At 32.9% G+C, this 72,089-nt stretch overlaps 2 protein-coding genes across 2 annotated transcripts; both read left to right on the top strand.

The window, feature by feature from the left end:
- Positions 1-15,709: 15,709 nt before the first annotated feature.
- On the top strand, positions 15,710-46,979 carry LOC124366270 (dnaJ homolog subfamily C member 16). Its single transcript, XM_046822676.1, has 14 exons — positions 15,710-15,970; positions 22,969-23,035; positions 25,483-25,664; positions 27,428-27,563; positions 29,390-29,534; positions 30,292-30,472; positions 32,328-32,529; positions 33,390-33,594; positions 34,246-34,406; positions 35,585-35,784; positions 38,754-39,035; positions 40,553-40,718; positions 42,519-42,644; positions 46,573-46,979. Exons 1-14 carry the CDS (start codon positions 15,813-15,815, stop codon positions 46,705-46,707), a joined length of 2,346 nt encoding a protein of 781 aa, XP_046678632.1. The 5' UTR covers positions 15,710-15,812; the 3' UTR covers positions 46,708-46,979.
- A 17,328-nt stretch (positions 46,980-64,307) lies between these two features.
- LOC124366271 lies at positions 64,308-71,828 on the top strand. The gene is made up of 4 exons (XM_046822677.1): positions 64,308-64,516; positions 65,988-66,154; positions 69,384-69,494; positions 70,801-71,828. The coding sequence occupies exons 1-4, from the start codon at positions 64,417-64,419 to the stop codon at positions 70,939-70,941; spliced, it is 519 nt and encodes a 172-aa protein (XP_046678633.1). The 5' UTR covers positions 64,308-64,416; the 3' UTR covers positions 70,942-71,828.
- The last annotated feature ends 261 nt before the right edge of the window (positions 71,829-72,089 follow it).

A 72,089-nucleotide genomic window follows, 5' to 3' on the forward strand; every position in this document is an offset into this window, starting at 1 on the left:
TTATAGAATATGTAAAAACCCTGCAGGGTAGTTAATGATCAAAGATTGGTATTTATTAGGTATTATGTAGGGTGTTTTAATTCAATATTGTGCGTTGAATTCTTTGTTTATTTTTTATCTTTAGTTTTATATTTATTTATTACTATTATTGATAGTTAATTCATTATTATTTATCAGATTTGTTATTTGTTATTTTTATATTATTGTTTATCAGATTTGTTATTTATTATTTACTATAGTTTATTGTCTGTTATATCGTTTAAAAAGTTTATTGCCTGTTACATAAAGCGTTATTTTTGACAAAAAATCTAGAGTAAAGTTAAGGTTATAGAATATGTAAAAACCCTGCAGGGTAGTTAATGATCAAAGATTGGTATTTATTAGGTATTATGTAGGGTGTTTTTATTCAATATTGTGCGTTGAATTCTTTGTTTATTTTTTATCTTTAGTTTTATATTTATTTATTACTATTATTGATAGTTAATTCATTATTATTTATCAGTTTTGTTATTTGTTATTTTTATATTATTGTTTATAAGATTTGTTATTTATTATTATTATGTTATTGTTAATGAAACTTGTTATTTAAATACTATATATATTATTACGTACTATAGTTTATTGACTGTTATATAATTTAAACAGTTCATTGCCTGGTACATAAACATCCTACCACATTGTAATTATTGGTGTTTCGGTAAGTTTAAGTTTTGTATGTTGAAAATGTTGTTATATAGTATTGTTGTATAGTTGTGTTGTATTATCTGTTATCTTATTTAGAGAGTTTACTGACTGTTGAACTGTATTTTTGATGAATTTGTTAAATTATTTGGTACTCTTTAAGTGTAGATAACTTTGAACTCATTTAGAGCCGACTGCTAGAATAGAGTTTAATATATAACTGCTTGACACCTTGTTATAATTATTTAGTTTAAATATATTCAGTATTAATATATTTGACAGCATGAAATAATTTAAAGCGAGCAGTCTGTAGTGATTTGTGTACATTACCAACTGCCCTCCCGCACGCTCTGTTAGGTGCATTGGGAGGATTATATCTGTAAAAAGATTGTATTGTTTTCTGAATAAAGTATTTTTGAACTTGAACTTGAACACACACACACACACACACACACACACACACACACACACACACACACACACACACACACACACACACACACACACACACACACACACACACACACACACACACACACACACACACACACACACACACACACACACACACACACACACACACACACACACACACACACACACACACACACACACACACACACACACACACACACACACACACAGGTCATGTAAAAAGGAACAAATACTCTTCAGATATTAGTATTATTTTAAATTTAATTATTGTTTTACGTCTTTTAACATTAGTAACAATGTATTCTCCAAAATAAAACACAAGTATTAGCTTAATACAATATGTTGTGACTGTCTTGAAATCATTTGGAATTTTTGGGAAACTCATTTTTTTTAAATGTAATTGTATAGTAAAGAGCAAAATAAGACAAATCGTGAAAATATGAGATCGTTAATTAATTTCTAACCGAAATTGCAGCTGGTCAAAGTTTAAATTAAGCCATTAAGCAACTAGTACCAACATTCCTATTTTGTCGACAGTTTATGTTCTTGATTTGTAGTTATAAAATGTTACATAAATTATTTTATTAATAAAATAATGGAGGAATTTAAAAAGTCATTATAAGTAATACAAATTTTTAAACTATTAAGATAAGCAATAGGAATAGTTATTCTAGAGCAAAATATTGGTAGCTGCTTTTAGACGGAACGCTAAATACAACACGCTGTATCTGGCTTAGCAAATAGATACAAAGTTTTGTTTGAGCAACGCTTCGGGTTAGTCTGGTTGAGGGATAGTTGAACCGTAGTATAACACTTCGTACAGAGAAAACTATGGTTGTTGGTAAAATTGTTTCGTCACTTTGATCTACGAAAGTCGCAGTTCCCCTCGTACCTAAGTCAGTTGATATTCCCTCTCCCAAACATTACTTTTCCTATGTAAACATCTCTTTCCTTGTGTAAAAATTGAAATTCCATTGAGATTTCGTTATTTGTTTTGACATTAATATGTAAAAACCTGTTGATTTTAAAGCTTAAATTAATTATAAAGTGTTATGTTTCCTTATGGCAGAGTAATTACTAGTCTATGAAATGTCTAACAATTATTTTAAAGGTGTTACTTACTTTTTGCACCATGATGAAAATTATCGTTCAATACTCGAGTCGAAAGTTCTATTTCGAGGCTCAATTACATTTTCCCCACTCGGCTTCGCCTTGCGCGTAAATGCAATCTCTCTCTTGCAATTAGTAACTTCCGAGATTATTAATGAAATGTTCTATTTATAAACCTTTTTGCGTTAGATTTTAAAGTACCCTTCTTCGCTGAATCACATGAAGTATTCACCGACTACGTTTACTTCGTTTCCGAATATATTCTGTATACTGTATATAAAACAGTGTAGATGAGCCTTTGAGGCTGAACAGATAATCAGCCTTTTCTTTAAAAATATTCAAGAAGCTCTTCTTATATGCTTTAAAAAACAACCGGTTTTGCTTATGTATGTTATTACTAATCCTGTCAAACACATAATTTTGTACCTAATAAAACAAATTCATAGAAATGTACAGATAGGTTGTCTTGGTTTTAATGTAAAAAAATTATTGTTTTCTCTGAGTATAGTACTTCAATATGACAAAATTTACACTGTTATTGCTTCCGCGATTATTAACCATACGACTATGACTTGCCCTATGTATCAAATCAGTTTTTTATTTATTTCGTCAATAATACAAACACATTTTCTTACACTACCCATCAGTATAGTACACAAAACGAAACTAGTAGTTCCTAACCATAGATCAAATAGATCTCAAAAAGTATTACCATATAAACCAGAAATATTCAGTTCCTTATCCTAGTTTGTTGAGAACTGCCATGATTCCCATTCCTTTAAATCCATTTTACAACCCTTTCTTGAGAATGGTAAATTCCATAATTCACACTTTTTTAGCTGCTGTTTTACTTAAATTTATCTATGTTACTCTTATTTAGGAATAACAATCTTTCCAAGTTTGTTTCAACACTATTACTAGTTTAGAAATTATCTATCAAACATTAAAAAACCCATTATAAAAGTAACGGGACATTCCATAACGCTAATAATTATAATATATATTTTTGTTCTTTACATATTCTTGTACTTTTTACACAAAATCCAAAGAAACCCTGTAAGAATAACTGGTTTATTTACAAACTATACCAGATTTTTGTTTTAAATTAGTCTTTATGAGACAGGCCAATCTAACATTTAATCTTCTTTTTTCTAATGTCTTTGGGTTGAGAAGTAGGTGTATGGGTCCGGAATCAGATCCTGAATGGTTTAAACGAGCTACAGTTAATTCTTGACAGTTCGTCCGTAATTTTTGATAACGTATAACGGATATTCTATAATATTAAAACAAACACTTATGGCTTACTCTATGTAATAAATGAGTTTTTCATTACGAATCCTCTGTGTACCAAGATTCTTCTTACACTACAGAGAAGTCACGTGTACAATCAAAAAATTGTGCAAGACGCAATATTCTCGTCCCCTACCGGGCGAAATATGCCGTATACAGTATCTGACGCATCACACTGAGGCAGAATATTGACAATGCATACGTATATGTACCTTGAAAACTGTGGAAGAGGTATATTTAAATTGACAGTTACAGTTTTCGAGATAGCCACAATATTCTCGTTATCTTCGAATATTCTGTCTATATTTCTGTATTATATATTTCGGTGAATTTGTTTTATTTAAAAGAGTAACTAACTATAATAACAGTTTTTAATATTTTGCAGCGGGAACAATAATGTTTTGAGTAGAAAAACCTATGCGTAAACATACATAGCCTATTCCATTAGGCTACACCACAGCCTATCACGAGTCTAAACTTTTAGCCTCGACCAACAATAACCTAATGGCCTACAATCATAACCTAACCATATCCCGGCCAACGCTCCGTGACGCCCAGTATTAGATTAGTCCGACATCATTCAATCTGCTGTCGGTGAAGTTCATAGAGGATATGTACACATCACACATTTTTTGCACCTTAGTTAAAAATATTATTGAAGTTTTATTTAAGGGGATTCATTACTATACTATGTTTTTTTTTATTTATGGCCAAACAGTAATTTTTATATTTCGTGTTATATTTTTTTAATGTTTCTCTTCCGTCGGTTTTCATGTTGTTTTAAAATGTTTCAAAGGCCGCCATTTTTAAAACTATTGGCAATAGATTTCTCAGCAGAATTAATATCCTAATTAGACAGGCAACTATGAAAAATTATAATGCCGTAACTTAAACCGTTTCCGATATATGATTGTTTTTATTAAAAACAGACAAACATACAGTCAGGCGCTAAACGAAGGGGAATAGACCATAATGTTAGATGTTTATTTCCACCTATTGAATCATATACTGAAACATATCCTCCCATTTTTAAACACCCTATACATGAAACTTAACGTTCCTTGATTTGAAAAATAGCTTTGACATTGAGAAAATAGGTGCACCCATGTCCTTTCCCAACTTTAAACCTCTTTACAAGATACATATGTTTTTGATAACCATCTTTGGATTGGATTAAAACAACACAGAGATACTTTTCCTTCTTGAAAATAAAAAGAGAAGTACAAGAGCAAGCACAATCATTCTCGGTAATAAAACAAACATTTTAGGTATACAAAGCAGTCTTGATACTTGTAAAACTTCGATTTGTTGAAGTTTTTAAAACAATATTATTAACACTGTTTACGATCACAGCTCAATCCATACAGGTATTTCATCGAACATAATATATATCCTACCTAAAATCTTTTCCTTAGAACAATCATTTCTCTGGAACACAAGTGTCGTACAGCAGTAAAAGTATAACGCCTAATATAATATCTCTTTTTATGTAATAGAAATTATATTTTATATAAGGTATTTGAACTTTCCTTTTCGAAAAATAAATTTAATTTTGGTAATAATTTTAAAATTTAAAAACTTAAATATTTTGTGTAGTTAGCGTACTTGCTCGATTTAACCAAAATCACTTGTTTCGTGGTTTTGTCACGTTTTACTTCATATTAAATGTTGTTTTTTCATTACATATGAGGAAGACTTTTTTACAATGAGGATACGGAGATACGGAGGTTGCAGTAATTACAGTGGAATAAAAGTATAATAAAACGAGTTCTATATAGTTTGCATCCAAGGCTTTGTTTATGATAAGTTATAGTAAAGCTAATTAACCTTTTTATAAAACACGTTTCTTGAAAAAACATAATGATGTTACAAAGTAATCACTTTAAATTTTGAATAAATATATCATAAGAAAGATGGCCTATATGTAAAAAAATTAATTGTTACGGTTATATAATCGTATACGATTATTCAAAAAGTCAGTGTATTATAAGTCAGTAATAACATCTCTTTCCCAATGTTATTTTTATGGTTGGGACGAGACTTTCCGAAACCGAAGGTTTCTTCTCTCCTGATAAAAACATTGGTTTCGAATGGCTTCGTCCCAAATATAAAAATAATATTGGAAAAGTGTTGTTATTACTGACTGCTTGTTTTAAATTATTTCCTATTGCTCCTAGAATCTTCAAATTTTTTTTACTCTGTATAAGAAAAAAACATTTTTCAGATCTAACATTTAAATATGACTGCTAACACAACAAGACTTTGTATTGCCTCATTTGTAAAACTTGTTCCACTATTTTGTTACGTAACTTGGCCCCGCGGTGTTGTGAAGAAACTGAGATGCCAATCTTAGCCAATTTCTAAATGCCAATTTTCAAGTAAAGCAAACAATATGCCTACAAGTAATTGAGTAACTTTCTTAGGCGTGTAATGATTGGAATTGCGTAGTTGCTTGGCACTTAGAAGCAACATTTCTTATTGTGTTACTAGTTGTATATGCAAATGAACCTTTTTTATGTAGGTCTATTATTTTTATACGTTTATAGATTCTCATCCTTTGTTGTGGTAATAGTTTCCTGAAATAATATTTTGACAGTCTTGTTTTAGTTGGTTAGTTTTGCTTGTTCTTCAAGTTTAAGTTATGTCTTTGCCTATCCAGGGATAGATCTTGCATTGGGACTGTGTGGCAGAAATGTATTCTGTGAAGGAAGATAGTGTTACTATCTTTTATTCCAAGTGTTAACCCATTTTATCAGATCCAACTTCATTTTTATGAATTAAATTTAAAATATTTAGTATTTTTTGTTATTATCAGAGTTTACTCAATGGAACGTATGTTTAAGGGTTGTCTATAATATACTTATAAACGCTGTTTCCTTCGTTAGCCACTAGATAGCGCACAACTACAGCATTTCAAATGGCACAGATTTTAGCATTTGGTGCAATATCTGTCATACACTGATAAATAATCAATGGTCATGTTGAAAAAAAAAACAAAATAAAACATTATAGATATTACATTGTTGGCTAAAAAATATTATTGTAGCCATTAAAGTCCTCAACTTGAAGTTAGCTGGAGAATAAATATTTTATTATTCTCTGGAATTGCACAGTCTGAGACAAAGGTGCGCGTGGGTGTCGGTGTCATGGTGTGACCTGGGGCGACAAGCCTGTCTGCAGCTAACAAAGAGCAGGGGACAAAAACTGGAGCATTGCGTCACTCCAAATCTTGCTCAACAACGTTAATCTTTAGCTTAGTTGTAGATTTGCATCTAGAGGGGAACTCCATTCATAAAGCTCATTATCATGTCAGAATAGTTATATGGTCATCCTTTCCATATTTTGACGACGGTCAATAGAATTTAATATATTAATTATTGTGATCGATATAAATTACTTTCTCTGTGGATTTTTTATTAGCTTGTTGCCTTATTATTCAGAGAACAATAAATTCAATGTGTATTCTATGTTTGACTTCGCGAACAGTATGTGATAATGTATAAAAAATAATCGTAATCGATTATAATCGGATAATCGTAATGTAGACTCATGCAATTAATTATTCGGCTCAAATTCTCATTAGTTTTGCTATACATACTTACAAATATAGAAGACAGAAGTTTAAGTCTGGTATAACCCATAATCTACTTGGTTAGGCTGTACTTTTCACAGTAAACTCTGGTTAGTCATCAGAGTAAGGATGTGTGCATCACTTCCGGCACGGCTGACTACTCACACTTTTCGTTCAGTCATAATTAACCTCTTTGGGCGGAGAGTCTTGCTTCCGACGTGACAGAGCCCAATTAGATAACTACTTCCACGTAGACAAATCGAGTTGATACTGGATATGATTTCAGGCTCTATCCCACGTTACAGTGACGTAGTCTTGAGCTGTCATACATAGTTGCAGGCTTTCCAACTGTTTAGAAATAAAAGCTTTACAACCAATCGTTAGGAACTTTCCTATTCACAGATATCAGGAACAAGGAGCTGTACCTAATACCACATTGCTGATGACACAAACTTGACCTGATGATCTTACTTACTGAAGGAGGTACATTTTCAAAACCTAAATAAGTAAATCTAAACACTATTTCTAACTCAGTACAAAATTAATTCGATCCTTTTAGATTAATTTAAGGTTATTTATAAAGCATGCGCTGCCGGATTTACAACGAATGATGCCTTTGGAAGGGAGGCACGTAACAATAACTTTCCAAAGATTTTACACTTTAAGCTATTTGCAAAAGGTTAATAATTATTATCAATATTGAGAGTTTATTTACTCTTTTATTGGCTAATTTATCGGCTATTCGTTTAGGAAGTTAATGAGATTTATTTATTACTCACATGGCACAAATTAGGCCTGCATTATATTACGGTTTCTAGTATAAATAATAAAAACTGAGATAATGTGGACATTCTCCACCTGTCTTAATTGGTTGACAATTTCCCGGGGTATATGTCTCCGCGTAGGGTGGCGAACCATTCGAATCCTATTAATTTTTACATGTAAAAATACAGGATGACAAATAATTCTCATTATTTCAGTAATTTGTATAAGCAACCCAGCAGGGATCACTTCTGGCTGGTTTATACATTCCAGTTGAATCCACCACTGGGCACAGCAAAAACCGATGTGTCACTTCAATCTGGACAACCTTATGGATGTCCAGGAGCGCCACATCCCTAACCGCAAGATTCTGGGGTTCATGGGCAATTCGATAGGTCTAGTCTACTGTGGGAGATGACTATTGGAGTTGGTGGGGTTTGTTCTTTAACCTCAGAGTTTCTTGCTAGCCTCAACAACCCTGCTTACTTTGACTGGAGGGGCTGGTTCAGAGCTGGCCTCCCTTTCTTCCGGGGAGACATGACTTTGAGATGTAGTGCCCTAGTTCTTCCTCATGGATTTCGATAGGAGGCGGCTCCTACTCCCTAACCTTACCCATCCTGAATATCCTGTCATTACGGAAGCAGCGCAAAGTTTCTTACATGACTAAGTGCAATTTATAAGCTTCTTGTCCTAAGAGAAAAAACATTTTGTAGAGGGGTTAGGGTTAATAAACCAGAGACCGATAATACGGCTTTTAGTTAAATATAACTTACACTGACTTCTTGGAAAATTAATTTAGATTTAAATGATCAAATAATTAGGTATGTTAATAATATTTCTTTACCACAAATATTTGTAGTCGGTATACAAACTGTCAGGCTAACGAATGACTAAACGTCATATTGTTATTAAATGCAGTTATTATCGGAATGAGATCATAATTAGATGATTAAATAAAACACCAACTCGAGTAATTAAGTTAATATTTACTGATTGAGAACAATTAAAGCAATGGTTTTATTAATTAAAATGTGACTTTAAATAATAATTTAGACACAAGTATTTAGGCTAAATTTAACTCTATCCTAACGTAGCTTACACATAGATGGCTTTGATTCTTTATTTTAATAAGGACCGGACCTTGTAAGTATTAACTATAGGCTATTTGAGGTTGTTAATTTCATAAAATTGTAATTTAACCACAATATAAGCAGACAGAACTAGTGTCACACTGCTTCGCCTAATTAGGCTACTAAACACCTCAGCGTACAACGCAGTATGATATCTAAATCTAGGAGCAAGTACTTTTTGCGATTCAATGTTTATTGAAATAAATTAAATTCGGCTATTGCCATTCATACAATTTTTTTTTTTTTTTACTTTAATTTATTTACAATCTGTTTATATACAACAAACAATAAGTAAATTTGATGATAAATCTTAAGGACATGGTTAATCAAAGCTCATTAACCTTAATTAACATAAACATTTAAGAGATTAATCATCTTTAAAATCGATCAGCTAAGTTTAAGAAATCATGTCTTTTTAGCCGAAATTGATGGTCACTGTTGTCCAGCAGATTAATAGCCAAGTAGTTAGGATGAGAGTTTAATTTGTTTTGATACTTGATGCAGAACTTTGGAATTTCTTCAGTAACAAAAGGGATATTCGTGTCTCTGTGAATGACTTCATTACGAACATACTATGGGGCCTGTAATATCTTTCGGAGAACTTTAGATTGGAAACGCTGTATAATTTCAATATTTGATGTAGAAGCAACTCCCCACAGTTGAATTCCGTACGTCCAGATGGGCTTTAGAACAGTCTCATACAAATTTAATGAATGTAAATAGAAGTCATTTGACAGGTATTTGGTCTTCCGATCATATGTTAGTTTGGTTATTTAAACACATATGTGAAAGAAACGGCCAAATACAAAATAATTGAATCGTAAAAAGTGAGGGCTCTGTGGTGTAATGGTAGCACATTCACCCGGCAAGTGAGAGATCCGGGTTCGAGTCCCGGTGGAGTAAGTACTTTTTGCGATTCAATGTTTATTGAAATAAATTAGATTCGGCTATTGCCATTTATACAAATTTAATGAATGTAAATCTAGGTTAGTTATACTTTTTACAAATATATGTAGCTCTATTAAAAAAGTATTTTGAAAAGTTATATAAATCCCCCAATTGTGCAATATAGAAATTAAGGTGTATGACTATGATTATATTTAGAAAACTAATCAACGATTACATTTTCTTACAGTCAAAGTTTAAATTGTATGCCGTACACAATTAGTCACAAGGTATACGTTGGTTTAAACTGTTTCCAACTCGTTATGAGAACGTTACATATAAATTTAGTTTTTGTCCATTTCGTTTTCAAAATAAGAATAAATCGACTTTTTAATTGGTTAATTAATATTATACCATTTATTAATGTTAGTTCATTACTATGATTGATATTTTCTTTTAAACTCTATTTTCCACAACCTTAATATTATTTACTGGAAAATATACTGATTCGAAAAACTTTATATTTATATTAATTATATCAGTGGATTTTAAAATAGAAAATGTTATCCCAATGTTATGATACAACGTCTTCTTGTCCGGTAGTCTATTATTACTTTATTACGCAATTCAAAGAAATGTAGGCTACTAATTTCGTCTTCCACTTGAATCAAATTATAAGACACTATTAAAATTACCGATATAACTAAAACTAAATTTTGAAATTGAGGAATTGAAATATCTGACGTGCAATGTGCAGTTTAGCACAACAACTCTCTCTAAACCACAAAAGATAGAAGAGAGAGTTGTGTATTTTCTCTCTGTTACTTGAAACTCTAAATGTGCCTGTATAAGAAATACTCTAGCGTGTGAAATTTCCTTCGTCATGTGCTGATTATTTTCTTGTTACTGTTATTATGATGTTTCTTTCCGTTACTAGCACTATTGTAGGTGAATTTTAAGTTAAAGTAGTAATTTTATTATAACGTAAACATAAAATTCGCGAGAAAATCTATACGTTTATCCTGAATACGAATAGGCGCTCATGAGTATAGACATGTCACAACAAGGTCTCTCTAGTAAGGATTCCTTATCTCAAGGGGACTATAGTATGGTTCAAATAACTCTTAATAATTTGTATTTCTATTTCGATTTTATTTTTTTCAAAGTGTTAACAATCATTTTAATGCAATACATGAATGGACAATTAAGTACAACATCAATATAAAACTTTCAGTGCTGGCAAAAAGACACAATATGCAACAATGAGTATAAAGATTGTGATCAACAGTTCTTCCTTGCTCCTACAACATAAAGCAACATAGTTATTTAAAGATAACATTAGCCTAATTATATCATCAATATAATAACAATAGCGACAGTATTTAATACATAGTTCAACGATAAAATATACTATGAATGATAACGGGGTGAAAACAAAACATAGGACTAGCATTGACTATATTATAGAATAAATATACGAGATAACACGCATATGCTGTATGTATTTCAAATTGCATCTTGTGAGGAATAAAAATATAAAAAGCCGCCCCACTACCTCTCATCAGACGCAATTGATAAATATTTATTTAATTTTCAAATATTGAAGATTGTTGTGAATTTAAAATTAATCAATTAAAATGTATACAACAGTGTAACAAGTTGTACCAGTATATTATTGTCAATTTGGTTACAATCCGTTTTAAAGTTACATTACTCACGTTTAGGAACATGAGCAATGTACTTTTTTGTGAGGAAGCTCTTCTCTGAAATCCCAGGATCTGGTTGGAATTATCTAGTCCTAGTCTTAACCTCTCTGTGCCCACTTTTGTGTCTTTCAAAGGGTCTACGTCAACTTACAATAATCTGCTGCCAACCTTTCGTTGATTTTTTCTAAAGATATTTTGCCAAAATGGTATTGACACGAACAGCCTTCTATTGTTTTATTAGCATTATCAACCCTCCCTATCTTAATTTAATTGTTTTTCTCAGTAAATATAACGGACGTTTGTCACATTTTCATTAATCAGGGAGATTTCAAAAGTATAGGCTATGTTCTGGCTCCATTCCAATGTCAGCCATAAAGTGTTGCAGTCATCTTCCGAACCACTCGTTAACCCTTTCAGGGCCAGGACCAAATATGAGATGTTGCAAAATTTTTTCACATATCATATCCGCTTGTGACAAGTCAAAAGTGCCAGGCTAAAATTGGCGATTTTGGAGTCTCTTAGATTAAAATTTATAACTTTTCATAAAAATTAAAGAATGACCTAAAAGTTGCACCAAATTACTCGTATAGATATGTACTATCAACAAAAAAAAATATATAGATGTAGTTTTAAGTAATTTAAAATTTGAAAAAAATAATGTTTTAATAGATTACATTAAAAAAAAAAATTTATTTTTTATTTTTTTTGTAAATAACTAAAAAAGGAAAAATTATTTTACCGTGGAGAGCTATTTTATTATATTGTACATTTATAAAGGAACAACCATACAAAATTTTGTGTTATTTCTCTCATAAATAAATTTTGTATGATACATTTTGTATAAATACGCATAATTGTACTTCACAACAACAAGCAACTGACTCTTACACTGCAAGAAACTTACAATAAATATTCACATTATGGATGTACCGGTAAACAGATGATTGTAGGATCCATAAACAGTTTCAATACAGTTAAAAACACTATTTTACCAAGAAATATTTACACAATTTTATTTGAAATTTATTTACACTTTTTCTATGTAAAAATATGCTACTTACAATTTCACTCCCGTGAGATCGCAAATTGTCAGTCATTGTAACTACTACACACAATAGCTAAGCACGTAAATACTAACACTACTAATATTTACAACCACAAAATAAAATTAATAATGAAGACGAATCCAGCATACAATAGTACGATTACACTAAAGCATAAAGAATTAACAACAATAGATCGAGTCAGCTGATAATGTCACGTGACAATTATTACGAAATAAAAATGCATAGACCTCCAAAATAAAAATGATATTCATATTAATTATCTACAAATATACCAGGGAATAAAAAAACAAAACTTTAATAATTTTACGTCGTATTTATTTAAGAAAAACGACGAATATCAAGGCGACTATATATTGCCGCCTGGCGCTTTTCGCGTATGTCACCGATGGCAATATATTGCCGCCTGGCACTTATCTGACGCGATCTATGGCGGCAATATATTGCCGCCTGGCCCGGAAAGGGTTAACCAAAATAAGTGTTTATCTATTGATATTTTCCGTGTGCTCCAGAACAGAATTCTTATACCAATGCCCAAAAAAGATCATTAAAGGTCATGGAGAATTACTAGCCTATAGCTATTCTATCAGCCTTGGTGAAGTTTACAGTTAGCAGATGAAATTTACTGTCTCCCAGCACATTACTTCTCGCTGAATGCTGAATTCGTGTGTAGACACTCTTCTGCTAATAACTTGATGGGTTTTCAATACCGTATTTTCGATGCTTTTGGTGAGAAACCCCAATTTATACAATTATACTTATATTCTTCAAGACCTGCAAACGAATAAGCCACATATAAATAAATTCCAGGCGTGTTAGCCTGCAGGCAGTATATTGTTTTAGCTCGACAGTTTTTTGAATGACAGAAGACTTCAAGTTTACTATAAAGTAACTGTTACGCGGGAGTACACTGCTGTATAAATGTATCAAGGATTCCTCGTTAGGCTTACTCTTTTAAACATTTTTATGAAGGATGATTCTGGAAACTGGGCTCTGCAACTATTTATCACTGGCTGCTTGACGACCTTAAACTATTTGGAACCATTAGTTCTGATAGTGATATAACCTTCTAAACGAAATTAGCCAGAACCCCATAGCAAAGTGGTTTTTGGGAATGAAGAGGAACTTAACATCAACATATTTGCTGCGTGACCTGATTCCGTAACATAAATTTTTTCGAAGTGAATGTCTTTAATAAAATTGTGCTTATGCGTGGCATACTACACACATCAGACTTTGGGTTAACGTGGGAGGCTTCACATCCTGCCCACTGTCGACAAAATCCTGGCCATGAGAATGGCTCCCAGAAAAACGATGTTTACCATTTTTAATTTTGATATAGAGATAATAAAGGTGAATTTTTATAACAAACTTATACCCTTTAAGGTAGCTTATTCTGATGTTATCGTACAGTTCGACGCATACAAAAGCAGAAATTAGTGCATCTTCTGTACACAAGTAGTCACAACCTCGAGTTACTTACGTCTGCAAACCCTGCAAACATCCGTATGAGCATACACATATTATCAGAAGAAGTAAATTTGCATATTATAACATTGTTTTCCAGTTATAGGATATGTTCCATATTTAAAACTTTTAGGTCCTAGTAAAATTAGTTTAAAATTAACATAACACTTAACTGAAAAAACTACAAAGTGAAACTTTGGTACTTAGGTATTAACGTTACCGCAGGAAAAATGTAATACCGAGAAACTATTAAAAAGATAATGGCCTCCGGATAATACCAACGTACATATTAGTTTTCTAGATATTAAAAATAGTTGAAATATAACTACTATAACTGACAACGTTATTCGGTTTGACATTTTGCGTACAGACAGGGAGAAATCTGATGTCGTTAATCTGCAGAATCAGAATCAGAAACATCTTTATTCATATTAATACACATGGTGTACATAAGAATGGTGTCAATCCAATATAATAATACCATTATTAACATTAACATCATTGTTAACAATAGTAACAGGTCACAATTCATTATATAATACAATAGTTTCATACTAAAATTATTAAAATTACAAATGAAAATCCTGCAACTGGCGGGAGACCTATAAGTAAAAAAATATAGGAGTTTATTTCGTCCAAGCCCTAAATTATGACAGTCAAATGTAATTAGCCTGCATCAAACCTTTTCGTAGTCTTAAGCTTATTCATCGTTTTATGATTACTTCCATTTCTAACTACCGTTTACTAAGAACCCTTTTCTGCAATTCGGTAAGCCACACTTGGATGATTTCATTGTAGTTTGGTTATCACAGCCAGTTTACTAAGGGGATGTAGTGACGTAGTTGTCCAGTGTATTTCACCTTATAGGTTTCTGATTAAACGTAAGATATGCTGATATCCCTCTTATGTAACTGTCATATCGTCCTACATCTACCTCCACTTAAGACTAGGCCCGTGATGCAGGTAATTTCCTCTGCAAAATGGAACACTTTTCACTTCATAATAAAACGGCTGGTTGTTTCAGAGCTCACCCAACATATCTCCTTTAGAGGGTCGACATTATCTTTAAAGCAACGACTAGCAAAAGAACAATAGACTGCTTTTTCTTGACTCCACAAACTACTACATAAACACTTCCGGGTTCTGGGATAGGCCTACGTCAACGCCATTCCCGAGGACTTGGACTTCTAAATTACATCAGTGTCTTCTTCAAGTGTTGTTCTTTGTATTCAAGAACTCTAACACCAGTTTCGACCTATCTTTCTTTTATTTAAGGACATAACAGAACTCTACATAACAAACAAAAGCACTCTTCAGTCCATATAGTTTTATTTAGTTCTTTGTGTGCCTTTTCCTTACCAGTTTCTTGTTCAGTGTTTTATTATTTTTCCATATAACTTATTTCTCAAACGCATAACTTTGCTGTTTGGTCAATTATAATTTGGCTACTACAGTTGGACATTCAGACAACTCAGTTATAAATTGGTTTTATATACAATATCTAGATTTTACATGCAAACTTGCGATTGTGTATTGGTGATCAAAACGGCCACGATGCAGCATTCGTTGTTTGCCAGCTGACTAGCAGAAGACAATTGGTTCGTCTGAAAAATCAATATGGAGGCTGTGTGCATGATCGTTTTTTAATAAAATTAAATATCCAGTTGTAATAGTTTAGTTTCCTGAGGTGCTAGCGAAGAAAGTCCAAGACATGAAATGGACCGTATTTTATTGGTTATTAGTAGTAATAGTTAACTGTGTTGATTTTAGTAGTAGTAGTTTGGAAGATCCATACAAAACCTTAGGCATTCCAAGATCTTCTACAGTCACTGAAATAAGGAAAGCTTATAAACAACTCGCTAAAGAATGGTAAGTTGTGTGTACAGTTTTTCCCTAGAGCCTAAATAAAATTAAACCATAGTTTATGTTTGTATACTCTAAATTATATTTTTAAAATGTCTAAAGTTTTCTAATTGATATTTTAAAAGTTTTAAATAAATTAGTTGAGCTTCTAAATCAAAATACTGAAGTTATTTAGTTTATTTAACTTCCTGCCTTGCTTTGTAGACAATGTAAGATGTAAGATCGAGTATAATCTGCGGATGTGGTTTTTATATTGATATTGACAAACAATATTTGTAAATATACACCGGGGAGTCTTTAATAAGTTGCCTACACTCGCTATTTGATTATTGTTATCGAACGATGCGATATATTATCCTACTTCGATATTATATAATAATCGTACAGAAAAAGAATTATAATACGATAACAACAAGAATACTTTTGTGAAATGGAGGAAACAAATATCCCCAGTCAGGCGCACTTGCCTTTGGTACAAAAATCTGTACTTTCTGAGGGTAGGGTACGATAAGCGGACCCAGTTTTTTATATCGAAGAATGTAATCATCAATACCTAATATTCGCATCTCAAATCCTAGACTATCAATCGATATAAAGTATCTATAGTTCTCAATAACAATCATATGTGTTAAATTAAAATATGGATCTAATATTTACAGTGATCAAACAAATTATTATAACCAAAATTAGGAAAACTGAAGACGGCCATATTTGCTCCTCTCACAGTTACAGTTGTTTCTTTCCTACAACTTTCACATAATGTATTTTTCCTCACGAGTCCAACATGTTGAAGTCATGAAAAACATGTCTTATCATCTTCCAAACCAATGTCGTGTAGTTTTCTAAAATTTACTGTCATTTTTAATAATCAAATTATGTTACTTATATAAAATTGAAATATTACCTTACTTGTATTATTTTAAAGTTTTTACAGCTGCTGATATAGATTATTTCAGTTAATTGTTCAAAATAATTAATCAGTATCAATTGATTGTGTCGATGATTATGATTAAGTAATATCGTTTGCCAATTTCGATATAAAAAACTGGGTCCGCTTATCGTACCCTACCCCTTTCTGATTAAACGGAGGCCACCTATTCAAAGTACGCTGCAGCTGATGTGGTTATGCTATTTAGGTTTACTAACCTAGGTAATTCTAAGCAATATATGGGTCAACCTCGATTTTTCTCATATTACAATATAATGTTCCAATAGTCAATTAGAAAAGGAAATGACTAGAATTTCTTGCCGGAAAGCAGTTATAGGGAGCAGGCAACTCATATTACAATATAATGTTCCAATAGTCAATTAGAAATGGAAATGACTAGAATTTCTTGCTGGAAAGCAGTTATAGGGACCAGGCAACCACGAGAATTACCTATTAGTGATCAGGGGCATTGACGTGATCTGGGCTTCAAATTTGGAACTACTCGAGTTAATTTTTTTTTCTAAAAGAGCAAGCAGCGCGAAGCGCTGCGCAGCGGGCAAGCATCGTGCGTGATCTTCGTCTATACTGAATTGATTTAGGCCAAAGGAATGACACAGATTCCTTTACCAGATTTTTACGGAGATTTTGTATTGGGCGGATTATATTGGTTTACTTTGCTTTCCAGCATGTAATTATGTGTTTAAAATTGTTTTACATACATTACCTACATTATATTGTAATATGTAATAACAATTTATCAGAAATTTTTAATAAAAAAAGGATCACGCACGATGCCTGCCCGCTGCGCAGCGCTTCGCGCTGCTTGCTCTTTCAGAAAAAAAAATTAACTCGATTAGTTCCAAATTTGAAGTCCAGATCACGTCAGTGCCCCTGATCACTAATAGGTAACTCTAAGCAATATATGACCGTCTGGCGGTTGCCTGCTCCCTATAACTGCTTTCCGGCAAGAAATTCTAGTCATTTCCTTTTCTAATCGACTATTGGAACATTATATTGTAATATGAGAAAAATCGAGGTTGACCCATATATTGCTTAGAATTACCCTAACCTAATCTAACCATAGTATTTATTGTGTAACTGCCCACCCAAAGTTGCTAAATCCTGTTTATTATCGGTGGCCTCCGTTTAATCAGAAAGTACCCAAAAATCATAAAGGTGGTATTCTAGAGAGATAATATAGTCTGTCGGTATTCCACCTGCTCAACTTCTCTGGTCACTCAAGATTGGAACTTTCAATCACATAGGCTATTCATCGCCATTGTCAAATTCTCCAAATAATCGTTACTTCTTGCTGTTTATTATTTACATTAAACATTAATACAATTTGAAATCATGTCAATACCAAATACGAAAATTAAATAAATTCCTATTAAATAAATTGTAATATTGAATTATTTTATTGATAAAAACATTCGAAATCTTCAATAAAAAGAACCGAATAACAAGTGTAGACCGCTCATTAAAGTCAGGCCTATAAGCCATCAATATTATCAACCTTGTTTGTTGATTTATTTTTACAAATAACTGAGATTGAATTATATGTAAATATACAATTCAAACAAATTTTAAACATATTTCTTCTAAAACTTATTTTTATCAAAAGAAAACAAGTACACTTTACTTTAGCTACATAACTAACACAATTTTTTAAGTACTGTAAAAATAGAATCTTCAGAGTAGCATAAAAGCCAACCTCTTGTAGATAATGAGCTGTGAATATTTGAATAAATGAGATGTATGGTTCTTTGGGGCAAAAACATATCCTATTCTCTGGTTTGATTGTTTGTTAAAATTTTATATTTTCATTATAGGTACTAATTTTTTAAATTTTAATTCCATTGAATTTTCACTTTGCATTTTATGTATGCTATTATCAGTTGGTAAATAAAATATTAATAGCCTAGTTCTATTATTCAGTAGTACATTAAATAATAATGATTATACTAAGCAAAATATTAAAACTTGATCAGTAGGCTGTATTGTACCTATATACATTTAATAGGTCCACTGTGGATGAATGAACAAGATTGAAATAGTTAAAATTAATATATTTGTTCTATGATCAAACAACAATTATTTTAGGCTATCAAGATCATACCCAATTGATGCATGGTATAAATAAAAAAGGTTAGATACATTTTCGGTACTTTCGTATTATCTGGAGGTCACTATTTTTGGAAGAGTTTTTCTTACCAGAGACCTAAAAAACTACATTATTACAAATAACAGACTTTATTTGACTTACTGTGAAAATTACATGTCATTTTGATAATGGTTCTTGTTTTCTGTCTCCGAAAAAAGAGGTGATATCAGCGAGAAGGTCACTCTGTCCCTCTGGGTTCAAAGAGATCGTAATAGGTAGGTTATTCTTAAGAGCAAATAGTCCATCAAGCAAATCTGAGAAGGCACCCTGATGTTCAGCCTATGTTTATTCACAGACAACAAAGATTATGTACTGGTTATTTTTCCATTATTACAGTACGATTATATTGTTTGGAAAAAAATATCATCATAAGAGGAACAACATGGTTACAAACACTTCTGTGAAGGAAAAATCCCAAGGAAAGGATAAATCACAGCTATTTTTGTGATGAAGTACACATTTAACAATGAGTCATACTCACCAAGCTGACCCACTTCTGGTTTAAAAATAATTAAATTTTCTGCATATGTTTTAGGAGAGATCTTAAAAAAAATGGTAGAACCTGAGTAAGAGGGGGAATTCTAAATTTTTATTTTCCCTAAATAACATAAATGTTACAGTAGGCTTTATCACTTAAATAATCTAGATATAAGTGTATTAATACATAGTGTGGTCATAAGTCTATAAAAACATCAAAGTTGTATGTAATAATTTCATTATAATATTAAAACTAATAATACCTAGATTTTAATAAGTAAAATAATGATACAATGAAAAACAATTAATTACTGTAATAATTAACAAGAATGAAAAATAAAAACAATTCAGCAATCAATATACAATAATGTTATAAAATTAACAAACAAAGCTTTATATCTAAGATAAATAATTTACCCGATATCACAGGCTAGAAATTCATCTACAGAATAAAACACTATTTCCTTTAGCCATTTTTTATTACAACTTCAAACTTTTTCCAAGTTACATACCATGCATTTTCTGGTCATTTATTGAATAATTTAAGTTTCATAAAAACTTGACTACTCTATGTCTTTTCTAGTTTTACTGAAAGTAAATCAAGATGATGATTTTTTTCGGTAGCAAGGATGTAGCCAGCGAGGGGATCCAAGGGATCCGGACCCTCCCCAAATTTTCAAATTTTGTCAATAACTTTTTAGCAAACAATTATTAATTTCATAATTCAGTATACTGACATGTACTTCTGAAAGATTGTTATGAACATTGAAACAGGTCAAGAACTTTTTAAGGAACAAAATGGGAAATAAGCGGTTGACTGCACTTGCTTTACTTTCTGTCCACTATGGGAAAATATCAGTGGTCTTGAGCTCCCCCCCAATTTTTTTTCCTGGCTACGTTCTTGCCAGGTGGAGTAGTGATGAGTGTCTTTTCTGGAAGGAAATTTATTCAAAGAGTGTTTAACAGTACATTTACAGATTTGGTAGAGTCATAGTTTTCAATTATTTAAAAATTGGTAAATTAAAAATTACTGTAGTTAAATCATACACTATTTTGAATTAAGTCTATATCAATCATGAATTTTTATGGTATATTTCAATGATTTACATGAAAATGAGTATACAATAGTCTCGAATGAAATATGTAATCTTTAAATGACAGCGTCTGATCACTGGAATTTTAAATTTCAAATGTCAGTCTCTTGAATGACAGTTTATTTCATAAATGACAACCAAGTTTATTATTTGTGTATCCATAAGGCTTCACAGAATTGTATAGTCCCAGTTAACTCTGTTCAGTTAAAAAAAAGTGTTTAATTCTGTTTTATAAGTATGTTTGAATGTTTTTCAAATATGAAAAGGATTTAAATGACAATTAGGGGTTACAAAATTGAGGGTATAAAAGAATGGCTAAAGTTAGATGTAGACAGTGTTAGCTTGTACTGGTGATCAGCAAATATTGGATGGACAAATGCTAATAATGGCATGTACATAACATTCAAAGTCCAGTGATAGACAGTTTGTGTTCAAATAATTAGTTAGAGTGATAACGATCATTTCAAAATTCAAATTATACTTTTAAAAAATAGGGTAAAAAATTATTGAGCTGATATTGGTGAAGGGGGACAAGGCATTTAACCCTTTCAGTATCACGTAAAAGTATTCCTTGTCTCGAACGTTTGTCATTTCAAATATATTCGTATGCACGTACTTTAATACGCAACATAATACGTTTAGTATCGAAATGTTAGTTTCTTTTTGGACCTATCACCTTTGTTGTTGAAAATAATAAAATGTAAACTTAAAACCATAAACGTTTTGTAAAAGTTGTGTAAATAATATTATTTATATACTGTATAATTATGAAACGGAGAGAAAGAATTTGGAATTAATAACAGAAATTAAATATAGATTTAATTAATGTTCCAGTGCCTAAGTAATTTCCAGTACTAGTGAAGTAAGATGTAAGACAAGTGATTAGAATAATAACAAATTAAAATTTATGTTGTTGAATGTTTTGAATAAACTACTACAAAATATTTTGTAAATAAATATTTTAAATTGTATGTTATTGGATGATCTTAAACATGTAAAAGGAGATATCTCTATGCAAAAGGTATTCTTTTACCATTTTAATTCACATTTTATACAAAATAGTTATAAAAATGTATTAACTTAAGTTTTCCTCTTCTTCCTATTTCTTACGATTTTACTTCTCAGACTTCCTCTTTATTTCTCTCATTTCTTTTCTTTTCAGATTTATATACAGTAGAACCCCTCATATCTGGCCACCACGGGACCGAGCCCCTGGCCGGATAACGATTCGGCCGGATAAACCGACCTACAGTACACAGCACTTGACGAAACAAAACAATTGTACTGTACGTACTAACCGCACTGGAAATAATCAACGAACTGTTTACAGGTTAAATCTATTAGCTCAACTGAGGACAACACAGGAAAATGTAAACAAATAGATACACCAAAATAACGCAAGAGTCGTGGGAGACTAGTGCGTGCAACTGAGCGTCTGCAAGCCGTGGTAAATAAATTTAGATATTGGCTTCCGGAAAGTGGCCGGATAAACCGAGGTGCGGTAAAACCGAGGCCGGATATGAGGGGTTCTACTGTAAGTAGGGTGGCAAATCAAGAAACAATTTAGAAACTTTAGTGTTCTACAACATGGTCAAGGTTATTTGAATTTCCACCCTTCTCCACTGAATCTGTGTACTTTTCAGTTTTACGAATTCCTTCAATGATAACGTAACAACATTGTTCAATGCATCCGTCTGACTAGTCGGAAGACACCCTATATGTTTGTAAAATACCTGTAATCGAAGACATTTTTCCAATTTTGTATCTTTTGAGAAAAAACTAAGATATCCGTATTTTCTTATCACATGTGGATATAATCTTGGATTAATGATAACAGATGTCACATATTTCCTAGATATCATTTAAACACTTAGATAATGGTGACACAATACCAAAAGCAACTAGCACCACTATGCTGCTTCCTGTGTAGAGCACAAGCATTCTCGAGCAAGGAATTGCCAATTTTTAATCGCTGTGGCCATGATAAACTACTGATAGAGGTAACTATGGCTTTAAAGATCGGAAATCAAGGAGGAAAAATTGAACAGTTTCTCCTTTTTTTATATATATATTCGAATATTTCAAGGAGATTTGTTTACAACAGAAACAGTTGCACTGATATTACATGAAACAAGATAAGATATATGGTTAGAAGAATACTGTTTTGTTATTAAATTTATCACAGTTTTTCCTACATTTTTCAAACATTCTGTAAAGTACCAGTAAGGTATTTAGTTCAGGGTTGGAAATGAAGAGCAGTTTTAATTTTGTTGTATTCAGTATTACTTAATTTTCACATTTTGAAAAACTATTTAAAGTTTATAATAAGTGGTTGTTTCAGGCACCCAGACAAGAATGACGATCCTGCCGCAGAAGACAAGTTTGTTGAGATAACACAAGCCTACGAGGTTAGTTTAATTACATTACAGTAGAGTCCCGTTAATCCGACCTAATTGGGACCGAGCCCTATTCGGATTATGTGATTGTTCGGATTAGCCAGAATTACAGAAAAATACGGTTTTAAACTTGAGAATGGGTCTATTTTGTTATAGAATTATCAACATTGTTTATTAAAAACATGTTTTCTGACTGTTGCATTGTATTTCTTGACAAATAAACGTGTTTGCGAATACTAAACACATTTACCGTATGTAGTGTGAGAGTTCTATTGTTAAGCAATGTGAGCGTACTGGATATTGTACGGGTCCACGCGTTCAATAGTTGTACGAAACTACGCGTCATCCAATAGACTCTCTTTAATGCGACAGAAGACATTAACTGAATTTATGTCTTTTAACAATTAATATTGTACTCAATAATAATATCAGTACTGTACGTCCAATTTTTGTTTGATTTCACTTCTTAATACAGTAATTTAACTCATACTTAACCTATAAGTTTCAATTTGGTACTGTATTTAACTTCATTATTTATGTACTGTACCGTACACAATTTGTCTTAATAAAATACTGTATGTCTATTTAATTAAAGGTTTCTTTGTTTATGTACGAAATGATGCAGCCATTTTCATTTTTTATGTAATTAGTTCCTATAACTGTTCATTATCGTTATAAATAATTCCTCCTGGACCTGTTCGGATTAACCGACGTTCGGATTACACGTGTTCGGATTAGCGGGACTCCACTGTATTTGGATCAAAAGCTCTTTGATCATTCTGATTTGAACTCTGATGATGGATATTGGTAGTTCTGGGAAATCTACCAGCACAGCAGATTTTTTTAAATTTTTATTTTTTATTATGTCACCATGGCAGGTAAAAGCTAGACAGGACAGAATACCTCTGAGTATTATTGATGTAGATTAGTTTTGTATCTGTTAATGTATTTTTACAAAGACAATTTTAATTTTCTATGCTGTAAATCAAGCAAAAATTAAATATCTGGGAAATGGTATATCATTTAGTATTAATAGGTATTATGGTTTCAAAGCTAGTGCTATTCAACTAAAGAACAATTTCCATAACAATTCAGTTTGGTTTCCATTATAATCTTAAACATTTCTCCTATATATTCTCTCATTATATGTTACAGAAACTAATAGGCTACAGACAATTTTTAAAAGTGGAATTTTTTTTTGATAAAAACAAAAAATATGCAGAATTTAAATGTTAGAATAGAAAAATTGTATGTCGAACACTGAAATCAAGTACCAAGACAAGAGAAATGAAACAAAATTCATTGAATCTATTGTTGCTAAAAAAAAGTGATTCAAGCTGTAGAGAAAATATCAGGCTTTTTACTACGGTATTGATTATAAGTAGGCTAGACATATATGACACATCAGGTGGGACGATGATTTGATCTAATAACACCAGGAATAGACACTCAGTTGTCTATTCCTGTCATCCTTGTCTTATTTTGTGGCTTGATTTTCAGAGTTCTGTCATATTCATTTTTTAAACTAATTCTTTGTAACCAAATTGGTTATATGCCATCATGATCTGTTTTCTTGTTTAGCATATATATATATATATATATATATATATATAATTTGTTATACAGGGTGTAACTAAAAGACTAGGCTGGCTGTGCATTTTCAGATTTTATGTGTGATTCTAAACTAAAAATGAAGAATAACTGTTTTCCAATTTCCACTTTGTTTAGCCTCTAGCCGCCATTTTTTTATTTTTTATTAATAACTTGTTATCTCTATAATTCGTAAAGCTAAAGAAACCAAATTTAGCACATAGGTTTGAATGGGTAAGAGGAAAAAAAATAATTGTGCTATTTTCTTTAATATTAACATAATAGTGTCTGTTGACAATTTTTAAAGTCAAGTGACAAAAAACCAGTATAGTTATAAAAAAATGTACTAGGCACCAACTATTTGGAGAATTTATTGCAATTCAAATGGTACTAGTTTCAATGAAATCTGTCAAGGCATAAGCGAGCATAACCACTTTAAAGGTACGCTTGCACAAGCCAGTCTCTTGTGAACATACTTTAAAGGAACATGTAGTATATCTATAAAATTATTATGTGCTAAATATAATAGTAGAAAACGTATTAGATGATGTACATATCTGTGGCATTGGTATCTCCAAGGTTTTTGAGCCAGACATTTGTAGAACTCCCTAATTATTTAAATAATATAACTGGGGAAGAAATTTTTCAAAGACTAATTGAAATGAACGCTGTATAAATGTATATCACTACTCAGTTAATAGGTTCTTCACCTAAATGATTGAGAAGAAATTATCCTCTATAGGGGTACTAAAAATATTTATGTAAATTTCATATAATTAAAACTGTTTTAATATTTTATATTACTTTATTATTGTGTAGTGAATCAAATATTTTCATAGACAATAAAATTACAAATTGAATTGTCCCAGTTGCTGACAGACCCAGAGAGACGGAAGCAGTTTGACAATTTCGGGCGGATGGAGGAGCCTCGGGCACGCCGCGAGTACCGGCGGTATGACCCCATGGACGAACTGTTCGCCGGGACCGGATTCCGGTTCCAGTACTCTGATCGAGACATCACACTCTTCCACAAATTGTCCATTACCACCAGGTCAGTTGTTGAGGTTGTTATCAGTCTGTCTACAATCTCACCTTATTATAACAATTTTAATCTTATAGTGCTAAGTACCAATATTGTAGGTCCTGGAAACTAGTACACAGATTGTTCATTCCATTCAAGCAATAATGTTGACAAGCTATCAATGATTTAGTTGATCAATGTTATTTTAAATGACTTGCCGTTATAGTGAAGAACCTGGTTATTGAGCTGTACTACTTACATTGTTATTTTTATTAATTTGTTTTCTGTGTACTTCAATTTGAAACCTAGTTCAGCAAAACATAGTAAGATCTATAAACAAACCCATTGATAGAATCTTCATAAAAATGAACTATAAAACACCAATATTGTCCAAATAAAAAATGCTACACATTGTAAAATTAGTTTTTGCTCTTTGTGTATAAAAATAAATGTATACAGATATATAATACTATACTTTGTCTCTAAGGTATGTAATTTTCAGAGTAGGAAATTGTTTTATGAGCCAAAAATCTTTTCAAGCTTGAACGAGTATACAATGGTACCTATAGCGTTGTTCCAAGCAATACATTAACTCAAGCTGTATTTTATTTGCAAATACACAAATGTGATCCAGTAATAAAATAAACAATATATATTAGAATTGTGTGGAGAAAACAAGTTGTATAATTATTTTACAATCCATTTGCATCCTGAAAAACCCAAATATTATGTAGTTTTTTAACAAACCTTTACAAAATTGCTTCCACTTAATAAATTCCACTAATTCTTTGAACAATTAAAAAAATTCTATTCTATTTCAACAGAAAATCTTAAATGTAAACTATTACGATACCGCAATAATAAAAACAATAATATAAAATAAAAATAACATAAAAAATATGTGTACTGCCAAATTGTACAATTTAAACACTTATATTGACTTGAAAAATGTAGTTTGATTATTACCTAAAATATTAAAATTTAATCATTATGCTATCAGGATTGATACTTATCAACTCTAACATTGTTATTGGTCAGATATATTATTGAACACTGAGGAACATTCTCTGTCTGACCAGATGTATGTATGAATGGTAATTCCTAATTCGTCTTTAAAATGATCAATCCCCAGATTCTTAGTTCTTAACTTGTTTCTTAATGCAATATCTGGAATCTGATGTAATCACAAACTTGACACCTAGAATCTACAGTCATGTAAGTCTGAAGAGATAAAAAAAGTTGGCAACGAAGAAGCTTAAAACAAACTTTTTACATCGTTTTCACATTAGAGACATCTAGACTACAAAATGTAGTGTAATCTAGGTGGAGAGACATTCTCATTTTCTCATCAGATGCACAATTGAAATTATGAGACAATGAAAATGCCTCTTCAACCTGGTTTGCTCTATATTTTTTATATTTTGTAGTGTAGGTGTCACTGATGTTGAAATGATATAGTTCTTTTAAGCTTTTTTTTTTTTTGGATCTCTTCAGACGAGCATGACCCCAGATTCCAGGAGTCAAGTCTAAGACAGCGCCGAATCCAGACACTGCAATAAGAGGAAGGTGAACTGAAGCTAAACTTAACATTCACATTGTATCAACTCTTTCTACCATAGCTACGTTATGTTTAGGACCTACGTTATCTGTAGGAGCTACCTTGTGTGTATGAGGTATGTTATGTGTAGGATCTAACTCTTAATTGCCTGGCACATTAAGTCTGACTCTCCTCTACGTTACTTTAAATACGTTGTTAAGTCAAAAGAGACCACAATTTTTCTGTGATGTTCTAGAGCGTTTGAGAACATGCTGGTCCCCAAGAGTTGGCGTACGCCGTATCTGATCCTGTTCTACTCGGACTGGTGCTTCGCGTGTCTTCAAGTCGAGCCAGTCTGGAGGCGAATCATGGAGGAGCTTGAACCTATCGGGGTAAGGAGTTGAGAAAGTTTGGAAAAGCCATGTAATATACACATTTAGTATACACATTTTCCATGTAATATTCAGCAATTTCCTGTCCATCATGGTTCGTAACAGGGTTCACAGAACAGTAATGTAATTGAATTTTCTTTACATAATGTAGCTGTGGTGGGAAGGATTGATTCAATTTGAATGTTGAGCTCCAGTTCACCTTCCTCTTAGTTCACCGTCTGGAATCTGACTAAACTCAACATTCACGGTAATGTAGTGTAAATAGTTTGGTCCTGAAAGTTTTTCTAAGGCTGAGAAAAGGTACTTCAATTCTTGTGGTTATGATAGCAACCGCTCATGCCTAAACATGTCTGTGCACTTTCAAAAGAAACGCTTTTCACACAAGTTATTTCCAAGTTGAAATAGTCCTTTAGCTCAGTGGGTAGATTTTGTGAGAGTTGAAATATTAATGTGGTTTGTTTTAGAAATACAGGATTCCATCTACATTTGTACCCAAACAGTTTTTTTTCTCATAAATGATGGAGTTGTGATATTTTTTAAAGTTTGAACCATCACCATATTTGTACAAAGTGGTGTACCAAACTAGCCAATGAACTTAGCAGAGATATTTATAAGATCAATTTTTGTGCAAATTTAAACATGTTTATGTTTTTTTTGGGGCAGTAACTATTTCCATAAACCATGTTACTTAGCTACCATGATGCCAATTATTGATTTTGCAGTATATACCTAAAAACTCAATTCAATAGAAAGTGTTGTATTATCAAGTTATTTAATATGCTACTTCTATTAATGTGATAGTGAACGATCTTTTAAATTATTTAGTGATATTTTTTAGAAAGAAAACTTTTTAATTGTTCCCAGAATTTGTTGATATGTACATCTAGCTTCTTTTGTAGGCTTTTTATATGACCTTGTCCTTTCATATGGTGATTTCCCTGACATATTTTCACTAAAAAAAATTGACAGGATAATAAGATTGGAGACATTTGCCATTGCTTATCAAGGACCCATCAGGGCCTTGTTGAAATCGCGTTGTTGTCCATTCGTCTCTTGGTAGAAAGATATTAGAAAATTGAAATTTGGTACATGGGTTCCTCTTGGTGCGGGGTTGAACCCTGTTGATTTTGGGGTGAAAATGTTCAAAGGGCAGACCAACGTCTGTCTCTCCATTTATCAGCCTATTTAAAATGAAAAATACCTTTATTAAAGAGGTGGCGTTAGGGCTATGAAGCCCTCTCCACCACTCAACCTCATATTGTGTACAGTAAATTTACAATAGTTTGATACAATTGTGCGATAACTCATGATAGAACGGCCATAGAGACGTGAAACTTGGTACATAGGTTCCTGTTGGTGCAAGGAAGAACTCTATATTTTCTGTCTGTTTGTGTGATAACTCATTCATTCTGTTCGTATATTGTGTCCAGTCCATAATATTGGTTTATTTGTCAGTGCAATATTACAGCTAGCACCAATATTTTTGTTATGAACTACAATAACAGGAACGAAACACTTCAGGTTTCAGAACTTAAAACATGCTAAAAAGCAAACAGTTGAAAAACATAGTGATAAACACTAAGTCAAAGTTAACAGTAAAAGTCGTTTTACACCGTAAACACAAACATATACAAGACACTTGGCACCAGTCAGGAGAATCACAAATGAAAAACCACGACTCAACGTAATTGTACTGCTGAAATATGTGATAGGTGTACCACAACAGATATTTTAAGACTGAATAGGAAATTTCCTCACTACCAACTCCCACCTTCATGATTAATATCTATTTAATTGCAAAGTAATCATATCGGACCAATGTGCAGGTGGGTATAGCGACCGCGCACGCAGAGAACGAGCCAATGCTAGCACGCCGCGTCAGTGTGCACTCGCTGCCTTGTCTCGTGTTGCTGATTGACGGAAAACCTGTTGTCTACAAGGAGAATCTCTTTAGTGTACAAAAGGTTGTGGGTAAGTACATTCGTAATGTCAGGGTGCGTTTTATGCTGCAAGTTTGTATTTCTTTTACGATTTTGTTTCCTTCACATAAAGCAGCTATGGTGGGAAGGCTTGGTTCGATATAAATGTTGAATTTAGCTCCAGTTCACCTTCCTCTTACGTGCAACATCTGAAATCTGACGCTGTTGCAGATTTGACTTCTGAAATCTAGAGTCTTGCTCGTCTGAAGGAATCCAAAAATAGTCGATGACGAAGAACGGATATGGTCAAAACGAACCCCCTGCATTATTTTGACATCAGAGACACCCAGACTACAAAAAGTAGTGCAATCTATGTGAAGAAGTATTCTCATTGTCTTATCAGGTGCACAATCGTCACCAATTATTTTTGGATCCCTTAAGACGAACATGACTCCAGATTTCAGAAGTCAAGTCTGCAACAGCATCAGATTTCAGATGCTGCATCTAAGAAGAATGTAAATTGGAGCTAAATTTAACATTCAATTTGTTTAACAGCTGCTGTGTATATTAAACAAAGAACACATATATATGAAGTTGTAGTATTAAAATTCATTTGTGAGGTCTCAAATTGTAAAAAAAATTATGATAAAACGTGCCTTGTTATATATACTCAAGAGTGAATTACCATTACATATTTTAGTATAACAGTCTCTACAGCTTTACACATTACATAAATCAGTGTCATCTTCAGCAAGATAGTTCATAAATTTTAAAGTACCCTGTTTGATTTATGTTTTTTAATATTGCAGAATTTGTACGCAATAAGCTGCCGTACCGTCTGATCCAGAATATAGGGGATGATGGACTGGACAGTTTCCTGTCCGGGTGGATAGACAATAAGGTGCGAGGTCTGGTGTTCCAAAGACAGGGGCCAGTCAGACTGCGCTATCTACTCACTGCCTTTGCGTACCGGGAGAGAGTTGCGTTTGCGTAAGTCTTATCGTATAAACCTAGGTGTAGCAGAACTCACCGGCCAAGTTCAGTAATTCTTTTATCGTAAGAATTTCAGGCAAATATTTTGCATATTCACTGATTGTTATTCCCAGATCCGAAAAATATTCTCTTTTAAAATTGTGTTTGTAAGTATAGACTTTTGCAAGTATAACAGAAATTTGGAAACACAAAACCTACTGTAGTTTATAGTTAATTTAAACAAAACTTAATAAGGAAGTAATACTTACACATGTAGTTGGAATAAGTTCATTGGTCTCATTCATTTATTACAAGTTTTAAGATGGCAGACATTTACATCTCTTGTCTTTATAAGACTTTTAATCTTTGAAATAAGTTTTATATTTTCTTTACATACATTTGCTACCAATTTTCATATAAAAGAAACTCATCTAACAATTAAGGCAGTGGCCATTTACATCAATACTATACTTTGAATTTTTCCTCGTAGTATTTTATTGAACATTTTAAGCAGTTTCAAACATCTCTTGTACTTGCACATCCTTATACTCTCAGGGAAGATAATGTTGAGATTCTTGAAAGGCAATGTTTACAGTTCAGCCATTTTAAAACAAAGTTAATAAGCTTTTTAGAATTTGCAGGTAATTTATAGCATTCTAGATTAGGTCACTATAATATTTTATTATTGTTATTAGTTTATTTAGCTATGATTTCAGTTGATATTTTAAAATTTATGTCTACAGCTAAAGTTTGTACGAGATAGATCCTCATATTATTTATTATTTAAACTAGTTTAATATAATTTCAGAAACTATTTACAATAATCAAGTAGTACACAGTATTATAAAAGTCTAAAAATCCTTTTCAATTTAGTTTATCTGTAACCAATTACACAACTGCATATTTATTTGAAAGGTTTTTGCAGCAAGGATATCCAAAGTAAAATAAAATAATTCTTCTTTTATCAAAATTAAAAATAAACACTGAATTAAAGTTCCTTTTCAATTTATGCAACAGATCACCAGTTTGCTTTGAATTTTATAAAAAAACAAGAGAGCCAAAAGTTTACAAACAAGTATTTAAGTTTTCCAAACATCGGATGGACTTTAGTAACCTCCAAAATGAAATTTACTTTGAAATTCAATAATAATAATAAACAATTACAAAAATTATTTACTTAGACCAATTGTAAAAAATAGTTATACTTATAGAGACTACAGATTCGTAAAATATAGCACTTTTTTACGTACGGAAGTACAGTGAAGAAAAAGTATGAAAACATTAAATTTATTCAGTAGCGACAAAACAAAACTTACGTTCTGGACAAATATTTTTTTTTTCTCTTAGGACAAGAAGCTTAGAAAATTACACCTAGTCCTATAAGGACCTTTGCACTGCTTCCAGAGTGACAGAACATTCTGTATTGGTAAGGTTGGGAGTAGGGGCCTCCTGTCGAGATTCTTGAAGAAAACTTTAGGGCACTAAACACAAGTCATGTTCCCTAGGAAGAAGGAGAAGCCAGCTCTGAACCTCTCTAGTCAAAGCAGGCAGGGGGTGGCACACCCTTATGTCTAGACTGGCAAGAACCTTTGACTCTTATGGTACAAACCCCGCCAACTCTTAACAGTCATATCCCGTAGTAGACTAGACCTATCGAATTACCCTTGCGCCCCAGAATCTCGACATTTGCGGTTAGTGATGTGCCGCTCCTGGATATCCAAGGGGTTGCCCAGATTTAAGTGACACATTGGTTTTTGCTGTACCCAGTGTGGGTTCAACTGGAAGGTATAAACCAGCCAGAAGTGAACCCTCCTAGGGAACTGGACAGGTATTGGATCTTAGTTACTTACCCAGTGTGGACATGTTTGTTCAGGTTCGTCCAGACCAACACGGCCAAGGGGGAGGCTGTGAGAGCGCGGCTACAGGTACCTCCAGACATGGACTCTCTGCTGCTGTTCAACGAGAACACTGAACGCCCAGTGGCCAGTGTGTCCATGATCAACATCCCTGTGCAGACTCTGCAAGACGTCATCAACTCCAACAAGTATCTCCTGCTGCCCAGGCTTTCCTCACAGGTATAACCATCACGCACACTCACAACAGTTCATGTTCATCGCTCTTGTATGTTTTATCTCAAGTTTACAATCCAAAATAGATCACAGATTTGTTTAATGTAGTTGTTCATGAATAGTTTTATTTTGAAAATATTTGCCTTATTCAAAACTTAATGTTTCAAAAACAAAAACAAAATTTTCTAAGTATTAATATAAATTATGTGTTGCTAGTTATCAAAACATTAAAGGAATCGTCAAAATAAAAATATCACAATTATGTTAACTTCTATTTTTTGCAACCACGTCTAATAGAATTTATTTGGTAGTTAAGTTTGTCAAAAAGAAATTATTGACGTATAAGATACTGAAAGTTTTAGTTGTGACAGTTTTAATGTTTCAAATATTATTGCTGTTTTGTTAATTTTTAACCCCTTAAGTGCCATGGCCATTTCCCAAAATCATAAGCTTAAAGTGACATTTGTGGTGTTGTTGCTTGTGACATTGTGAAAACTATTGGTATATGACATTTTTACATTATTTTTACAAATCTTTTCTACTTTTTTTGGTATAGATTGAAGAATATGAAATAGCTGTTATTGTTAAAATAATAATAAACAAATGTGTTTTATCTCATTATTTTTTTTATGGCGACCAATTCAAAAACCAAAGTTTGGTGTATTTAATATGTTCTAAAGATGTTATCCAATTACGATCCTATACGAAATTCGTACATTTCCAAAGTAAAATTTAACAAAACATAAAATAATTGATTCTTATTTATTATCTATCATTTTAATAAGAATAATTTCTTATATAATAATTTTTGCATGTAAGTGACTTAGATGTCTTGTACAGTATATATCTAAAAACTGTGTGCACAGGATCTCCTAGATGCTCTGTGTCCAGCAAGTGCATCCCCTCGCAAACGACTATGTGTACTATTGGTCTCACAGAACACCCCCCACCACGAGCCCCACCGTCAGAGTCTACGCAGGTTCGCTCAGGAAGCTAACTACGCAGACAAGGTGTGCTTCATGTACATCTTCCAGGAACGCCAGGTCGAGTTTGTTCATGCCCTTCTTTCAGGTGAGTGGTTGTGTCTGACAGTTGGGAGGGTTACACTCATTGAACCCTAGCGTCAGATTGAGGTTAAACTGAATCGTTTTAATTGTTAACACGCTTGATCAGTAAGACAAAACTAAGAAATGTGTAAAATTATACATTAAAAGACAAATAATTGTACACATAACGTAGCTATGGTGGGAAGGGCTGATTCAATGTGAATGTTAGTCTGAAGGGATCCAAAAATAGTTGGGAACAAAGATGATGTCGAAATGATGCGTTGGGTTTGTTTTGAGCTTCTTCGTTCTTTGTCGCTGACTATTTTTGGATCTCTTCAGACGAACATGACTCCAGATTTCAGGAGTCAAGTCTGTAACAGCGTCAGATTTCAGATGCTGCACTTAGAGGAAGATGAACTGGAGCTAAACTCAACACACATTGTTACACACACAACATAAAATAATTTTTTTTTTTATTCTTTAAAGTAAAACTATTAAAATACTCATTGATTAATTATTTTTAATTTTTTGTATTATTTTATTTTTCCAATGTATAAAATGATTTGGGATATAAACTCCTCAATTCAGTAAAATCATTTTGGAATAAAATGTTTATTTTGTTACATAATTTGGATTTTTTCGTGTTTTGCAAATGGTGGTATGATTGTATGTGCAGGAGAGAGCAGTCCACTGGAGCCGCTGGTGGCCATATTGTGGAGGAGAGACCAGAAACATATCAAGTACGAGTGGCTACCTGAGGGTCAGGACTGGGCGAGTTACAACACGACCAAGCAGCACCTGGAGCCAGCGATAGAGCGGCTGCTGCGTGCCGCGCAGGTAATTTGGAACCACTTCAACTCAACCTTTTAACATCACTAAAAATTGAAAACTTAATATTTTTAAACTAATATTATATTAAATTTTTTGTGAATAACTGTTCTTTTCAAAATAAACTGTTATAGTACACTTGCGATCAACTGACTTACGAAAATCAATCTAGAACTCACATATAAACATTTTTGGTTGACATGGCTACCGGAAACAATGTGACATTAGTTTCTTAAATGTTGTATAACTTACTCATTATTGAAGATAATGATATAAATTTTTCAAGATTTATAGACAATTGAATACTCTTTCCAGTGATATGGACAAAGAAAAGGATATGATATTTTTGGTAATAATTAGGTTGGAAAATGAAATTTAAATAAATTCTGAAACTTTTTGACGTAAGTCCATTTTTGATATTCCTAAATTTAATTTTGTGGTAACTTTGTTATTTTATGTTAATTAGGCAGAGTTTTCAAAGAAAAATTACAAAAAAAGTATGTTGATAGATTATTAAATAATCAAAGTGTGAATTTTTTACTTAAACCTTGCAAAATGCCTTCAAAAGGACTGGCACTTTTAGGTACACCCACTCAATAAATACTTGGCACCCTAAGGGTTAACCTTGAATTTTAGCCTTAAGATAAGTCACAGTGTAGTAACAGAGATTCACCATTCTTAACATTTGCTGCTCTAACATTCTGAAATACAGTAATTCTTAAATTTATATTTTATGAACCCTACCAAACAAGGGGCTGGGTACTAGGAAGTCCTACCCTGGAATTAGGGGCGACATTTATCTAAAATGATCCATAAGATGTTCAAAATGAAATCTTTGCATCGTTTGACATCAGAGACCTAGGCTAAAAAAAGTTCAGTTTGGTTACCCAGCAGCTATCCAGTGTAATGTAAATGAAGAGGGGTTCTCTTTGTCTCATAAGGTGAACAATTAATTGTAGTGGAATGTTTTAGACACGATCGTAAAGTACGGCGGAGCAACTGAGTTTTCTGCATGTGACGTTTTTGTGGTGGGAATAGAGCCTATCTGTACCAGATTTCAGACTCTACACTCAATATTCGCATCCCTATGATTGTAATCTAGAATCACTAACAATATCTGCTTATAATTACGAGACACTCTTTATATTAATATCAATATAAGATACATTTTGTAAACATATGTGCAGGCTATGCCACATGAAGCGGTGATCGGAGAACTGATAGATGAGCAGGCACAGGGACTCATCTCCAAGGTGATCACCAGGTTGATGGTGACCTACGACGTCCTGAGGGACAACCTGGACAAGGAGCATGTCCTTCCTGTGGTGTCTGTCATCGCCACGATCGTCGTCATCCTGGCAGCCGGTTACCTCATGGCCTACCTCATGTGAGTTGAGCTTTATTTTCTGATACTTAGGCCTCTCTACCACTTTTTTAGCAACCTGATTGATGTATTTGACGTTTCAGAAGTCTAGACCAGTAGTGTAGTCTTGGCACACATCAAATCATGTGCTCAAACAAAAGAGTTACCACAAAAGACTGAAAGAGATCTCAATTAACATTAACCCTTCGCACACCACTAATAAATAAATCCACTAACTTTCCTATAACACCAAGACAAGTAAACAGTTTTGTTTATTTAAGTTCAAAGGTAATTCTTATTATAACTAAATTAGAAAAATAAAAGGAAAAAGGTATAAAACAGAGCATTTTATTTAAAATTAACCTATTTATTGATAAAAATAAAAAAGAACTATTTACAAAACTGCTTATTTCAAATAAATTTTAATTTTAAACTTAAAAGTTTAATTAAATTTTACTATAAAACAAGATACATATTTAAAACTAATCACAACACAACCACACAAGAATAACGAGATACGTAGTAGACTTGCACGCTTGTAACAACCGAGAAAGCAGTAATACACACCACAGATATGTTTGGTTATGGGTCTGTAGGAGACGCAGAACTGAAGAGCAAGTGGTCGGAGTCAGACAAAGGATGTTCCCGTCCGCAGAGTGAAGGTCGTTTATAAATATTTTCTTGGTAACCTTGATAAGCACAGAGTGTGCACCGGGCATTTCGAAGGACTTTTGTGAACTAAAAAACTCTCCAAGAGACAAAATCTATAATATCGGATATAACTGTAGTTGGCGTTTTGGTCAAAGTCTACCATTCTAATATATCTGTCTACAGCGTGGGAAGGGTTAAATGTAACAAGCAAGACTTTGCCCTTTAGGATGTATAAGAAAGGGGAGCTATCAATAATTAAAGCTATAATTAAGGCTTATTTTTGCAATGTTTGAACTATTTAACTCGTTTGATCCCAGGAATTTGCCCCAATTATCTCCTTAGTTTGCCACCAAGTATCTACATAAAATTCTGGCTGTAATTAAAAAAAAAATTGCTGATATTGACTAAAATTACTATATTTTTTGTTATGATTGCATGGCCTTTGTCTTTCTTATGACTTGTTCTATACCATGGAATATATTGGGTTTAATTAATGCAGTTTTATTTTACAAAGCTTTATGTACCAAAAAGTTTATTTTCCAAAATCTTGTATAATGAGGGATAAGATTGTACCAGAAATAATTGTAGGCCCAATACTTAAAACTGTTTAAATAATTATGGAACATAATGAGTGGTTATAAATATAATACATGGTTACAGATAAATAATACATGGATAACAACATAAAAATAACTATTAACCCATTGCGGATCGTATTGTTTTGGCGCGCGCGGGCACCAGCGGGCGCGAATTAATTCACGGTCAGCGTCCGCACAAACAGCAATAGTGCGCCACATCGTATCGCTTGCTATTGTATACTAGAAAATTCAGCTGCGAAGGTATTCGTTCAGATGGAACATGGGCCTGCTGGGGTATCCGTGATGTAGGAACGATAACACGCGAGCAAGGTTACGGCGTGGCAGGGATGATGTCTGAATCATAGTCTAAATAAAGCGGCTCGGGCGAATCGATTGCAACATCCGGGCCATTGTCTAGACTAAACCCACCAACATGTACGTCTGCGTCATTTAGTTGTGTCACTAACCTCAAAAGTATTATAATAACAACTGAGGAAAAACGCCCAATCAGAAGCGCTAAAAAGCAGAGAGTAAACTCATATGAATGATTTTTCAACTTCGACATACAACTGTGATCTGTAGGATATTTATAAAACTTTTGAAAACTCTAAACGTAGACCGTTGTTAAACACTCTTAGTACACAAGTGAAGACGATCCCCCGTTCTATCAGACATTAACAGAACTATTTGGAGGGAAATTTAAAAGCAGACTGCTTTTGCGACCTGAGCTCGTCACCGTGCCGTTAGGCCCGGCCGCTGCGTGACGAGCCCAGCTCGTCAGTGATCCGCAATGGGTTGATAAGCTCAAACAAGTTGCTGTAGCCAAATTTAAGTTAAATAAACAAACATTTCCATTGTTTCAGAATAAAGTGTCAATCATTTATGATACAGAATTTTGTAAAAGTATAGTACTAGTAGTTGAATGTAATTTTCTTTAATATAGAGAAAATGGCCTGTAGAGAAGCCAAAAATGAACTCTTTACATCGTTTCAACATCAGAGACACCTGGAATAAAAAACATAGTGTAATCTAGGTGAAGAGGTATTCTCATTGTCTCACAGATGCACAATTGAGTGCATTACAATGTTTTATACACAATCTCTAAGCACAATAGAGCAACTGAGTTTTCTACTCATAACGTAGCTATGGTGGGAAGAGTTTTTTCAATGTGATTATTGACTTTAACTCCAGTTCATCTTCCTCTCAGTGCACCGTCTGGAATCTGACATCTCAAGGAAACAATGTAAAGAGTTCTTTATAAGCTTTTTCGTCACCGACTTTTTTTGGATCTCTTAAGATGAATATGATTCCAGATTGTTTGTATCAAAGAACGATGGCAAATGTCCGGAAAAATCCTGCTTCCTTCATGACTCCAGATTCCACAAGTCAAGTCTGTGATAGCAGTAACTTAGTTTAATTTTGTTGCGACAATTGGACAAATCAAAATAAAATAGCAATCTTTTATTGTAATATCATGAATCATAAATTATGATTTATTATACAATAATTACTGGTCTGTTAAGAAAGTCCAATTTTAAAAATTAAGTAGTTTGATTCATTATAAAAATTATTATTTATTTTATATTTTCTTCATAAATTATGTTTTTAACCAATGTTTTGGAGGAGGTTTTAGTACAACCAACGCAGTGTTATCGGTTTTTCCAACTTTTGGAGTACATTCAGTCGTAGTAGCGGGTGTATACATAAACGGTTTTAGTTGTTTGGAGTAAGATTCTTCTAGCTACTTAAGTGTGGTTAATGCAGGAAACTGGAGGAAACCCGGGTGCAGGAGGAGTATGCCAGTAAGCCCCAGCGCAGCAGCAAGCCCCAGGTGTACCAACCGTCGCTGAGGCTGCACGAACTGCGGGCCGAGACATACAACGGTTTGGTACGCCTGCTGCGACCTGGCTGCCGCACCATTCTGCTGCTGGTGGACACCCAGAGTCGAGCCACACTGTTGCCAACCTTCCACAAGACCGTGTGGCCTTACCGCAAGAACAAGACTCTTCTGTTCGCACACCTCAACCTCGACAGGGGTATTTCCTGGTCAGTGATATTCTCTTCCACGTTTACCATTTACTATTGCATTTTTTATTGTATTATTGTACTTATTATTATGTACTCCTGTTAAACCAATTTTATTTTCATTTTGTGTTCATATAGGACATGTAATCCCATATGAATATACTATGACATGTCTTCAGGGCCATACTCAACTTTGGCTGGCTCCGGAAAAGACATTCAGCCGGGCTCCGTAAAGTCCCGCTACCGCACCCCTGTCACCCCACAGACGTGTGGTGGGGCTCGGCCCGGACCATGTAATTTGTAAAATTGTTCAAAAAAATCAGTGTGAGTACGGGCCTACATGTCTTGCAAATAAGAGAACAGTTCTAAAAGTAGGATTCCAGGATTTTTTATTTGATTCTGAATTTGATCCAAATTTGTTTATAACTAGTAATAGGCTTCTCCCATGAGCTTCCAATTTATGAATCTGATTTCAATTAATACTTCCGTCGTGTACCTGATCGTTTACACATTGCTATGCATTTCATTATTGCATTTTTATTGTTTGCATGTCTTGGTGGTTTGTGAAATTTGTTCCCGTGCTTAAGTAAATACTTTAGACTATCGTGTAGCCTGTTGGACGCACGATTGCTTAAATTATAAATTAAATTAATTTTTTTAGGTACCCATTGAGGTGTATGGAGAAAAAATTGATTAAATTTTATTTAAATAATTTTTTTGTGCAAAATTGTGAAGCCTACATACATTTCTCGTTATACTTAGATGTTAAAAAGTTCAGAAAAAAGCCGTTGTGTTAAACGTGTCAAGAATAAGAGTTATTTTTTACTTGTGCTTATACAATATATTCACAAACCACCATTTCTTTACAGTCCTAGTATTATATATTTAAACAATGAAAAATCAACAAATGAATGAAGTGATGCGTTGATTCCTAGAGTCAATTTTTTATTTTATATAAAATGAATGGAATTGGGAATCATTGTGAAACAGCAGTTCTTTTAGTTATCATTTACAGTGAGTTGGTCATTCACTTCTAGCATGATCATTTGTTCCGTACCAAAAATCAGTACAAAAAATAAATTTAACTCCTAAAAAGTTGAGAATCATTATTAGTTTACTGTCTTTTTTAGGTAGATTTTATATAAAAAATCTCCCTATTGCAATCATGTTCATGGCTCAATTTTCAGCAAATTGTTGTACATCTTTGCTTATTGTGACCCTTAGATCCGAAAACTATCTTCTGTTTGAAAATTGGTAGTTTATTAGGTTGAGTAATTGAAGAAGATACAATAAATACCATAGTTTCCTTACTAATTCAGATCAAAGATGGTATAGAAATAGTAAACACGTGCCTTTTCAATACAAAGTTTCAAGAGAACTGCAGTTCACAATTGTCCAGAATTTTTATCTCAAGTATTGAACAACCAACTTAAAAATATCAATTAATTAAATACCTTTTATTTCTGAACTTTTTTATTTCAGTTGATGTTGAACACCTCAACTTCGTTGTTTTGTATCATGTACGCAATGTGTTACAGGTACAAGGAACTTTTATCGCTAAGCCTGGTGGAATCCCGGGACCAACCCCTCAACATCAACCCCCGCAACTGTATCGGCACTGTCTTATCGCTCAATGGTCTGCGCAAGTACTTCTGTATGTACCACGCCAAACATCCGGAGTGTATAGGCACCAAAGGGAACAAGGTGAGCATTTAGTGGAGTTCACACACATACGCAGTTTATGCTGATCTCGATTGAATCTTGGGCTGATCTCTCAATATCGTAAGAATACCTCTTTACTATCAATAATATTAATTGTTCTAAACGTGTTGTCCTTGTAAAATGTTGAGCTCTTCTAGCAAACATCAGAGCCGTTGATAAATGTGCTTGCTTTAGGGCAGAGAACGCAGGACTTCATTTAGTAAGCCCTTGGGGTATACCTTCCAGTTGAACCCACCACTGGGCACAGCAAAAACTGATGTGTCACTTAAATCTGGGCAACCTTATGGATGTCCAGGAGCGGCACATCACTAATCCAAAATTTAGAGATTCTGGGGTTCAAGGGCAATTCAATAGGTCTAGTCTACTGCGGGAGATGACTGTTAGAGTTGGTGGGATTTGTTCCCTAACCTCAGAGGTTCTTGCAAGCCTCAACAAGGGTGTGCCACTTCCTGCCTGCTTTGACTGGAGAGGCTGGTTCACAGCTGGCCTCCCCTTCTTCCTAGGGAGACATGACTTTGAGATTAGTGCCCTAAACTTTTCCTCTTGAGTCTCGATAGGAGGCGGTCCCCACTCTCTAACCTTACCCATCCTGAATGCCCTGTCACTCCAGAAGCAATGCCAAGGTTCTTATAGGATTGAGTGCAATTTATAAGCTTCTTGTTCTAAGAGAACAAAAAGAACAAAGCCTTTGGGGTGTGGCATTTGGAACATTGGAATGCAAGTTGTATGAAATAGTGTCCCATACCAATTACCAGTCACACTACCGTAAGAGTAGAGTAGAGATAAGGCTGTAGGGCTCTAACTGAATCTAACAGGTCCGATTCCTGAGGAGGTTAATAAAAATTTGCATGTGGGTTTGGACCATTTTCCTGAAAAATGTTTAGTGTTATCTATAAAAATGCTATTTCGCTAGACAGATCATCCCTTAAAAAAAATGTGGAAATATGTATACATTTAAATTAATAACAACGAGTTTGTGAAGAGTGTCTCAAATTTGACACTGCCACAAAGTTGAAGAGATCCATCAAGGTGAAAACAGAGTGCCTTGGCGATACTACGTAGTACTTGCAATGATTTCAGTATCCTAGAATGCACCAGCGTCAGCTGGGGTTGAACCAATGGTTGACAACCAACCCACCTAGTCGGTGATGAAGGCGTTCACAACATACTCTCTGCAAAACAATGAGTTGTTTATTGTTTGAATGTTGCATCGTTTCAACATCAGAGACACTTAGGCTACAAAAGAGAATGGTTCAGTTTACTCAGCAGCTATCCAGTGAAATTTAGAAGAAGAGGTGTTTTCATTGTCTCATCAATTGTGCACTTGTGCAATTGTGCGTTTGTGCACTGTCTGCTTTTTTCGCTTAGTCATTTTGGTTTCTCATCCTGTGTACACAAAGGATACATACTCTTATACTGGTGTTATACTGTTTAAAAAAACTGCTTGTGACTGCAAAAAATATTTCCCGTAAAAACTTAAAGAATTCTTTAATGAGATCGCTAAAACAAAAAGCCTTTTATAGTGGGGATAGAATTCTACAGTGTAACATAGACTATTCTTCCTTTTAGATATAATTGAATTTATTTTGACTTGTACCTCTAACCATAAGTGTCTAGTATTGACACCTACTGGACACTTCTGTGTTTTATACAGTCATTTTATACTCATTTTATACAGTCAAGAAGTGTATATGTATAACCTTCTTGACCATAGGACTTGTCATTACAATGCTATTTGTGGGATGACAATAAAGATTCTTGATAGTTAATAACAAATTCCAGCGGATGAAGAGGATGACCAAGCAGTTGTCGGTGGATCCAGCTGGATCATTCATGGGCTTCGACGACACGGACTCGGAGGACAGTGACTTGTCAGATGTGGAGCAAGGATTGAAGTCTATTAATCAGGTATCTCACCTGTGCACTTGTTTGTGTAGGACAGAATTTAATTTTTCTTATCATCATCAGAGAACCTCTATAAGCAATACGTCAGTGATAAAATTAAATTCTCTTAGTATATCATTTTACAATTTCACATTTCAATTTATGATCAATGGGATGTTTATAAATTTATCCATCATATTTTAAGATTTATAATATTATCTTTGCATGTTCACAGTGGAGAGAAATTTGTTGTATCGTAAAATTTTAAAATTGAGTTTTGTTATATTGAGATTAAGTGTGATCTACCTTTGCTACAAAGGGGTTCTTAACTGAGTGAAAACTTCTGTGTAATTAATATCTCAGAGTTTAACCTCTATTTAAATTATAAGCCCTATATATCTGTACAGACAGTACTTTTGTCAAAAGTAAAACAAAATATGATTTTACATACATCATTTTAAGATAGCCATTTGAGCTTACCTTTCTTAGCATTTTACCAAAGTTCAGGTAGTCCATTTTCAATTCTGTTCCTTTCTTTATTCTTAATGAATTTGGTTCATTTGCAGAAAGTAATGTCAAATTCTTTAGCATATTTTTCTTCTATGGTTGTCTTCAACAATTTGTAACACTTTAAGCTTGAACTCTGCTGTTCAAAATTCTCCAAAGGTTTTATCCATACTCAAATAAATACTCATACAGATGACAATGATACAAACACGCAAATGCCCATCAGTCTGGTACAGATGTTATCAAAAAGTCATACAAAAATGCTAAAAAACTGATGGAAGCAAGAAGCAGGTATTGTTTTCATGACAAGACATGCTTCCAAATCACTCTAAAACACACAATTTATTGGTCTTTGTCTAACTCAAGATCAGCTGTGCAACTGTAAATATACAGCTACACAGTTACTATGTAGCCTTATTGTTGTCTGCCGTGTGTTTGTAAATATTCTTTCCATTTTTATTTACTATATACATACTAACTAATTACTAATCACTGTGTTGAAAAGAAGAAAAGAAAAGAACCATTTTTCACTTCTATGTTTCAGGGGATTTAATACCCCCGTCTTCAGGAAGTTTTAAATATAAATTAATATAAAACGTAAACAAGAATGAAGAAAATATAAATGTAAACACAGTGCATAACATTTTTGATAAAATCCAGCTGACATGAAATTTTTATAATTTAATCTTGTTGGAACAGTTAGTTTTTATAAAGCATGGAATACAACTTTTAACTTATGACAAATTTTGAATCTTAAAAATTATTTAAAAATTTGTCTTAAATTTAGACCAAATGGATTTTTCGTCTTCAACATGATTTGATGAGCTTGCTCCATGTGCTTTAATTTTAATCTGTTGTAGTTTTTATCAGAGCCTGGTGGTAGTTGGTGTATTCCTTTTAATGTAAATCCCTTATTTTGTTTCTTATGCTTTAAATGTTATTATACAAATTGTTGATACAGAATATTTAGGCTTATGTAAAAAACAATGCTGACGTAGGCAATAGACGAATTTTTACTCTTCGTAAGGTAAAACACACAATTGTTGTATCAGCAATGAAACATAACCAAACAAACAAAGAAGCAGTGTAACAAAGCATAAACAACAAGTGGAGTTATTTAAATCTCTTTCATAACTCCCCATGACATCCCTTTCATCTTTCATGACATCCCCTAACATATACAGGGTGTCACAAACTTCTGTGGCTGATAGTACTCATCATTTCAAACAAATATTACCTTAAACATAAGTCGAGAAATGTGTTGTGTAGCCGCTAACCGCCATTTTGTATTTTTTAAACTATAATCTCTAGAACTAGTAAAGCTGCGGATACCAAACTTTGCACATAGATTGTGATGAATAAAAGGAAAATTAAAAAACAAAATGGTGTGATTTGATTTAATACTAAAAAATGGCGCCTTTTGTAAGTCAATTAACAAAAAATTCAGTATTGTTATAAAAAAATTACCAAAAAAATCGTAAACACATAAGCAAGTACGACCACTTTAAAGGTATTTCTGCATTAGCCGGGAGCAACAAACTTGTCAAAACAGCTGATGTCTCTTTACTAACTTAATATTTTAAGCACCTGGCTTATGCAGGCATGCTATAAAGTGGTCTTGGTCGCTTATGAGTTGAGAAAAATACAGTTGGAATTGTAATAAAAATTTCAAAATAATTAGTACCTTGTACATTTTTTTATAAAAATACTGATTTCTTTTTTGTTATTTGGCTTTAAAAAATTTCAAGAGGCACCATTTTGTTAATATTTAAGTAAATTATACAATTTTTTTAGTTTTCCTCCTATCCACCACAACCTATTTACAAAGTTTGGTATCTGTAGCTTTACTTGTCCTTGAGATAATAATGGTAAAAAAAAACAACAAAATGACGGCTAACGGCTAAACAATACAATTTTCTACCTACGAGGGTCGTCCAGAAAGTAAAGAACGATTGCGCATCACGGGCGGCGCAGTTCACCCACCACCGCGGTAGATAGCTTGTTCGTTAGCCACACCTTCTGCCTCAGTGTGAGCTGAGTAGCGGTACCGTGAGGTCACGTTTGCGTCTCCTGTGAAAGTTTAAAATGGCGGCGTTAATTGAAAATCCCGCCAAGTGTGAACTGCGTAGTGTGATACGGTTTCTGAATGCACAGAATATTCGACCTATTGAAATTTATAGGCAAATTAAGGCAGTTTACGGTGACAAAGCTCCAGTCAATGGAATGGCATCACTCGAATTCACCAACAAAAAACAGGAAAGAAAAACCAAATTTGAACACCAGGAAATTGATGGCAACAGTTTTTTTGGGACCGAAAAGGCCTAATCCATGTGGAGTTCATGCCGAGAGGCGAAACAATCAACTCAGAGGCCTACATCGAGACCTTGCATCGGCTTCGCCGCGCTATTCAGAACAAACGACGCGGAATGCTGTCGTCGAAAGTGGTGCTGATCCACGACAATGCTCGGCCTCATTGCAGTGCACGAACCAAAGCAGAACTCAATTCTTTCAAATGGCAAATCTTCGGACACCCTCCATATAGTCCAGATCTGGCTCCGAGTGACTATCACTTGTTTCCAAAGTTGAAAGTGTTTTTAGGCGGAAAAAACTTTTTGGGTGACGAAGACCTCAAAGAAGGAGTAAAAACGTGGCTTCATTCCTTGGCGGCAGAACAGTATAACGTCGGTATAGAAAAACTGGTGCCACGCTACAACAAGTGCCTTGACAGTTCCGGCGATTTTTGTAGAAAAATAGAGTAAGTTTATAAGTATTTATAAATAAATTTTCATGCTCTTATCTTTTGTTTTTATTGACTTATAACAAAACGTTCTTTACTTTCTGGACGACCCTCGTATATTTACAGTACATTTTTTGTTTGAAATGATGAGTACTCTCAGCTACAGAAGTTTGTGTTACCCTTTTCTGAAGATATTGTTATATTTAGGTTCAATGGTTAAAAGTAACCCATAGATACTGTATTTTATGATAAAAATAGGATTTATTGTTATGCAAACGTCAACTATATAAACATTCAATGGATCAATAATGTTTGTCTTTGATGCGTATGAACCTCAGATGGAACGGAAGTTGGTCTCTAAAGGGTTAAGCAATAACTTCAGTTTGTAAACTTTGTAAAAGCCCTTACATTGCCCCTTCCCCCTTAAAGTGAAGAAACCCCCTTGCTGTGGGTCTACAGTTCAATACATTAATATAAACTGTTAATGTTGTAGCTTTATTAATGAATTTTAGAGAACAATTTTTTATTTTTAAATAAAACTTCATTGGTCGAAGGTGACCAACAATTAAATTGAATGATATAGTTAAAGACTCAAAATTAGAAAGTACACAAAGAATAAATTTTCCTCACTAAGGATCAAACGATTGAATTATTTTGATCACTATTCCTAAAATGTGAGGAGGATCAAAAATGAATGATGTGTTACAGAATGGAGACAAATACAGTCATGTAATCTTCCAAGAGAACCTGTTGGACGGTCTGCCCAACTGGTTGGACCGGTTGTTCGAGGGCTCTACACATCGGTATTATATCAACTACTGGCCCGACTTTAACGCCAAGTGAGCATCGCAATCGCAGCACGCCAGTGTCTCGCGCTCTGCGGTCGGACTGTGTCGATCTCGTGGAAAAGTGCTCTTCAAATGTATTGAAGCTAAAGCACTTTGAAAAATTATGATGATGTTAGTTAGAGTTATAAAATTATTATCTTCTTTTAGTTGAGTTATATTTTCAAAATTAGTTGTAAAACGTAATAGCTTTAAATAAGCAACACACGAAAGAAGTGTTGTTTTTATGTAATTAAACGTGAACCAGTAATATTTTTGTTATTTTTTGAATGGATTTATTTTAAAAACGTTAATTTTTATCTCTCATCTGCCAATTGAACAGCTTTATTACACAGTAGGCATTACAGGTGTAGCATTACCAAACATTGTTGTATTTGTAATGAAAAATTGAATTGTCAATGAAGAACTTGTTGAATTCGTAAAACTCAAATATAGCATTAGATCATTTTTAACTAAATTAATACGAAGCCAGTTTGCAAAATAAGTAAAGATTTTTAACCAGCGTCTAACAGAATTAAGTGCTACATTACTGTAGTAAAAATTAGTAATAATACTAAATACGAACTTCCGTAATAGACTAATTAAATTATAAAATATATATATATATATATATATATATATAACTTAGGTTACAAATGCAGCTTAACAAGTTTAGGAATAATTTACAAACAACTTAAAATGTACAGATTAAAGCAATGAGTACAAGGCAAATCAGTAAGAAATTGTAGACATATAATATAATAATTCGTATATAAAGAACCAATATGATATAATTTGTAATTTAAACAGTCTGTAAATAATATTAAACAAACAACCTTTCCCTATTAACTGTTTTAAATACACGCATGACCAATATAGAAAAAGGGAAAGATGAAGTTTTATATTCAATTTTATACATTTTAATGAATTTTTATATATAAATAATGAACTTCCAAGCAAAATTTAAGAAAATCAATAAATATGTTTTGGGACATTCACAAGAACAGTTTTACACAATCTCTGTTAGTATAATTTTAGGGAATTCTGTTTGAAAATGATGACTAGAATTTCAAATTTACAACAATTTAAATGTTCGTTTAACCAATTTAAACGGATAACTAAACGAAACCATTAGACATATACAAACCAACCAGTAGAGAAGTCCATGATTATTTAAATAGATGTAGGCAAGGCAGATGAAGAGTTAAATTTTGTTATTAATTAATTTCAGTTGTGGATAATTTATTCGTAAATGAAATAATCACTGGAACTAATATCTTATTGTTTGTAGTTATGTCACTTCAATTTCAATTTTTGTATTTAATTATTTTAATGTTTTATTTTAGAATCATTTTTGTATTTTGTATTTAGTAAAATTAATCTATTCAACTGTTACAACTCTTTTTGTTACATTTAACCAGTATTAATTTTCCATGTTATGTTTTGAAATTGTAATAGGTTTGTATGGTTGTCAACAATTAAAATATTGTTGTAATTATATAACAGTATAATTGCAATAATACAAATCCAACCAAAGATTGTTAAATTGATTTTTTGTCTCAACAAATGTTGCGATTTCTCGAACTCTATTAAATTAATTAACATTTCACTTTTTTTTTATTTGCACGTAATAAATATTTTATTATCACAGATAATAGGCTATCAATGACGTACCATTGTGTTTAAGTGAAATATTATATTTTTGAAAACCGATTATGTCAAAATATCAATAGTAGAAAAAATCTGGATATTTTTCAACTGAAAATCAGAAATATATTAATTGGGAAATCAATAGTCAACTAGAGTATTACTATTTATAAATTTTTCTTACATAAGTTTCCTTGATTATAACTCGGTCAGAGTCTCTAAATATTAACAGAAAATGAACCAGGCTGTGAATTATAAAAATATAAATGGCACCAAAGCCTTGAACAATTGTTCTAAGGACTTTGATAAATAAAATAGTGTACCTTACATGACAATTTAAGGATTAACTTATAAGTTCTATTGTTTTTCTTGTAGGGAATTGAGAATTCGACAGTTCTCACCCCAAAGATTATTGTTGGTTGTAGCTTGTAATTTTTCAACTTTTAATTTTTACAATAATTTATAATATTTATTAGGGCGCCGAAACGGTGCCGCCTTTGTGTTTTATTTAATATATGCATTTTGTATATTATATGTTTGTTATATTAGGAATTTTGAATCTTTGTTGAGTGTTAGCTGTTGTGCAACTATATACTTTGTTATAACCGTGTAAATATTGTAAACAAATAAATCTATTGTTACATTATCACATAGATTAAGCTTTAAATCAAATGTTTCAGTGTTTTCTAGTGAACCGACTGATTTATGGATCGTAATTTACTTATCAGTTGGTTAGATCTTTGAGATATGAGCAATCAAAAAGTTTTGTTCGGAAAAGTTTAAATGGTAAAGTAATTAGTATTACGAAACAAGCTTTTGGTGGAATCGTCTTTACAAACATACACCGTTTTTATACTGCTACACCCGTTCTGTGTAGTTTCCAATCTTGGACAGTTAAAAAATAAACTTTTTGAATTTTAAACGCAGTATGAAGCTAATGCGATTGTTACTATCTCTAGCTCAGTAGCTCTAGTGTATCCATTGTGGTAGTTAATTAAGACGTCAAACTACCAAAACGAGTTTTTAGAAAGTTAACGATCATTTGCTGGATTCGGAAGGCTTGTCTTACGCATTCAATAAACTTTCCTGCATAATACAGTGTATAATACACAGAACTATCAGACCATTGTGCACTTAGTTAAAGCTGCCAAATACATTGCCATTGTGAGTTTAGGGTTATAGCAGCTTCCACCGTCGTGATTGCAAAACCTGTTAGCCATTGCTATGGAATTTAACGTGTTTCATGTTGTCATAGAGAAAAATTCAACCAGTAACAGACGAAAGTAATAACAGGAAAATAGCTCTTAATTGTATCAACCGATAAGTAACAAGTGTATATTATTTTTAACATAGAGCAAAAGTAAGAATATTACACACTTTATAAACGTTTTACTACGAACGAACAAACGTTTATTTAGATTATAACATCATCAGGTACAAAGTAAAGCAACTAGTAAATGGATGTGTAGCTATTAAAAAGATATGGTTCAATATCTTATAAATTTTGCAAAAGCTTGGTCATTAATTATGAGTTCAATGTGTGCATTAAAAATTATACTTGTTAAAAAAATGGATCTGATAATGCTCACAAATGGTTCCTTTTTGCAAATGTATAAAATATCAATAGTTATGTTAGAATAATGAATCGTGAACTAAAACCCTTTTTGAAAATTATTAATAACATAATCAATGGTTATGTTTGAGTTTGCGGTTTAATTTAAATCACCTGCAAATAGGTATTGAATTGTGAAACAAATTTGATATTTTAATCATTTTCTAAAAGAACCGATAATGGTTCTAATACAATAATGTAACAAATTCTAAATTAATTAATGTAATATTTTAAATTTAAAAGCCATATACGAGTAGAAACAACATTTATTCAATTTAAATTCAATTCTTTACACAAATATCTTGACTTTTAAATAAAAGTTCATAATTGACACCGATTTTTTAATGTTCATAATCTTTAATGTTAATTCAATTGTACGTTTAAGTTACTTTTATATTTATATACTAATTGTTTTATTTTGCACCTACTGATGTGGAAATGTACATCACACATAATGGAATGTTAAAAAAGTGTTTTTATCAAAAAGAAACAGACGTATTTTCAATACATTGACTGAGTCTCTAAATGAATTCTATTATATGCGTCTTAATAGCATGCTAAAAAGTCAGGTGAGGCATATCATAAGTTTTTTCTGCGAGAAACCTCATTTTCATTATTGTGTATTCAATAAACGGCAACATCAAAATTCTGGATGACACACTAAATTTAAACGTTCCCATCTACAAGTAAAAATATTATCCTGACGTTTGACTCATATCTTGAACTTAATGACCTGAAATAATTAAGGACAACTGAGTTTCGTTTCAATTACAGACATAGTTTAACTTGGTTCGTGAAAATAACGGGCATGCAGATAAGACAAGACTCGCGTTCAATGTAAGAAGCAAATTCATCTTGTCTCTTCTTATTTTGAGACTGATTTTTCTACAGTTAGCTCAAAAATTGTTTTAAACTTTTTACACTAAGAGTAAGATTTGAAGATTATGAAAATGAATATTTTGATTCAAGAAAATTACATTTCCATGATAATTACTACCATTTTAAAGGAAAAAGGATTTTCTGTACAATTTCCATAGTTGAGTGGTACAAGAAAATCAAAACAAATGTTTGTTTAAAGTTTGTTTTTAACAATGGAAGAATTGTGAAGAAAACAGGATTTTGCCAGACTTTTTGCTGTTGTTCAGTATTATTGATTTCTTGTATCACTGAACGAAAGGAAATCCTGTTTCCTTCATAATCCTTTCATCGTCGAAAACAAACTTGAAACAAACATTTGTTTTGAGTTTGGCATTAGGTGCAGTAAGTAGATTCTTAGTTTTCCCTAATTATTCCAAAAAGTTATGTAACCATATTAAATTTGTTGAAACATTTGCACTCCATTAACAGACAATTTCATAGTACAAGGACATTTAAGGGAATCAATGCTACCCGTTTGCCTCAGATCATGGACATGATTTCCGATTCATTCCGTTTTACGTTAATTTTGTGTGTTGCATATGGCTCACTCATTTGTATCTGAAATCTAGTCAGCCCTAGTTCATAAATACAAATGTAAATAGAGTAAGCATAGTTGTTTTGTAAATCGATCTAGTGTAAGTCCGTATGTTGTGTGAGTTCGGAGAGTTGATTCTACAGATAAAATCGTATGGCCAATGTTGTGAGTGTTGTCACGTCGATTTGTACCCGTGGTACACGAACATTCTGTTCCTCCTGGAAGTGTTAGCGATTTTTATATTTATAGAATACAGTGCTTTAGTATGTTACTTGCCGTAGCCGAATCTGAAACTTCAGATTTTAGGTGCACTTTTTTACTTCATTTTAATTATAGCAACATTTGGAACAATGAAAGAACCATTTTTGTGAGGTCATTTGGACACGATGTCAGTACTTTTCTGATTTTAACCCAGTTAACTCTTTTAGGACCATGATGGGTTTTTGGATGTTTCGTGTATAAAAGAATTTCCAAATTTTACCAAAACTGTGATGGTTTTGGAAAAAATAAACAAACTCGGAAACAATAAAAAATATACATTATTTTATGGAGACCAAATAGCTTATTACTAACTCCATAAAAAATAACTTTTTCAATATAATTTCTTTAGTTTTCCGGAAATTTAGAAATAAAAAATATATTCCAAATGCATACATATATTTACTATAGACTACTTTTTAGGAAATTGCAAATTTTTTTAATAATTGATATTGAAGATATATTATGGGATAAAGAGTAATTAAACAATTTTGAATTGTGTATTGTTAGAAAAATTTTAACCTAGGCAGTGACTGACATTTTGTCTCTTTCATCATTTGAAACACAACAAAAACCAAACAATAATACACTAAACAATAATAAAATACTATAACAATGTCAGTCAGTTGGCTATGAAGCGTCAATTACGTTGCTAACAAGCGAGTGTTACGTTACTAATTGTGCAATTTCTTCTTGCCTCTCTTATCACTGACTGAATCAATACTTTTCAAAGACATTTAAACATTAAAAACCTGGGGTCAAACTTTTGTTGAGCAACAGTTAATAATTAACTGCTTATAACGTAAAATCAAATTACCGATACATCATTATTTGGTCCTAAAAGAGTTAAAACAGATGTATGTACCATTTTTTAGATTGTTTATAATAAACATAATAAAACATCATCACATTGTGGTCAAAAGCCGAAAAAAAAAATAAAAAGACTGTTTATGCTACTGTCATATGGAACAGCCCAATATATTGATCACTGCTCACTGTGTATTGTATCTGTTAACAATCACATTGCTAGCGTTACACTCCATTAGTGCAAATTTCTACGCCATTGTGTAAATAAATTGCCTTCATAGCCTAGTGGGTAAGGACAGTTATAAAGTATTCCTTTGCAGTTGTCTAGACTTTACCAAATAAAAATTTATTCCTTTTCATAATGTCTCTTATTTCCTGAAATGTCAAAAGTGAATTTCCTTTTCGTGTTCTAAGCCTTCCTTGAAATAGCCTTGCCACAGCCTTTTGTAGGATAATGGCAAAAGTGGAAGAATGGTGCTGATCTGTATTGTCAGTCAATCAATCAATCAGTCTCGATTTTGTCGGCAACTTAAAGCAGTTCTACCTAATGGTAATACTGCAACCCAGGAGGGTTCACTTTTGGTTTATACCTTCAGTTGAACCCATTCTGGGCACAGCAAAAACCCCTTATGGATGTCCAGGAGTGGCACATCTCTAACCGCAAACGTTGAGATTCTGGGGTGTAAGGGTAATTCGATAGGTTTAGTCTACTGCGGGAGACGTGGAGTTTGTTCCCTAAGAGTCAAAGATTCTTGCTGGCCTAGACATAAGGGCGTGCCACCCTCTGCCTGCTTTGACTGGGAAGTCCGGTTCAGAGCTGAATTCCCCTTCTTCCAAGGGGATTTGACGTGATTAGTGCCCTAAATTCTTTCTCATGGATCTCGACAGGAGATGGGGCCCCTACCTCCAACCTTACCCATCCAGAATATCCTGTCACTCCAGAAGCAGCGCAAAGGTCCTTATGTGCAATTTTCTAAGAACTAGGTGCAATTTTCTAAGCTTCTTGTCCTAAGAATCAGAATCAGAATCTCTTTATTTACAAAATCACAAGGAAATGTAATGGCGTCAATTTTACAAAGTTTATAATCTTGAGGTTTCTTGCTTTACAGATCAAATCAAATAAATAAAAGAAAAATGTTATAATACTGCGAAAAAACCCTATCTTAATTTTTGTGAACATAACCACAAAACCAAAATTAGAGATCAACAGAACAAAAATAATGTACTATTTATCATGCAAGGTAAGATAAGTCATAAAGAAAAGAAAATAACTTCAACAGAAAAGATCAACATCAGATTATCAAATAGTTGGCAGCTTGTGATGAAGAATCGGCAGCCATATTGATCACTGATTGGTTGAATTTCTGCCAATCATGATACTGTTCCCTTTTAATCAGTTGATTAAAGATGGCTCTCCAAATCAAGGGCAAAATACCTTCAGATTTTAAATTGTGCTACCAATGTTTTGATGCAGTGTGAATTTAAAAACTAAGATGATGATCACTACACCAGCCTTGTGTTTGAGAACTAAAAACCAATAAATATAAATAGGCCTATAGTCAGTGATGAAGAACGAAGACTATTTTTGGATCCATTCAGATGAACATGACTACAGATTTCAGGAGTCAAGCCTGCTATAGCATCATATTTCAGATACTGCACGTAAGAGGAAGGTGAACTTGAGCTAAATTCAACATTTATATCGAACCAAGCCTTCCCACCATAGCTGCAATATGGTATATTACCTTTTAGAGGAGTAAGGTCGTTAATCTAACAAAAAAAATCTTCTTTCAATTTTTTTTTATGTATAAACATTCTGATGAAACTGAATGTTTGAGAAGTACATCGACACCAACCCAGAACTTGGCTGGCCAAAATGATTATTGGTTTGGTCTTTGTTTATATTTCTTATTACTGTACAGTAATGGCAGAATAAACTATACGTTATATTACTCACTAGGGGTGAAGGATCATTAATCGAATAATAACATCCCGTTACGATAGCGTGTAACTATATTTAGACATGATGAAAAAGGATGTAGAGAGAGATGTATACACTGACCAATAAGCAAACAAACGATCGCTGATTGGTTCAGTCTTTATGAGTGCTTGGCATGTTTCTATCCTTCGATATTGTACAGTATTGGCAGAATATGGGATATGTTACACTTATCCTTAAGAGATGTGAGGGTCATTAGTCAATAAAAATAACTTGCTGCTATAACATGTAGTGGTATTTAAAACTGTGGTTGAGAGAGATGAAGGACAGTAAAATGTAAAGAAGGAACAGTGTAAAGAAAGCACAATGTGCAGAAGGCAGATCTTTTCTTAACATGTAAGCAATGTTATTTCAAAAGTTTAAACAAATGTCAGTGTGTAGTGTGGATTGTTCAATTTTTCAACAACAAAGATTTACCTCAATTGTATCAAACTATTGTAAATTTACTGTTATGAGGTTGAGTGGTAGAGAGAGCTAGATAGCCCTTACTCCCCCTTGTTAATAAAGGCATTTTTCATTTCAAAGAGTTTTTTCTGATGCTTTACAGGCCCTTGGTTTGACGCCTATGATCAGTAACAGATCTAAATATCATTGGTCCAATTCTAATTTTAATAATTATGGTCTTTACTGCCCCGAGTTGAAGCATCATTTGATAAATGGTTCAATAACATTATTAAATATTAATAAAAACACTACTTTTCCAAATTGTTTATTATTTCGGGCGAGGCCTTTCAAAACCAAAGGTTTCATCTTCAGGCAACTCCACAAATAAATATTTACATATTGTTTGTTAAAATTAATATTAAATTAACATATGGTGTAAAATGTAAATACAAAAATTTTGGAAATATTTCAGCCAGTATGAAAAAATTATATTTGACTAGAGTTTAATTTTTGAATAAATTCAGAAGAAAGAAGATTGGAATTTTCAATAGGGCCCTCTTCATTGTTCATGAGTTTTTCTTTACTTCTGTTTATGTATAGTGTTTCCCAAGCATTCAAGTTCATTGGTTTTGTTATTTCTTTTATTAATTTTAGATTTGTAATTGATGTTCTGTGTCCTGATTCAATGCAGTGCTTGGCTACAGCAGATTTGTCAACTCTTCCATATTTTGTGTGTGATAAATGCTCTTTAAATCGTGTTTTTATTGTTCTTTTTGTTTGTCCAATATAAATTTTGTCACAGTCATTGCATCTAATTTCATAAATTCCCGATTTACTATCATTTGAAATTTTGTCCTTAGGGTTTCCTAAAAATTTGGGATAATTTGTTGCTTGTTTCTGTGAGTGACAGTTTTATTTGTATGCTGTTTAAAAGTTTTGCATATTTGGTTTGAAAAAGTGCTGTATGTTGTGCAAATAAATTCATGTTTTGTGTCTTCAGGTGGTCTTAATGTTGTCTTATCTTCATGTTCATATAACATGTTTCAATCATCCAGATTGGTGATGCTATTTGGCACATATCAATAATTAGTTATTTAAATATAAAATTGTTTGGAACTCACAGGTTTTAGTGGCAATTGATGTAGTTTAATATGTTGATTTAAGTTGTAGGTGACATTTAATCGAAGTTAAATTTTAAGTTATCTGTCTATTGCTACCTCAGGACTGCAACTCTCACTGTGCAATACAATGGTCAGGCTTAGTACTGCCATTGAAATAACCTAGTAAAAGATTAGCGCATTCTGTTGGCTAGTCCTAGTTGGTTATCTCAGTAAGAAGTATAGGTTTGAACTGCCTCTTCTTTATCCACAGTCTACTTGTAAAAAATCATGACTTAATTGAAAACAACCAAAAGTTCTAGAAACAGAAGTGAAAAATGAAACAGGATTTTCCGGACATTTGCCATCGTTCAGTGATACAAAAAGTCAGTAACACTATATTTCGAGATCCGCAATCTGATCTCTTCTTCAGGTAAATAACTAACCTACACATAATTACAAACTAAGTTAAAATAAACAAATCATACCAGAGCGTTGTGACACGCATAAGTCAGGAATCACAACCATCATGTGTGTCAACTTCACTAACTCTAAAACATGCACTTCATAAAAAACAAAACACAACACTAATTATTAAAACTGAACTACAGAATACGGGTCATAATTATATACAGAATAGGTCTACATTCGCCAACCAACCACTTATGACCGACCAGAGGCCAATAGTAAATGGCAATCGACATAGCAGAAGCAAGGTGGTGGCAAAAAAGGAGGGAACAGAAGTGGGCCTTTATTTAATATTGGTTTATGCTAGGTGAACTTCTTAAAATTGTGTGGAATTACTATCTACAACTTGGTTCCAGCCCTTTCTATTCCTCTCTTTTATCCCGTTGGTTTTTGTTGCTTGAGGTGTCCAAAAATTAACTTTACTCATTATATGAACCTACAGGATAGGTTTACACTTATTCCAGATATTACACAACAGAATAGTACCTCTTAAAATATTTTTTGAAATTAGTGATGAAAATACAGTTTTTCTCTTATTTGAAGTGTAAATTTGGAAAATAGTTGACATAAAGAACAGAATACATTCACTGGACGTCTAGTTACTATATTGAGTGTGAGGTAACAATTTATTACTTTTGTTGGCAGTGTGAAGAAATTTCATAATTGAATTATTCTACTTTTATTTAATTGAATAATACATAAGTAAAACACATACAGAAATATAATAGTTTACTTGTTGCATAATAACAGAATTACTGTTACAATTTAACAAGCATAACGCCCACAGGTATAACTGAAGATGTACGACACAAGGGTTTCGGACGGTTGTAGCCGTTACGCCACCTTCTTGGCTTGGCACAGCAGGGTTTCCTGCAATCCACCGCACAGGTAGGCTTGACACAGCAGGGCTTGCGACATTCATAGGGCAGCCTGCAGGGACTCGGGTAGAAGGGGGGGCAGTAGGGGTCACAAGGTTCAGGTACTCTACAGGGCTCACAGGGCACTCTGCAAGGTTCAGGCACTCTACAGGGCTCACAGGGCACTCTGCAAGGCTCAGGCACTCTACAGGGTTGTTCACAGGGCACTCTATACGGTCGATAACAACAAGGCTTTTTACAGTTGGGTTTACACGGGGGCCTCTTAATACAACAGGGTTTCTGACAGTTGATTTCACAGGGGCCTGAGTACAGACTGAAACTTTCCAGACACTCCAGCTGAAGACAGAGATCATTGAGGTATCCCTCCAGAGAGTGCGTTCTCTCCAACAAGCTGCAAATCAAATCGTACTCACTTCTGTCACGGTAAGGATCATAACACTCATAGGCACACAGCAGATCGCATCTTATTCCTTCCACTTGGTCCGTAATGGTCGCCAGAGAGTACCTCAAGGAACCACAGTCAGTTCGACAATTACTATCGAGCGCTTCCCTTATGGTCGCATCGATGTAGCACGTCTCTTCTTCCAGTTTATCCAAACATTGTTCCATGTACCTTAGTTGGCTGGTGGAGTAGTTGTACACCTTGCCCTTGCTTAAAGGTTCACAAGGCTTCTTCCTACCATTGAAAATCTTCTGGAATCCATTTCGAAGTGTGTGCAGGAGACCTGAGTCGGTTTCTGTCGGCTGGAAATACCCTGAGTCATAACTCTGGGGAATGTAAGGAGGTGAATAAGACTCTCTTGGGTAAAAGGACTCATGCACAGGAAGATATCTAGCTGGTTTAGGCTGGTAGAACTCAGTTGGTTGTACACTGTGTCGAATCGGTCTTGGAGGAGCACTTCGATATTGTTTTTGAAATCGCACATTTCTTTTTGCAGGACAGGTTGGACAGTCTTCCATAACAATTCTTTTTAGAAATCCTCATAAAACTTTTTCTATGAGAAAATATACAGCGTGCACATGTTTGATACCATTTTAATAAATGATATGTTTAATCTTTGTCTTATATTTTCTTTGCCTCCTAACTTTTATAAGACAAAACATAATGTCACGTACTGTGTTTCCACATGTTTTATTATCACATTAAATAATCATTAGTAATAACATTTAAATATATGTGAATAAACTCAGACCTAGATATAAAACACTAGAATTTTGTTAAATGTTTCATTATTTATGGAATGTCTGTAGTGACTTTTTGTTTATTTTCATAAAGGATACATACCATTTTGCTTGTTTTGTTTTCTGTAACATGTGGCTTTTTATTGAATCATGTGAGAATGTCACACACAGACCTAAAAAAAAATTTTATACCCAAGAGAAAAATAAATATATAAAATTTTGCAGTAGATTAAATAAAAATAGATGGTAAATGTTACAAAAATAATACGCAACAAGCACAAAGATTGGGGGAAGTTTAGAATACTCTTAGTCAAAATTCTGTGAAAATAAAATTTAAAATTGATTTGCATGATAAAAAACTGGGTCAGTATAAAACATATTTCTGATAAGTATGAAACAAAGACCTGTAAAATAAAAATAGAAAAGTAAAAAATTGTTGATTTGAAAATCATCAAATGAGGTGGAATGAATCCAATGTAATATGTTGTGGGAAGAAATTTTTGGCTTTGTATAAAAATAAATTTGAAAAAAAGGATGAGTTTTTCTAATTTAAAAAATTTTTATAATCAAATCATTAAACTGCCTTGGTGTCACCAATAAAACTTTGTTATGAATTAGAATTTTGAAGAATTCAAATTGAAATACTAACAAAAAGTAAATTTTCCTATAAAACTGTATTGAATCAATAATAAAAGTTTCTTAAATTTAATAAATCACACACTTTGCTGGTCATAAATGTGATTTAAATTGAGGAGGAAACCCTTTCTACCACTTGTGTCAAATAGTTTCGCTCAATATACTACTCAGCTACCAATGTTTTTCTTCTAATAGTTATATAACAAAAGACAACTCAAAGCATGTTTTATTCAAATTAATTTGTTTTAAAAAGTTATTTATATTTCTCTATATTGGTTTTAATTCAACAGAATTTTGAGATGTAGGAGTCTTGTTTTTAAGTAAGCCAAAAACTGTATCCAAGTTTAGAATTAATTTATTATGGTGTAACCACTGTAAAAATGGACTGTTGGAGAAGTTAAGTTTCTTACTGTGAAACTTACCTCTGTACAGCATTAAAGTTTATTTTGATATCATCATTGCTTTTTTACTTATCTCTTTGGAGTCTTAGCATTGTTGGTTGGACAAGCAAACTACATCTGTACAACAGTTATTTCCAGAGATCTCTTATTTTAACACAGGTCCATCTATCTGTTTTGATAGATCTACTAAAACCTAAAAAATTGATTTTAGACTGATTTTTTTAAAAGGCTGGATTATTGTTTATGGAAGGAAAATAAAAAGGAATGTGGATTGGACAGGTAGAAGTAAAGCAAACACATTTTCATGGTTTTCCTCTTTATTAATGAGCAAGTTCAACAGTCGCCATTGTCCAAAGCCAGGTCCAAGGATTGGGAACCTTGTACTCTGAAGCACTGGCCTATGACCATGTCTGTGACTCTGACCCGCAGACAGACGGAATGGCCGCAGCAGTCTGAGTCCCTTCGACACTGCGAACAAAACCCTACCAGTCATCACCTCAGTTTTTCTGAGAAAATTCTGTACCACTCTGTTTTTTTCACAAACATGGCCATATTACACATCTGTGTTATTCATATATTGCAACAATGAAAGTAAATGGTAACAAATGATTGGAATAAACTTTCCCTGATCAGTGGAAATTCTTGGAGTGAACTTCCTTCTCATCAAATAAGTCAACTCCACATTCTCACATCTGGACATATGCATTAATGATAACTATCAGTTTTTGTTGAGTTCAGTGTAGGTCCTACAGGACATGGTGAAACAGTCAGAAGTGAAACCTTCTGGGAAACACCTTCTCACATCACCTCCTATTTATTTAAACATAAAAGTGGGTAATAACTAGCTATAATATGAGACATCATTGCAGTTACCGCACCCCACTTACCCCTCACCTTACGGCACATTGTCATATCAGCTGATTCTCAGTATGAAGCGACGTGATGATGTCTCGCTTCGTTTCAGTTCTTTACATCAATTTATTTTTGGCATTAGATTATCCAGCATGTTTTTATTTTATTATAATTTTTTTACTTATGTTCTTGTCGTACGTGTTAATTTACATTGTGACGGTAACATTCAGGAAGATAGATGAGTAGTAACGATTGCTCGATTGTGGAATTCAATTGATTATCCCATCACTAGTTATTCTTCTATTACATCTTGCAGCATAGTGCTACAACCCCGACTTGCATTAATATGTCTCGTACTATAGTTAACCCATTGGGGGACTTGCCCGAGCGTCACTCGTTGCGGCAGAGCGGGACTGAATAATCTTGCCCGAGCGTCACTTGTGCCCTTTCTAGACACTTGCATTCACGTATTTGTTTGTTTTTCTGCTAGATCGCAGTTTTGTTATGCAAAAGATGTATAGAAAGAAAGAAAACAGTGATAGGCTATGAAGATAAAAGGCTTCCATACAAGCTCAGGTTGAAAGACACTGTGGGTGCCTCAATAATGTGTATAGTGAAAATAATAATAAAGGCTGAAAAAAATTTAGAGGAAAAGACGATGAGGTTTGAAACAAACTAATTGTTGAATGAAGAATCTTGGAGCATTGGGAGTTTTACTATCACTGGTAAATAAATACAAATTTTCAAATATTTATTTCTTTATTGCAAAGCCTTTCGGAATCAATGATTCCATCATCAGGGACTTCACAAATGAATAAATATTTACATTTTTCTAAATAATAGACATTAAAATAACATATAGCAAATGATTTGGAAGTATGATTAGCTAGTATAAAATCTTTAAACAGAATTACATTTTAATTTTCTTATAAATTGAGATGAGAGTAAAATTGAATTTTGAATAGGTCCGTCGTCATTATTGATAAGTTTGGTGGTGTGTCCAGATTCAATAGAGTGATTTGCAGTAGCAGATTTTTCATTTCTTCCAAATTTTATATGTGCAAAGTGTTCTTTGAATTGTGTCTTGATGTTCCTTTTTGTCTGGCCAATGTACAATTTATCACAGTCGTTTAATATGATTTCATAAATTCCTGGTTGTTAATTAATTAAAACTAAACCACTCTCTCTCTATTAATTTGTATAATCTGCACATAAACAGCTTCCATTAAACTATTAAATAAACTAAGTTATTTTAAACAATTAATTAACTAATTATTGGGATACAATGTAAATAAAGAAAGGTTTTAATCAGCTATACAAAAATGATACCACTAATTGAGTTATAACCTAATTGATAAGACTGAAATCAGTCATTTAAAATTTAAATGAACAAACGTAAATTTAATTAATGGATGAACTTAATTTTACAAAAGTAAATATATATTTGTAGCAGTGAATGTGAAAGCTGTTATATTGGACAAACTGGCAGGAATTTTAATTAAAGGTGTAAATATATAAGCTTTGAAAGCAAATAACATGTCTACAATAAAATCGAATTCATTACAAACTGACCATAATTACACAAATATTGAAAAGAACATGGAAATTTTGGATATCGAAAAAAAAGGAGAAAAATTAAACACGAAAGAAGAATTACATATCTATCTAAATTATAACCAAGATCCTCACTACATTTTAAATATCAATCTAAAAAATAAGACAAACCCAATCTTTGAAAAAATTAAAATATTAAATACAGAAAATTACAACTGTTTCATATAAATTTATCATCTATTTAAATGGTCCACATGTGTAAAATTAGTTGCTTATTGTTTATTATGTAAAGGTTAATGTTCACACTGATGATGGTTTAATACCGAAACACGTGTCTGGAAATAAAATAATTTTTAAAAAGGGTTTTAGTTGACCATTTATTATTCTAATGTGAAGATAACCCTATAATGCGGAATTAACATTATATATATATATATATATATATATATATATATATATATATATATAAAAGGCATATAAGAAAAGTTTATTTTAAACCGTTGTAAGATAATTAGGTAGAACATTTTAATGTAATAATTAATAATAATAGTCATCGAATATTTGTGTAAGGTTATTTAAGGATTTGATGAGGATACTCACAGGAATCTCCCCGGGCTCCAAGCACTCATAAACTTCAATATCAGGAGTAACCTCATTGCTCTCTTCTGCTGTCACATAGACGGACAGGCCTAGCAACACCAGTAGCACCATAGCGACATGTGACATTCCCATTGTGACAATGGACAATGCACCTGCAGCAGGCACTGATAGCACCTATTGTGCTGTCACCGCAGTTTAAGCTATGTCTCCTGTGCTGATATGCTATGTAGGATATCTGTCTCGTAAACATTAAGTACAGTGGCGTTTATTTGCGGATGTAATGCATGTGGCAAAAAATTTGACTTTCAATCGGCTGAGCAGAACTATGTAATAGATAATATAAAAATTGCAATTCGCTTACAAACCCACAAGAGTTGTAGATTTCAAAATTAATTTTGGTACACGTGGCGTTTGAAGTTCTGGAAATTACTTTCTCACTCAACTGATTATCATTCATTATCATTATGTGGGGGAACTAAATTTCAAACAACTTAAGGAATAAATACTTACTTGGTTACTTTGCAAAGATCCAGAAGCCAAAAGAATAATTAATTATACAGATGAAATAATTTCTTCATCAAGTTCATAGTGGTTCAATACAAATTCTTAAATTCATTGTGTCGTGGCAGCAGTTGACAATATATAATTAGATAAAAGCGAGAATAAGAATTAATAGTCCAGACAGTATAAGGTGTTCAAAATGAAATAACTAAGACAGAACAATATATATGATTTCAAACTTAAATACAAGATTAAAAGCATTTATATGTATGTGTTTTCAAAATAATAGGATGTTTCTAAATCAATATGGCAGCACTTGAAATCCAATTTTTTGCAAAGGTTAATAAAATCGGTATTTAAATGTTTAAAATCACTGTTAAATTAGATTAGTAATCTAAAGTACCTTCTCGACAGTTCAGTTAATTGTGATATATAATTTTACTCAGATCTTTGAGAATCTTCAAGAAGTAAGAAATAAATCAAATTAATTAATTTCCCCAACAGGAAGTCTCGACAGTGACAATTGTGTCTTGATGTAGTGCCAGGATGCAAAAAATCTGTACTCCGGCTTTAATATAAAATTTTAGTTTTGGAGGTCAAAATACACTTTGGGATATATAATTTGGGGTAATACGCAACAAAAAAAGAGTTTTAACTCTATCTTCCTTCAGGGCATGTTGAAATGAGATCATAGTTTTGAAGAAGAAACAACACACTGATTCCAATTAATTTAAATAACGATGCAAAAAATATTAACACGTAGATGTTTACTCTGATCATTTTGTTGCCATTGTACTATTAACATCGTAACTTTCAGATATGATGAATAAACTAGTAATAATAAGACATTAAATGACAAGTTAATAATCTCAAAACAATAGTCTTAGTAGTTTCCTACATTTGTTCTACATTGCCATTTCAAAGAGATGATTAATTTTGATTCAACTAAGAGGATAAGTTTACATTGAGAAATTATACTTTTTTAGATAAATTATTATTTAAAAAAATATGGAATGGCTAATCCCCTTTCTAGCCTTATTCTGCCCGTCCTCATGGGCCACTGGCCTGTGCAAGGATTTTATATAACACAATGAGGGGTTACAATACAAAGGGGAGGGGGAGATTTTCAGGTCCTGTTATGTATAGGACCTTTTCTAAAATCAGGGAGAAAACACAATAAAACTAAAAAACTCATGATAAATATTATTAAAGTAGAAATATATAACATTACTAAAACATTTTTAATAGTAACTAAATTAGGTTTCCAAGGTATCAGTGAAAATTCAAATACCATTTTGAATTAAATCCTGTTTTTTATATTTTGGAGTGAAAACCTAACAATTTTTGTAAATTTTAATTGCACATAAACTCAAACTACATTGAATTACTAACACTCAAAATGACTTGTACACCCAACTCACTAAAATTGAAAGAGATGCCACTTCTGTGCCAGAAGTTGGGCTTCAACAAAGAAGTCCTTGATGATAAAAATATAACAGGTGATAATTTTAGAATTATTGTGATTCAGGCTAAAGAACATAGGAGAGGCAATGCATATGATTTTGATTCTCAAATGACAACTTTAGAAAATTATTTGAGCATTCATATAATTGGTTTTTTAAGCCTATGGCTTTCACAAACAAGCAACTTTTTTGAAAAAAAAAAAAAAACTAGAACCAGAATATGGAAGATAAGGTGTTAGGTAATAATCCGGCTAAAGGTAATCAAATTATTAATACATTGTACTTAAATTCTAATCAAGAGCTACAGTCTAAAAATAAGAAAGCACACCATGAATATGTAAAAAGAAATAAGGTAAATGATCATTTATAGCAGTTATTTAACGATTTACCAATACAAATTTGTATACATCCTAAATCTAGATCCAATTCTGTTTTTTATCATTGTAAAAGCTTCTCAAAAGAGTAGATGTTTTGTATCATATGTTAAAATAGTTCTTAAGCAAACACTTTTTAAAATAGGCAGATTAGGAATCTGATACTTTACCTGATACAATTATCTTAACTACACACAAATTATTAAAACTAATAGTCATATTATCATTTACAATTTGTCATTTATCTTTACATGTTTACAATCTCTTAGTGGCCAGACCCATACATATCTGCAGAGCCGCCCCCTCCCCGACCAACATAAATATAAAAAGTTAAATTCATATTATAGTTATCTTAGCTAAGAAATCTATGTCTATTATTTAGACTAATGTTTTCACGCTCGCATGCTAATCATGAATCCTTATGAACTGAGAAGTAAAATAATTGTTTAGTTCAAAAAATAATGTTGAGTTTCCTATGGACTATTTAAAGATATTTGACACTATAGGTATGACTGAAATTGGATGGTAACTCTGCAGTATGTTTCTCGGTCCTTTCTTGTATATTGGACACACTCGTGAGATTTCCATAATATCCCAAAAAATTTTTGAATTCCAGTTGAATGATTCAGTGAGATGGCAATAATCTTAAAAGAGTCGATAGATGCAGCTATAATTTCAAAATGAAACTCTAACCAAAACTGATCAACATAAATTCTTGCCTGTGGGCTATTGTGTTCAAAAATTGTAGCTCCACCTCGAATATGGTTCAAATTCAAATTCAAAACAATCTTTATTTACCATTTGCACATTACATTACAAGAATAAATATACAAATATAAATGGTGTATGGTCTTTGTGACTCATAGCACTGACACAGTAATAATCTTTGGGGGGAGCTAATATAATCTCACATGCCTTAAGACAATAGATGTTCAGTATTATATCTCCCTAAAGGAGGAAAATCCTTATAGGTACATGTGTGTAATCATGTATATCCCTGAGGGTAGATGTGTACAATCATGTATATCCTTGAGAGTAAATTGTATAATCACAAGATGTTGATTGTATTTAAGTTTTTGTTTATAAAACAGGGCTCATAAACTTTTGTCATGTAGCGGATTTTATATTTTCAGATTATGGATATGACAGGAAGGTTTTAATTGGAAACTGGTTTGAAAATCAAAGTAAACCCATTGAGAGCAGAAAAATGGACCTAAACACAATCTACCGCAAAGACTATAATTGTAAAACACCTGTGCTTGATCCCAATTCAACATGGAATAATCGCCTCAGTGGACAGGTAACTACAAGATTTTACATGTAACGTATTTTTGAACACCGACTTTGAATTCCAAAATGTTTGCATCTGGGTTAAACTAATTGCTGATTCACATTAATTTAACTCAGATGTCCCAGTAAAAATAAAAAATTTTGTTAGAACATACAAAATAGGATTTTTCTAGACACTTTCCATTGTTCAGTGATACGAAAAAATCACTGAATGATGGCAAATGTCTGGAAAAATCCTGTTTCTTTCACAATCCTTCCATTGTCAAAACCAAACTTCAAACAAAGAATAAAAAAATACTTGGTTAATAAAAACTTCTTAATATAATTCATATCCAAGCAGGGGATCACTGGATGGAAAATTTCTTTCCTGTGGTTGGTGGCATTGCTGGTAAAAGCAACTGATTTGTATTTATGTTACTGCCATCAAAAGTTACAACACTGTTTCTGTTAAAGAACTGTGTCTGTTTCTCATAATGTTATTTCCTGAATAAAAAAAAATAGGTGTCCACAAATTTACAGATCAGATGAAAAGAACGGATTTTTGAAGATTTGTACTGTTATATTAAAATAATTGTTTAAAAATACAATGCAACGTGTTTTGTTATATTTATTACTACGTATAAATCATACTATCAAGCAGGTATATGATATTTAATTCATATCTGTTCAGCATCAGTTTATTTTTGTACATTTAATACCTATTAAACTAGAATAGATTACTAAATAATTTTTCCACTAGTATTTCTACTGTACTAACAAAAAATGTATGGTTTCTAAATTTTGTCTACCATTCAGAGCAAACCTCAGAAACAGTAAGGCCAGAAAGTAGGGTAGAAACATGTTAAATGTTTCTAATATCGTCCAATAATAGAGGTTGAGGCGCTCACGTGATCTGAGCTTGAATTTTAGATACTTTCTCTATTAGTATACTAATATTAGTACTATCGTTTTTCCTTTCAGGCAGCAGTGTAGTTGTGATCAGTACTTTTATGTGGTCATATCACATGGAATGATCTGGCACAATGCCTTATACAGCACCTTGCACTAAAGTTAATTAAACAATGTAAGGATAAATTTACACTTTTATCCATCTATAATTAATTGTATTAGACTCTCCATCATACACAGGACTCATATTAGTTTTTTGCATGCCGGTTATAACAGGTAGACTTGGACTCTTCTTATTGTTCGGCAACGTTAACAGTGGCTTTACAACACTTAATTTTCTACACATAAAGCAGCTATGGTGGGAAGAATTTTCGAATAGATTCGAATTTTCAACATTCATACCACCATAGCTGCTTTGTGTAGAGGACTCGGTTGCTCCACCGTGCTTTGGGATCGTATCAGTCAACATTGTAGTGCACTCATTTGTGCACCTGATGATACAATGAGAATACCTCTTCATCTAGATTGCACTACTTTTTGTAGTCTGTGATGTCGAAACGATGTCGGGGGGTTCGTGTTGAGCATCTTCGTTCTTCGTCACCGACTATTTTTAGATCCCTTCAGACGAACATGACTCCAGATTTCAGGAGTCAAGTCTGCACAGCATCAGATTTTAGATGCAGCACGTAAAAGGAAAGTGAACTGGAGCTAAATTCAACATTCACACTTAATTCTTTCTTAGGACTACCTTATCATCATATTAACCGTAGAACTGGCAATGGTAAAACTCTGTACTGGCGGCTCTATTTCAATAACTATGTATATGTACTTTATAATGTATCCAATTCCTTAACTGTCAATCCAAATGTAAACAATTTTATGTCAGTTTATTTCTCAAATATAGGAATAACCTATTGTTAGTTTCCAAGTAAATAATTTTTTAAAATTATTTATGTAAATATTTTGTTGTGCAACTGCTTAGCAACAAGTTTTACATCAAAATTGTAAATGTAGGGCTTATTCTAAGTTTTGTGCTAATTCCAAAAATATATAGTTCTCCTAACCTATACCTCAAAACTTAATTTGTTATATGGCTTTGTATGAAACAGCACACACAGTTACTGTGTTTTTAAAAATGGGATGATCTCTTAAAAAATAATATCTTTCATGGGTAAACACAGTTTTATAACTCCATTTATGCTTATGTATGACAGTAAAAAAAAATTAATTAAATACTAAATTTGAATATTCTATTTACATATAATACAGTTTCATCTTTCACTTAGTCACTGGATTCCACCCTGCGTTTTCAGCCTCCCTGTCGAACTGGTCTGACATAGTATTCGAGCAGATGGTAGGATTTAGGGTGAACTCTACAACTACATCCAGGGCAAAAAGATTGGTTTAATTTTTCTAGTTTTTACACTCACATATGGCACAACAGCGATAATTTGTGTTGGGGAGTTTCGCAAGTTCATGGGCAGGGTCAAGGACATCACCAGGTGGAAGAACAACTTCTCTGTCTGACTCACACAATTGTTAGATAGAGAACACTTATAGGAAATCACGTCTGCTACAGAGTCTGTCTGAATAAACTTCGTCACTAGAAACAGGACAATCCAAAACTAGCTCTCTGAGGTCATATGATCGGCTAAAGTTTCCACCTATAATGAACAACTAAAACTATAATTTAAAAAAACTAAACCAAAGTAATAACAACACTAAATCACTATAAAATACATTAAATACTATTGGATTCATAACTCCAAACACAAAACCCGGCATTTGTTTATAGTTTCACAACAACAACATGGCTGACGTGTATTACGTTCACGTCAACTGTCCGTAGCGAACAATGTTCAATAATCGAAGTACTGTAAAAACAATAAATCGGTACTTTAGTTAATACTCTGCCAGAATATATCAACTAAAAATCATTTATTAAATGCCTAAAATGTAAATAACTGTACATGTTTACTTTGGCAAAGAATATTCGTCGTTGCCAAATCAGTCGGACCTTTGATGACGATAATTCTTTTCATGCCAGCTGTAGGATTAAAATATGAAAGAAATTGAAGTCAACCCAATAATTGATCAAATTACAGTTTTGTTTTATTTTCAATTATAATTAATACAAAATTATAATTCATAACTACACCATTCATTGTACGGCTATGCACAAAATAGTATGATATAAAATTTAATAAAACAGCCAATGAGTATATTATTATTAATCAGATGAATCTAATATCATCTATATTTTACATTTGGTGTGGTAATGAATACCACTAATATTAAGCCACAGCAATGTAATTGTTGCGTATAGTTTGTGTAGTCTATACTGTTTGCAGAGATCATTGAATTTGGCTCAGGGAAAGTACGATGAGTTCGGAGAGAACATGTCGACAGTGTACGATCTAGCATACAGGTGCAGGGTGAGGGACTTTGTCTCTGGGAACTACGTGAGTCAAATCCACTAATCTAAAAACCTTTAAATTTAATAAATACAGTAGAACCCCGCTAATCCGTCATCTACGGGACCAAGAGTATGGTCGGATCAATAAAAAGGTCAGATTATCACAGGAGAACCTTTATTGACATAAAAACGTGATAAAACTATAGTTTAAACTAAAAAAAATGCATTAAGAGATTATCGCACGATTAAAGTTCTTTTGCTTAGCAGATGACAATCTCGACTTCACAGCAATATTCCTCCATTTCCAGATCCACAATATGTCCATTGGGGTAGACACTGGACTATGTTCAATGTACTGAAGGGTCAAATCAAACGCATTTTTCACTTCTGTATGTGATACTTGTGTTGTGGGTTCAACATCTTCATCATGAACATCATCTTTCTCTTGGTTATCTGCTTGCATTACAGTTTCAATAATCTTTTCATCAGTTAATTCTTCTTCTGTTGTGCAGTCGACATCTGCTGTTGCAACTCACTCGCTGACGTCACGGGCTTCTATTTCCAGTTGTAAAGTTTGTAAATCACAAACACACACTCGCACAAACTGTTTCGATTGACTCTCCGGTCAACTGACATGCACTCACACTGCCCGTGAATAATGCGTCATCGACAGGATTCGACTTGAACGATTTAATTAAAGCGATGTACTAGAAACGTAAACAAACATTGATTAGCGACGGCTGGTCGGATTAAGCGAGGAGGCGGGTCACCCGAGGGAGGATTTGCGGGGTTCTACTGCAGTGCCAAATATAATTTATTAATTTGTATAAAATATATATATATAAAAATGTATTAAGTATAATACATTTATTTGTATGTTTCTATGATGATTCTGTTTTCTGTACATGTTATCTGAAGCATAAATAATTAAATGCATTGAAGTGGTTTAGGTAGTAGACTAACTCTTGTACCTCAACTGTAGATTTTGACAAACTGTTGGTTCATCCCCATAAATCCTCTAGATCATCTCTTATGTCATAAAAAACTCTATAAATTACAAAATTACTATGATTTTTCTTGAAGGATTTGAATGTTTTTGTGGTTTATAACACTGCGTTGATCACATTGAGTCTCCTTTTATAAGGATTGCTTCCAATTTCCTTCTGTCTAAATGACTTTCCTAACCCCTCTTCCACTACAATGGTGAAAATAGTGTTTTAATGAATCATCAGTCAGTTTTTGTTTGTGTCCTGAGGCAAATTATTTTTATATCTTATATAAATTTTATTGTTTACTTATTCAAAAAATTAAACATTTACTGAAAGTATTTTTTATAATGTATATTTCCATAGGGCAATGCGACCAACTACGGCAAGAAGGAGTGTAAGCAAGACTACTGGGTTACGCAGAGAGATGACAGATTGCTCCGTTTTCACACTGAGTACAAGGATGCTTACTCCTTTAGTCCTTGCGCCAGCCACATCACCAGCTGACAACACTCTTCACTTGCAGATAACACTCGTACATTCTGTGCTATAAATGATAAATTTGTCATATTTGTAGTATCGGAGGAAGATTTTACTATGGAAATATTATTATTCAAGCTTCTCTTCATTTAAATTCAAATGATCTTTTTTTGTTTAAGAGTAGTGCTATATTTTTTTCTTGGTTTTAATAGAAGCACAATTGAACCGTGTATTTCCAAATTACGTTGAGAGTACCATATTTTTGACTGGCACAAACCACTATAACGATACCATCTTTCCTAGTGGGGGAAAAAAGAAATAAAATTGTTTGTTGTGCCAGAGTGAAAGTGTAGCTGTCAGAAGGTGCCCCTCTCCCCTCTCACCCCCCCCATTATTTTAAAACCTTAATATCTGTCAATCACTGTTGTTAAAGTTGTCCGACAATATAACAGAGGTCTCAGATACTGTTAAAGCAAAAAAGAAGAAATTATGTGAAGAAAAGTGGAAGAAGAATGTTTTTAAAAACAAAAGGGGAAGTTTATGTTAAACAACCAGAAACCAAATATATGAAGTTGACAGTTGGTATGTGGGAATCAATGTCTTAAGACAAGGTGTGATAGTCTAAAATTTCAACACTGCTGTCGTTTTTTTCTCTCCACATTATTTTGAAGAGATTTTTAGTGAAGAACCTATACCAAACCAAAAAATTTAGAAAATAAACGACCCTGCCAACACATTCTAAATTATACTGTGCTTTCACAACCTTTTTACTTACATGGACATTTTGGCAGTTTACTTTATTTTTGTAATGCAGTTTTGTTTCAAAATTAATCTAATTAGCAACTATATGAGATATTTCTGTATTTTATACTATGTGGCAAAATACTTTTAAACAAATAAACTTAGTTTCTTATTTTTCCTGAAAAATTTCATTTTATGCTTAATTTCATTTTGAAAATGCACGCTTCAATTAATGAAACCTAACTTTCCACAGGATATCTCAAGAACGACTTGAGCTACAGACAAAATGTTGTATGCAACTTCATTCTACATCGGCAAAATAGAATTCAGTGATGGCGTACGTATATTCAATTATATACGGGAATTTATTCTTCATGTGAAGAACCTATTCCCTCCATGTGAAGGCATTCCTTCCACTCTTCAGAGCAGAACCC

The sequence above is a fragment of the Homalodisca vitripennis genome, chromosome 7 (assembly GCF_021130785.1).
Source record: "Homalodisca vitripennis isolate AUS2020 chromosome 7, UT_GWSS_2.1, whole genome shotgun sequence".
In the NCBI taxonomy this organism is placed as follows: domain Eukaryota; kingdom Metazoa; phylum Arthropoda; class Insecta; order Hemiptera; family Cicadellidae; genus Homalodisca; species Homalodisca vitripennis.

Bases quoted from the DNA above. Each gene is read 5' to 3' on its own strand.
- LOC124366271 (XM_046822677.1), top strand. From the start codon at position 64,417: ATGACTTGTACACCCAACTCACTAAAATTGAAAGAGATGCCACTTCTG. The intron at 64,517-65,987 runs GTGATAATTTTA...TTATATTTTCAG, and splicing joins TGATGATAAAAATATAACAG to ATTATGGATATGACAGGAAG. The intron at 66,155-69,383 runs GTAACTACAAGA...TACTGTTTGCAG, and splicing joins ATAATCGCCTCAGTGGACAG to AGATCATTGAATTTGGCTCA.
- LOC124366270 (XM_046822676.1), top strand. From the start codon at position 15,813: ATGAAATGGACCGTATTTTATTGGTTATTAGTAGTAATAGTTAACTGT. The intron at 34,407-35,584 runs GTAATTTGGAAC...ACATATGTGCAG, and splicing joins GGCTGCTGCGTGCCGCGCAG to GCTATGCCACATGAAGCGGT. The intron at 35,785-38,753 runs GTGAGTTGAGCT...TGGTTAATGCAG, and splicing joins TACCTCATGGCCTACCTCAT to GAAACTGGAGGAAACCCGGG.